A 69437-nucleotide genomic window follows, 5' to 3' on the forward strand; every position below is an offset into this window, starting at 1 on the left:
CACACAGGACACAGACACAGAGAGACACACGCTGTACACACACAGGACAGACACAAAGAAACACACGCTGTACACGCACAGGACAGACACAGAGAGACACACGCTGTACACACACAGGACACAGACACAGAGAGACACGTGCTGTACACACACAGGACACAGACAGAGAGACACGCTGTACACACACAGGACACAGACACAGAGAGACACACGCTGTACACACACAGGACACAGACACAGAGAGACACACGTTGTACACACACAGGACACAGACACAGAGAGACACACGTTGTACACACACAGGACACACAGAGAGACACACGCTGTACACACACAGGACACACAGAGAGACACGCTCTACACACACAGGACACACAGAGAGACACGCTGTACACACATAGGACACAGACACAGAGAGACACACGATGTACACGCACAGGACAGACACAGAGAGACACACGCTGTACACACACAGGACACAGACACAGAGAGACACGTGCTGTACACACACAGGACACAGACACAGAGAGACACACGCTGTACACACACAGGACACAGACAGAGACACACGCTGTACACACACAACACACAGACACAGAGAGACACACGCTGTACACACACAGGACACAGACACAGAGACACACGCTGTACACACACAGGACACAGAGAGACACACGCTGTACACGCACAGGACACAGAGAGACACACGCTGTACACGCACAGGACACAGAGAGACACACGCTGTACACGCACAGGACACAGACACAGAGAGACACACGCTGTACACACACAAGACACAGACACAGAGAGACACACGCTGTACACACACAGACACAGAGAGACACACGCTGTACACACACAGGACACAGACACAGAGAGACACACGCTGTACACACACAGGACACAGACACATAGAGACACACGCTGTACACACACAGGACACAGAGACAGAGAGACACACGCTGTACACACACAGGACACAGACACAGAGAGACACACGCTGTACACAGGACAGACACAGAGAGACACACGCTGTACACGCACAGGACAGACACAGAGAGACACACGCTGTACACACACAGGACACAGACACATAGAGACACACGCTGTACACACACAGGACACAGACAGAGAGACACACGCTGTACACAGGACAGACACAGAGAGACACACGCTGTACACGCACAGGACAGACACAGAGAGACACACGCTGTACACGCACAGGACACAGACACAGAGAGACACACGCTGTACACACACAGGACACAGACACAGAGAGACACGTTCTGTACACACACAGGACACAGACAGAGAGACACGCTGTACACACACAGGACACAGACACAGAGAGACACACGCTGTACACACACAGGACACAGACACAGAGAGACACACGCTGTACACACACAGGACACACAGAGAGACACACGCTGTACACACACAGGACACACAGAGAGACACGCTCTACACACACAGGACACACAGAGAGACACACGCTGTACACACATAGGACACAGACACAGAGAGACACACGATGTACACGCACAGGACAGACACAGAGAGACACGTGCTGTACACACACAGGACACAGAGAGACACACGCTGTACACACACAGGACACAGACACAGAGACACACGCTGTACACACACAGGACACAGACACAGAGACACACGCTGTACACACACCGGACACAGACACAGAGACACACGCTGTACACACACCGGACACAGAGAGACACACGCGGTACACGCACAGGACACAGACACACGCTGTACACACAGAGGACACAGAAACAGAGAGACACACGCTGTACACACACAGGACACAGAGAGACACACGCTGTACACCCACAGGACACAGACACAGAAAGACACGCTGTACACCCACAGGACACAGACACAGAGAGACACACGCTGTACACACACAGGACACAGACACAGAGAGACACGTGCTGTACACACAGGACACAGACAGAGAGACATGCTGTACACACACAGGACACAGACACAGAGAGACACACGCTGTACACACACAGGACACAGACATAGAGAGACACACGCTGTACACACACAGGACACACAGAGAGACACACGCTGTACACACACAGGACACAGACACAGAGAGACACGTGCTGTACACACACAGGACACAGACACAGAGACACGCTGTACACACACAGGACACAGACACAGAGAGACACACGCTGTACACACACATGACACAGAGAGACACACGCTGTACACACACAAGACACAGACACAGAGAGACACACGCTGTACACACACAGGACACAGACACAGAGACACACGCTGTACACACACAGGACACAGAGAGACACACGCTGTACACGCACAGGACACAGAGAGACACACGCTGTACACGCACAGGACACAGACACAGAGAGACACACGCTGTACACACACAAGACACAGACACAGAGAGACACACGCTGTACACACACAGGACACAGACACAGAGAGACACACGCTGTACACACACAGGACACAGACACAGAGACACACGCTGTACACGCACAGGACACAGACACAGAGAGACACACGCTGTACACACACAGGACACAGACACATAGAGACACACGCTGTACACGCACAGGACACAGACACAGAGAGACACACGCTGTACACACACAGGACACAGACACATAGAGACACACGCTGTACACACACAGGACACAGACACAGAGAGACACGCTGTACACACACAGGACACAGACACAGAGAGACACACGCTGTACACGCACAGGACACAGACAGAGAGACACGCTGTACACGCACAGGACACAAGACACAGAGAGACACACGCTGTACACACACAGCACACAGAGAGACACACGCTGTAAACACACAGGACACAGACACAGAGACACACGCTGTACACACACAGGACACAGACACAGAGAGACACACGCTGTACACACACAGGACACAGACACATAGAGACACACGCTGTACACACACAGGACACAGACAGAGAGACACGCTGTACACACACAGGACACAGACACAGAGAGACACACGCTGTACACACACAGGACACAGACACAGAGAGACACATGCTGTACACACACAGGACACACAGAGAGACACACGCTGTTCACACACAGGACACACAGAGACACGCTCTACACACACAGGACACACAGAGAGACACACGCTGTACACACATAGGACACAGACACAGAGAGACACACGCTGTACACGCACAGGACAGACACAGAGAGACACACGCTGTACACACACAGGACACAGACACAGAGAGACACGCTGTACACACACAGGACACAGACACACGCTGTACACACACAGGACACAGAAACAGAGAGACACACGCTGTACACACACAGGACACAGAGAGACACACGCTGTACACACACAGGACAGACACAGAGGGACACACGCTGTACACGCACAGGACAGACACAGAGAGACACACGCTGTACACACACAGGACACAGACACAGAGAGACACGTGCTGTACACCCACAGGACACAGACAGAGAGACACGCTGTACACACACAGGACACAGACACAGAGAGACACACGCTGTACACACACAGGACACAGACACAGAGAGACACACGCTGTACACACACAGGACACACAGAGAGGCACACGCTGTACACACACAGGACACACAGAGAGGCACACGCTGTACACACACAGGACACACAGAGAGACACGCTCTACACACACAGGACACACAGAGAGACACACGCTGTACACACATAGGACACAGACACAGAGAGACACACGCTGTACACGCACAGGACAGACACAGAGAGACACACGCTGTACACACACATGACACAGAGAGACACACGCTGTACACACACAGGACACAGACACAGAGACACACGCTGTACACACACCGGACACAGAGAGACACACGCGGTACACGCACAGGACACAGACACAGAGAGACACACGCTGTACACACACATACACACACAGAGAGACACACGCTGTACACACACAAGACACAGACACAGAGAGACACACGCTGTACACACACAGGACACAGACACAGAGAGACACGCTGTACACACACAGGACACAGACACAGAGACACACGCTGTACATGCACAGGACACAGACACAGAGAGACACACGCTGTACACACACAGGACACAGACAGACACACGCTGTACACACACAGGACACGGACACAGAGAGACACACGCTGTACACACACAGGACACAGACACAGAGAGACACACGCTGTACACACACAGGACACAGAGAGACACACGCTGTACACACGCAGGACACAGACACACGCTGTACACACGCAGGACACAGACACACGCTGTACACACAGAGGACACAGAAACAGAGAGACACACGCTGTACACACACAGGACACAGAGAGACACACGCTGTACACACACAGGACAGACACAGAAAGACACACGCTGTACACCCACAGGACACAGACACAGAAAGACACACGCTGTACACCCACAGGACACAGACACAGAGAGACACACGCTGTACACACACAGGACACAGACACAGAGAGACACGTGCTGTACACACAGGACACAGACAGAGAGACATGCTGTACACACACAGGACACAGACACAGAGAGACACACGCTGTACACACACAGGACACAGACATAGAGAGACACACGCTGTACACATACAGGACACACAGAGAGACACACGCTGTACACACACAGGACACAGACACAGAGAGACAGGTGCTGTACACACACAGGACACAGACACAGAGACACGCTGTACACACACAGGACACAGACACAGAGAGACACACGCTGTACACACACAAGACACAGACACAGAGAGACACACGCTGTACACACACAGACACAGAGAGACACACGCTGTACACACACAGGACACAGACACAGAGAGACACACGCTGTACACACACAGGACACAGACACATAGAGACACACGCTGTACACACACAGGACACAGAGACAGAGAGACACACGCTGTACACACACAGGACACAGACACAGAGAGACACACGCTGTACACAGGACAGACACAGAGAGACACACGCTGTACACGCACAGGACAGACACAGAGAGACACACGCTGTACACACACATGACACAGAGAGACACACGCTGTACACACACAAGACACAGACACAGAGAGACACACGCTGTACACACACAGGACACAGACACAGAGACACACGCTGTACACACACAGGACACAGAGAGACACACGCTGTACACGCACAGGACACAGAGAGACACACGCTGTACACGCACAGGACACAGAGAGACACACGCTGTACACGCACAGGACACAGACACAGAGAGACACACGCTGTACACACACAAGACACAGACACAGAGAGACACACGCTGTACACACACAGGACACAGACACAGAGAGACACACGCTGTACACACACAGGACACAGACACAGAGACACACGCTGTACACGCACAGGACACAGACACAGAGAGACACACGCTGTACACGCACAGGACACAGAGAGACACACGCTGTACACGCACAGGACACAGACACAGAGAGACACACGCTGTACACACACAAGACACAGACACAGAGAGACACACGCTGTACACACACAGACACAGACACAGAGAGACACACGCTGTACACACACAGGACACAGACACATAGAGACACACGCTGTACACACACAGGACACAGAGACAGAGAGACACACGCTGTACACACACAGGACACAGACACAGAGAGACACACGCTGTACACAGGACAGACACAGAGAGACACACGCTGTACACGCACAGGACAGACACAGAGAGACACACGCTGTACACACACAGGACACAGACACATAGAGACACACGCTGTACACACACAGGACACAGACAGAGAGACACACGCTGTACACAGGACAGACACAGAGAGACACACGCTGTACACGCACAGGACAGACACAGAGAGACACACGCTGTACACGCACAGGACACAGACACAGAGAGACACATGCTGTACACACACAGGACACAGACACAGAGAGACACGTTCTGTACACACACAGGACACAGACAGAGAGACACGCTGTACACACACAGGACACAGACACAGAGAGACACACGCTGTACACACACAGGACACAGACACAGAGAGACACACGCTGTACACACACAGGACACACAGAGAGACACACGCTGTACACACACAGGACACACAGAGAGACACACGCTGTACACGCACAGGACAGACACAGAGAGACACACGCTGTACACACACAGGACACACAGAGAGACACACGCTGTACACACATAGGACACAGACACAGAGAGACACACGATGTACACGCACAGGACAGACACAGAGAGACACGTGCTGTACACACACAGGACACAGACACAGAGAGACACACGCTGTACACACACATGACACAGAGAGACACACGCTGTACACACACAGGACACAGACACAGAGACACACGCTGTACACACACAGGACACAGACACAGAGACACACGCTGTACACACACCGGACACAGACACAGAGACACACGCTGTACACACACCGGACACAGAGAGACACACGCGGTACACGCACAGGACACAGACACAGAGAGACACGCTGGACACACACAGGACACAGACAGAGAGACACATACTGTACACACACAGGACACAGAGAGACACACGCTGTACACACACAGGACACAGACACAGAGAGACACACGCTGTTCACACACATGACACAGAGAGACACACGCTGTACACACACAGGACACAGACACAGAGAGACACGCTGTACACACACACACAGAGAGACACACGCTGTACCCACACAAGTCACAGACACAGAGAGACGCACGCTGTACACACACAGGACACAGACACAGACACAGACAGACACACACTGTACACACACAGGACACAGACACATAGACACACGCTGTACACGCACAGGACACAGACACAGAGAGACACACGCTGTACACACACAGGACACAGACAGAGAGACACGCTGTACACGCACAGGACACAGACAGAGAGACACATGCTGTACACACACAGGACACAGAGAGACACGTGCTGTACACACACAGGACACAGACACAGAGAGACACACGCTGTACACACACATGACACAGAGAGACACACGCTGTACACACACAGGACACAGACACAGAGAGACACACGCTGTACACACACAGGACACAGACACACACGCTGTACATGCACAGGACACAGACACAGAGAGACACACGCTGTACACACACAGGACACAGACAGACACACGCTGTACACACACAGGACACGGACACAGAGAGACACACGCTGTACACACACAGGACACAGAGAGACACACGCTGTACACACACAGGACACAGACACACGCTGTACACACAGAGGACACAGAAACAGAGAGACACACGCTGTACACACACAGGACACAGAGAGACACACGCTGTACACACACAGGACAGACACAGAAAGACACACGCTGTACACCCACAGGACACAGACACAGAAAGACACGCTGTACACCCACAGGACACAGACACAGAGAGACACACGCTGTACACACACAGGACACAGACACAGAGAGACACGTGCTGTACACACAGGACACAGACAGAGAGACATGCTGTACACACACAGGACACAGACACAGAGAGACACACGCTGTACACACACAGGACACAGACATAGAGAGACACACGCTGTACACACACAGGACACACAGAGAGACACACGCTGTACACACACAGGACACAGACACAGAGAGACACGTGCTGTACACACACAGGACACAGACACAGACACACGCTGTACACACACAGGACACAGACACAGAGAGACACACGCTGTACACACACATGACACAGAGAGACACACGCTGTACACACACAAGACACAGACACAGAGAGACACACGCTGTACACACACAGGACACAGACACAGAGACACACGCTGTACACACACAGGACACAGAGAGACACACGCTGTACACGCACAGGACACAGAGACACACGCTGTACACGCACAGGACACAGACACAGAGAGACACACGCTGTACACACACAAGACACAGACACAGAGAGACACACGCTGTACACACACAGGACACAGACACAGAGAGACACACGCTGTACACACACAGGACACAGACACAGAGAGACACACGCTGTACACACACAGGACACAGACACAGAGACACACGCTGTACACGCACAGGACACAGACACAGAGAGACACACGCTGTACACACACAGGACACAGACACATAGAGACACACGCTGTACACACACAGGACACAGACACAGAGAGACACGCTGTACACACACAGGACACAGACACAGAGAGACACACGCTGTACACGCACAGGACACAGACAGAGACACACGCTGTACACGCACAGGACACAGACACAGAGAGACACACGCTGTACACACACAGCACACAGAGAGACACACGCTGTAAACACACAGGACACAGACACAGAGACACACGCTGTACACACACAGGACACAGACACAGAGAGACACACGCTGTACACACACAGGACACAGACACATAGAGACACACGCTGTACACACACAGGACACAGACACAGAGAGACACGCTGTACACACACAGGACACAGACACAGAGAGACACACGCTGTACACACACAGGACAGACACAAAGAAACACACGCTGTACACGCACAGGACAGACACAGAGAGACACACGCTGTACACACACAGGACACAGACACAGAGAGACACGTGCTGTACACACACAGGACACAGACAGAGAGACACGCTGTACACACACAGGACACAGACACAGAGAGACACACGCTGTACACACACAGGACACAGACACAGAGAGACACACGTTGTACACACACAGGACACAGACACAGAGAGACACACGTTGTACACACACAGGACACACAGAGAGACACACGCTGTACACACACAGGACACACAGAGAGACACGCTCTACACACACAGGACACACAGAGAGACACGCTGTACACACATAGGACACAGACACAGAGAGACACACGATGTACACGCACAGGACAGACACAGAGAGACACACGCTGTACACACACAGGACACAGACACAGAGAGACACGTGCTGTACACACACAGGACACAGACACAGAGAGACACACGCTGTACACACACAGGACACAGACAGAGACACACGCTGTACACACACCGGACACAGAGAGACACACGCGGTACACGCACAGGACACAGACACAGAGAGACACGATGGACACACACAGGACACAGACAGAGAGACACATGCTGTACACACACAGGACACAGAGAGACACACGCTGTACACACACAGGACACAGACACAGAGAGACACACGCTGTACACACACATGACACAGAGAGACACACGCTGTACACACACAGGACACAGACACAGAGAGACACGCTGTACACACACACACACACAGAGACACACGCTGTACCCACACAAGACACAGACACAGAGACACACGCTGTACACACACAGGACACAGAGAGACACACACTGTACACACACAGGACACAGACACAGAGAGACACACGCTGTACACACACAGGACACAGACAGAGAGACACGCTGTACACGCACAGGACACAGACAGAGAGACACGCTGTACACGCACAGGACACAGACAGAGAGACACGCTGTACACGCACAGGACACAGACACAGAGAGACATGCTGTACACACACAGGACACAGAGAGACACACGCTGCACACACACAGGACACAGACACAGAGACACACGCTGTACACGCACAGGACACAGACACAGAGAGACACACGCTGTACACACACAGGACACAGACAGAGAGACACGCTGTACACGCACAGGACACAGACACAGAGAGACATGCTGTACACACACAGGACACAGAGAGACACACGCTGCACACACACAGGACACAGACACTGAGAGACACACGCTGTACACACACAGCACACAGAGAGACACACGCTGTAAACACACAGGACACAGACACAGAGACACACGCTGTACACACACAGGACACAGACACAGAGAGACACACGCTGTACACACACAGACACAGAGAGACACACGCTGTACACACACAGGACACAGACACAGAGAGACACATGCTGTACATACACAGGACACAGACACATAGAGACACACGCTGTACACACACAGGACACAGAGACAGAGAGACACACGCTGTACACACACAGGACACAGACACAGAGAGACACACGCTGTACACAGGACAGACACAGAGAGACACACGCTGTACACGCACAGGACAGACACAGAGAGACACACGCTGTACACACACAGGACACAGACACAGAGAGACACGTTCTGTACACACACAGGACACAGACAGAGAGACACGCTGTACACACACAGGACACAGACAGACACACGCTGTACACACACAGGACACAGACACAGAGAGACACACGCTGTACACACACAGGACACACAGAGAGACACACGCTGTACACACACAGGACACACAGAGAGACACGCTCTACACACACAGGACACACAGAGAGACACACGCTGTACACACATAGGACACAGACACAGAGAGACACACGATGTACACGCACAGGACAGACACAGAGAGACACACGCTGTACACACACAGGACACAGACACAGAGAGACACGTGCTGTACACACACAGGACACAGACACAGAGAGACACACGCTGTACACACACCGGACACAGAGAGACACACGCGGTACACGCACAGGACACAGACACAGAGAGACACGCTGGACACACACAGGACACAGACAGAGAGACACATACTGTACACACACAGGACACAGAGAGACACACGCTGTACACACACAGGACACAGACACAGAGAGACACACGCTGTTCACACACATGACACAGAGAGACACACGCTGTACACACACAGGACACAGACACAGAGAGACACGCTGTACACACACAGAGAGACACACGCTGTACCCACACAAGACACAGACACAGAGAGACGCACGCTGTACACACACAGGACACAGACACAGAGAGACACACACTGTACACACACAGGACACAGACACATAGACACACGCTGTACACGCACAGGACACAGACACAGAGAGACACACGCTGTACACACACAGGACACAGACAGAGAGACACGCTGTACACGCACAGGACACAGACAGAGAGACACATGCTGTACACACACAGGACACAGAGAGACACACGCTGTACACACACAGGACACAGACACAGAGAGACACACGCTGTACACACACAGGACACAGACACAGAGAGACACACGCTGTACACACACGTACACAGAGAGACACATGCTGTACACACACAGGACACAGACACAGAGAGACACACGCTGTACACACACAGGACACAGACACAGAGAGACACACGCTATACACACAGGACACAGAGACACACGCTGTACACGCACAGGACACAGACACAGAGAGACACACGCTGTACACACACAGGACACAGACAGAGAGACACGCTGTACACGCACAGGACACAGAGACATGCTGTACACACACGTACACAGAGAGACACATGCTGTACACACACAGGACACAGACACAGAGAGACACACGCTGTACACACACAGGACACAGACACAGAGAGACACACGCTATACACACAGGACACAGAGACACACGCTGTACACGCACAGGACACAGACACAGAGAGACACACGCTGTACACACACAGGACACAGACAGAGAGACACGCTGTACACGCACAGGACACAGACACAGAGACATGCTGTACACACACAGGACACAGAGAGACACACGCTGTAAACACACAGGACACAGACACAGAGAGACCCACGCTGTACACGCACAGGACACAGACACAGAGAGACAAACGCTGTACACGCACAGGACACAGACACAGAGAGACACACGCTGTACACACACAGGGCACAGAGAGACACACGCTGCACACACACAGGACACAGACACACGCTGTACACACACAGGACACAGAAACAGAGAGACACATGCTGTACACACACAGGACACAGAGAGACACACGCTGGACACCCACAGGACACAGACACAGAGAGACACACGCTGTACACGCACAGGACAGACACAGAGAGACACACGCTGTACACACACAGGACACAGACACAGAGAGACACACGCTGTACACACACAGGACACAGACACAGAGAGACACACGCTGTACACACACAGGACACAGACATAGAGAGACACACACAGGACACACAGAGAGACACGCTGTACACACACAGGATACAGACACAGAGAGACACACGCTGTACACGCACAGGACACAGACACAGAGAGACACACGCTGTACACACACAGGACACAGACAGAGAGACACGCTGTACACGCACAGCACACAGACACAGAGAGACACGCTGTACACACACAGGACACAGACACAGAGAGACACACGCTGTACACGCACAGGACACAGACACAGAGAGACAAAAGGCGATCTGGGCCTTGTTTAAGTAACGAATGATATTAAAATATAGTCATCGTGTTTTCTGGTCGGATTCATCGAAGAGTTGCGAGGAAGTTGTAAAAGTCGATGTCGATTTTTTTTTGTTCCCCCAGCGAACGCGCGGCCGCCTCAAGATGGTGGCGGGCGGTGACGGGCGGGTTAATGGCGAGTCGATCACGTGACCCTCGCCGATCACGTGACACCCGCGCGGGGGAGGGCGGGAAATAGGCGCTCCTCGGCACGTAAATATTCGCGTTGTTTTACATTAAGCCCCAGGTTCGTTGTGGTGTTGTTAACGTTGTCGGCGCATGTGTGGCTTAATAAATTAACTTTTACGTTGAAAAAAGAAAAAGAGAGTGAGAGAACAGGCTAGCAGTGGAGAGGCTAGGAGAGTGAGAGAGAACAGGCTAGCAGTGGAGAGGCTAGGAGGGTGAGAGAACAGGCTAGCAGTGGAGAGGCTAGGAGAGTGAGAGAGAACAGGCTAGCAGTGGAGAGGCTAGGAGAGAGAGAGAACAGGCTAGCAGTAGAGAGGCTAGGAGCGTGAGAGAACAGGCTAGCAGTGGAGAGGCTAGGAGCGTGAGAGAACAGGCTAGCAGTAGAGAGGCTAGGAGCGTGAGAGAGAACAGGCTAGCCGTGGAGAGGCTGAGAGTGAGAGAACAGGCTAGCAGTAGAGAGGCTAGGAGCGTGAGAGAGAACAGGCTAGCAGTGGAGAGGCTAGGAGAGAGAGAGAACAGGCTAGCAGTAGAGAGGCTAGGAGCGTGAGAGAACAGGCTAGCAGTGGAGAGGCTAGGAGCGTGAGAGAACAGGCTAGCAGTAGAGAGGCTAGGAGCGTGAGAGAGAACAGGCTAGCCGTGGAGAGGCTGAGAGTGAGAGAACAGGCTAGCAGTAGAGAGGCTAGGAGCGTGAGAGAGAACAGGCTAGCAGTGGAGAGGCTAGGAGAGTGAGAGAGAACAGGCTAGCAGTGGAGAGGCTAGGAGAGTGAGAGAGAACAGGCTAGCAGTGGAGAGGCTAGGAGAGAGAGAACAGGCTAGCAGTGGAGAGGCTAGGAGAGTGAGAGAACAGGCTAGCAGTGGAGAGGCTAGGAGAGTGAGAGAACAGGCTAGCAGTGGAGAGGCTAGGAGCGTGAGAGAACAGGCTAGCAGTAGAGAGGCTAGGAGCGTGAGAGAGAACAGGCTAGCAGTGGAGAGGCTAGGAGAGTGAGAGAGAACAGGCTAGCAGTGGAGAGGCTAGGAGAGAGAGAACAGGCTAGCAGTGGAGAGGCTAGGAGAGTGAGAGAACAGGCTAGCAGTGGAGAGGCTAGGAGAGTGAGAGAACAGGCTAGCAGTGGAGAGGCTAGGAGCATGAGAGAACAGGCTAGCAGTAGAGAGGCTAGGAGCGTGAGAGAGAACAGGCTAGCAGTGGAGAGGCTAGGAGGGTGAGAGAACAGGCTAGCAGTGGAGAGGCTAGGAGGGTGAGAGAACAGGCTAGCAGTGGAGAGGCTAGGAGCGTGAGAGAACAGGCTAGCAGTAGAGAGGCTAGGAGGGTGAGAGAGAACAGGCTAGCCATGGAGAGGCTATGAGAGTGAGAGAACAGGCTAGCAGTAGAGAGGCTAGGAGCGTGAGAGAGAACAGGCTAGCAGTGGAGAGGCTAGGAGAGTGAGAGATAACAGGCTAGCAGTGGAGAGGCTAGGAGAGTGAGAGAGAACAGGCTAGCAGTGGAGAGGCTAGGAGAGTGAGAGAGAACAGGCTAGCAGTGGAGAGGCTAGGAGAGAGAGAACAGGCTAGCAGTGGAGAGGCTAGGAGAGTGAGAGAACAGGCTAGCAGTAGAGAGGCTAGGAGCGTGAGAGAGAACAGGCTAGCAGTGGAGAGGCTAGGAGGGTGAGAGAACAGGCTAGCAGTGGAGAGGCTTGGAGCGTGAGAGAGAACAGGCTAGCAGTGGAGAGGCTAGGAGAGTGAGAGAGAACAGGCAGGCAGTGGAGAGGCTAGGAGAGAGAGAGAACAGGCTAGCAGTGGAGAGGCTAGGAGGGTGAGAGAACAGGCTAGCAGTGGAGAGGCTAGGAGAGTGAGAGAGAACAGGCTAGCAGTGGAGAGGCTAGGAGGGTGAGAGAACAGGCTAGCAGTGGAGAGGCTAGGAGCGTGAGAGAACAGGCTAGCAGTGGAGAGGCTAGGAGCGTGAGAGAACAGGCTAGCAGTGGAGAGGCCAGGAGCGTGAGAGAACAGGCTAGCAGTGGAGAGGCCAGGAGGGTGAGAGAACAGGCTAGCAGTGGAGAGGCTAGGAGAGGGAGAGAGAACACGCGAGCAGTGGAGAGGCTTGCAGAGTGAGAGAGAACAGGCTAGCAGTGGAGAGGCTAGGAGAGGGTGAGAGAACAGGCTAGCAGTGGAGAGGCTAGGAGAGTGAGAGAACAGGCTAGCAGCGGAGAGGCTTGGAGAGAGAGAACAGGGCAGCAGTGGAGAGGCTAGGAGCGTGAGAGAGAACAGGCTAGCAGTGGAGAGGCTAGGAGCATGAGAGCACAGGCTAGCAGTGGAGAGGCTAAGGAGAGTGAGAGAACAGGCTAGCAGTAGAGAGGCTAGGAGCGTGAGAGAGAACAGGCTAGCAGTGGAGAGGCTAGGAGAGTGAGAGAGAGAACAGGCTAGCAGTGGAGAGGCTAAGGAACGTGAGAGAACAGGCTAGCAGTGGAGAGGCTAGGAGCGTGAGAGAACAGGCTAGCAGTAGAGAGGCTAGGAGGGTGAGAGAACAGGCTAGCCGTGGAGAGGCTATGAGAGTGAGAGAACAGGCTAGCAGTAGAGAGGCTAGGAGCGTGAGAGAGAACAGGCTAGCAGTGGAGAGGCTAGGAGAGTGAGAGAGAACAGGCTAGCAGTGGAGAGGCTAGGAGAGAGAGAGAACAGGCTACCAGTGGAGGCTAGGAGAGTGAGAGAACAGGCTAGCAGTGGAGAGGCTAGGAGCGTGAGAGAACAGGCTAGCAGTAGAGAGGCTAGGAGCGTGAGAGAGAACAGGCTAGCAGTGGAGAAGCTAGGAGGGTGAGAGAACAGGCTAGCAGTGGAGAGGCTAGGAGCGTGAGAGAGAACAGGCTAGCAGTGGAGAGGCTAGGAGAGTGAGAGAGAACAGGCTAGCAGTGGAGAGGCTAGGAGAGTGAGAGAGAACAGGCTAGCAGTGGAGAGGCTAGGAGAGTGAGAGAGAACAGGCTAGCAGTGGAGAGGCTAGGAGAGAGAGAACAGGCTAGCAGTGGAGAGGCTAGGAGAGTGAGAGCACAGGCTAGCAGTGGAGAGGCTAGGAGAGTGAGAGAACAGGCTAGCAGTGGAGAGGCTAGGAGCGTGAGAGAATAGGCTAGCAGTAGAGAGGCTAGGAGCGTGAGAGAGAACAGGCTAGCAGTGGAGAGGCTAGGAGGGTGAGAGAACAGGCTAGCAGTGGAGAGGCTAGGAGCGTGAGAGAACAGGCTAGCAGTGGAGAGGCTAGGAGAGTGAGAGAGAACAGGCAGGCAGTGGAGAGGCTAGGAAAGTGAGAGAGAACAGGCTAGCAGTGGAGAGGCTAGGAGGGTGAGAGAACAGGCTAGCAGTGGAGAGGCTAGGAGAGTGAGAGAGAACAGGCTAGCAGTGGAGAGGCTAGGAGCGTGAGGGAACAGGCTAGCAGTAGAGAGGCTAGGAGCGTGAGAGAGAACAGGCTAGCAGTGGAGAGGCTAGGAGGGTGAGAGAACAGGCTAGCAGTGGAGAGGCTAGGAGCGTGAGAGAGAACAGGCTAGCAGTGGAGAGGCTAGGAGAGTGAGAGAGAACAGGCAGGCAGTGGAGAGGCTAGGAGAGTGAGAGAGAACAGGCTAGCAGTGGAGAGGCTAGGAGGGTGAGAGAACAGGCTAGCAGTGGAGAGGCTAGGAGCATGAGAGAACAGGCTAGCAGTGGAGAGGCTAGGAGAGAGAGAACAGGCTAGCAGTGGAGAGGCTAGGAGCGTGAGAGAACAGGCTAGCAGTGGAGAGGCTAGGAGTGTGAGAGAACAGGCTAGCAGTAGAGAGGCTAGGAGGGTGAGAGAGAACAGGCTAGCCGTGGAGAGGCTATGAGAGTGAGAGAACAGGCTAGCAGTAGAGAGGCTAGGAGCGTGAGAGAACAGGCTAGCAGTGGAGAGGCTAGGAAGGTGAGAGAACAGGCTAGCAGTGGAGAGGCTAGGAGGGTGAGAGAACAGGCTAGCAGTGGAGAGGCTAGGAGAGTGAGAGAACAGGCTAGCAGTGGAGAGGCTAGGAGCGTGAGAGAACAGGCTAGCAGTGGAGAGGCTAGGAGAGAGAGAACAGGCTAGCAGTGGAGAGGCTAGGAGCGTGAGAGAACAGGCTAGCAGTGGAGAGGCTTGGAGAGAGAGAACAGGGCAGCAGTGGAGAGGCTAGGAGCGTGAGAGAGAACAGGCTAGCAGTGGAGAGGCTAGGAGCGTGAGAGAACAGGCTAGCAGTGGAGAGACTAAGGAGAGTGAGAGAACAGGCTAGCAGTAGAGAGGCTAGGAGCGTGAGAGAGAACAGGCTAGCAGTGGAGAGGCTAGGAGAGTGAGAGAGAGAACAGGCTAGCAGTGGAGAGGCTAAGGAGCGTGAGAGAACAGGCTAGCAGTGGAGAGGCTAGGAGGGTGAGAGAGAACAGGCGAGCCGTGGAGAGGCTATGAGAGTGAGAGAACAGGCTAGCAGTAGAGAGGCTAGGAGCGTGAGAGAGAACAGGCTAGCAGTGGAGAGGCTAGGAGAGAGAGAACAGGCTAGCAGTGGAGAGGCTAGGAGAGTGAGAGCACAGGCTAGCAGTGGAGAGGCTATGAGAGTGAGAGAACAGGCTAGCAGTGGAGAGGCTAGGAGAGTGAGAGAGAACAGGCTAGCAGTGGAGAGGCTAGGAGAGAGAGAACAGGCTAGCAGTGGAGAGGCTAGGAGAGTGAGAGCACAGGCTAGCAGTGGAGAGGCTAGGAGAGTGAGAGAACAGGCTAGCAGTGGAGAGGCTAGGAGCGTGAGAGAATAGGCTAGCAGTAGAGAGGCTAGGAGCGTGAGAGAGAACAGGCTAGCAGTGGAGAGGCTAGGAGGGTGAGAGAACAGGCTAGCAGTGGAGAGGCTAGGAGTGTGAGAGAACAGGCTAGCAGTGGAGAGGCTAGGAGAGTGAGAGAGAACAGGCAGGCAGTGGAGAGGCTAGGAAAGTGAGAGAGAACAGGCTAGCAGTGGAGAGGCTAGGAGGGTGAGAGAACAGGCTAGCAGTGGAGAGGCTAGGAGAGTGAGAGAGAACAGGCTAGCAGTGGAGAGGCTAGGAGCGTGAGGGAACAGGCTAGCAGTAGAGAGGCTAGGAGCGTGAGAGAGAACAGGCTAGCAGTGGAGAGGCTAGGAGGGTGAGAGAACAGGCTAGCAGTGGAGAGGCTAGGAGCGTGAGAGAGAACAGGCTAGCAGTGGAGAGGCTAGGAGAGTGAGAGAGAACAGGCAGGCAGTGGAGAGGCTAGGAGAGTGAGAGAGAACAGGCTAGCAGTGGAGAGGCTAGGAGGGTGAGAGAACAGGCTAGCAGTGGAGAGGCTAGGAGCGTGAGAGAACAGGCTAGCAGTGGAGAGGCTAGGAGAGAGAGAACAGGCTAGCAGTGGAGAGGCTAGGAGCGTGAGAGAACAGGCTAGCAGTGGAGAGGCTAGGAGTGTGAGAGAACAGGCTAGCAGTAGAGAGGCTAGGAGGGTGAGAGAGAACAGGCTAGCCGTGGAGAGGCTATGAGAGTGAGAGAACAGGCTAGCAGTAGAGAGGCTAGGAGCGTGAGAGAACAGGCTAGCAGTGGAGAGGCTAGGAGAGTGAGAGAACAGGCTAGCAGTGGAGAGGCTAGGAGAGTGAGAGAACAGGCTAGCAGTGGAGAGGCTAGGAGAGTGAGAGAGAACAGGCTAGCAGTGGAGAGGCTAGGAGAGAGAGAACAGGCTAGCAGTGGAGAGGCTAGGAGAGTGAGAGAACAGGCTAGCAGTGGAGAGGCTAGGAGAGTGAGAGAACAGGCTAGCAGTGGAGAGGCTAGGAGAGTGAGAGAACAGGCTAGCAGTGGAGAGGCTAGGAGAGTGAGAGAACAGGCTAGCAGTGGAGAGGCTAGGAGAGTGAGAGAACAGGCTAGCAGTGAAGAGGCTAGGAGCGTGAGAGAACAGGCTAGCAGTAGAGAGGCTAGGAGCGTGAGAGAGAACAGGCTAGCAGTGGAGAGGCTAGGAAGGTGAGAGAACAGGCTAGCAGTGGAGAGGCTAGGAGGGTGAGAGAACAGGCTAGCAGTGGAGAGGCTAGGAGAGTGAGAGAACAGGCTAGCAGTGGAGAGGCTAGGAGGGTGAGAGAACAGGCTAGCAGTGGAGAGGCTAGGAGGGTGAGAGAACAGGCTAGCAGTGGAGAGGCTAGGAGCGTGAGAGAACAGGCTAGCAGTGGAGAGGCCAGGAGGGTGAGAGAACAGGCTAGCAGTGGAGAGGCTAGGAGAGTGAGAGATAACAGGCTAGCAGTGGAGAGGCTAGGAGAGAGAGAGAGCAGGCGAGCAGTGGAGAGGCTAGGAGAGGGAGAGAGAACAGGCTAGCAGTGGAGAGGCTAGGAGAGGGTGAGAGAACAGGCTAGCAGTGGAGAGGCTAGGAGAGGGTGAGAGAACAGGCTAGCAGTGGAGAGGCTAGGAGAGTGAGAGAACAAGCTACCAGTGGAGAGGCTTGGAGAGAGAGAACAGGGCAGCAGTGGAGAGGCTAGGAGCGTGAGAGAACAGGCTAGCAGTAGAGAGGCTAGGAGCGTGAGAGAGAACAGGCTAGCAGTGGAGAGGCTAGGAAGGTGAGAGAACAGGCTAGCAGTGGAGAGGCTAGGAGGGTGAGAGAACAGGCTAGCAGTGGAGAGGCTAGGCGCGTGAGAGAACAGGCTAGCAGTGGAGAGGCTAGGAGGGTGAGAGAACAGGCTAGCAGTGGAGAGGCTAGGAGCGTGAGAGAACAGGCTAGCAGTGGAGAGGCCAGGAGGGTGAGAGAACAGGCTAGCAGTGGTGAGGCTAGGAGCGTGAGAGAGAACAGGCTAGCAGTGGAGAGGCTAGGAGAGTGAGAGAGAACAGGCTAGCAGTGGAGAGGCTAGGAGCGTGAGAGAACAGGCTAGCAGTGGAGAGGCTAGGAGAGTGAGAGATAACAGGCTAGCAGTGGAGAGGCTAGGAGAGTGAGAGAGAACAGGCTAGCAGTGGAGAGGCTAGGAGAGTGAGAGAACAGGCTAGCAGTGGAGAGGCTAGGAGAGTGAGAGAACAGGCTAGCAGTGGAGAGGCTAGGAGAGTGAGAGAACAGGCTAGCAGTGGAGAGGCTAGGAGAGTGAGAGAACAGGCTAGCAGTGGAGAGGCTAGGAGAGTGAGAGAGAACAGGCTAGCAGTGGAGAGGCTAGGAGAGAGAGAACAGGCTAGCAGTGGAGAGGCTAGGAGAGTGAGAGAACAGGCTAGCAGTGGAGAGGCTAGGAGAGTGAGAGAACAGGCTAGCAGTGGAGAGGCTAGGAGAGTGAGAGAACAGGCTAGCAGTGGAGAGGCTAGGAGAGTGAGAGAACAGGCTAGCAGTGGAGAGGCTAGGAGAGTGAGAGAACAGGCTAGCAGTGAAGAGGCTAGGAGCGTGAGAGAACAGGCTAGCAGTAGAGAGGCTAGGAGCGTGAGAGAGAACAGGCTAGCAGTGGAGAGGCTAGGAAGGTGAGAGAACAGGCTAGCAGTGGAGAGGCTAGGAGGGTGAGAGAACAGGCTAGCAGTGGAGAGGCTAGGAGAGTGAGAGAACAGGCTAGCAGTGGAGAGGCTAGGAGGGTGAGAGAACAGGCTAGCAGTGGAGAGGCTAGGAGGGTGAGAGAACAGGCTAGCAGTGGAGAGGCTAGGAGCGTGAGAGAACAGGCTAGCAGTGGAGAGGCCAGGAGGGTGAGAGAACAGGCTAGCAGTGGAGAGGCTAGGAGAGTGAGAGATAACAGGCTAGCAGTGGAGAGGCTAGGAGAGAGAGAGAGCAGGCGAGCAGTGGAGAGGCTAGGAGAGGGAGAGAGAACAGGCTAGCAGTGGAGAGGCTAGGAGAGGGTGAGAGAACAGGCTAGCAGTGGAGAGGCTAGGAGAGGGTGAGAGAACAGGCTAGCAGTGGAGAGGCTAGGAGAGTGAGAGAACAAGCTACCAGTGGAGAGGCTTGGAGAGAGAGAACAGGGCAGCAGTGGAGAGGCTAGGAGCGTGAGAGAACAGGCTAGCAGTAGAGAGGCTAGGAGCGTGAGAGAGAACAGGCTAGCAGTGGAGAGGCTAGGAAGGTGAGAGAACAGGCTAGCAGTGGAGAGGCTAGGAGGGTGAGAGAACAGGCTAGCAGTGGAGAGGCTAGGCGCGTGAGAGAACAGGCTAGCAGTGGAGAGGCTAGGAGGGTGAGAGAACAGGCTAGCAGTGGAGAGGCTAGGAGCGTGAGAGAACAGGCTAGCAGTGGAGAGGCCAGGAGGGTGAGAGAACAGGCTAGCAGTGGTGAGGCTAGGAGCGTGAGAGAGAACAGGCTAGCAGTGGAGAGGCTAGGAGAGAGAGAGAGCAGGCGAGCAGTGGAGAGGCTAGGAGAGGGAGAGAGAACAGGCTAGCAGTGGAGAGGCTAGGAGAGGGTGAGAGAACAGGCTAGCAGTGGAGAGGCTAGGAGAGGGTGAGAGAACAGGCTAGCAGTGGAGAGGCTAGGAGAGTGAGAGAACAGGCTAGCAGTGGAGAGGCTTGGAGAGAGAGAACAGGGCAGCAGTGGAGAGGCTAGGAGCGTGAGAGAACAGGCTAGCAGTGGAGAGGCTAAGGAGAGTGAGAGAACAGGCTAGCAGTAGAGAGGCTAGGAGCGTGAGAGAGAACAGGCTAGCAGTGGAGAGGCTAGGAGAGTGAGAGAGAGAACAGGCTAGCAGTGGAGAGGCTAAGGAGTGTGAGAGAGAGAACAGGCTAGCAGTGGAGGCTAAGGAGTGTGAGAGAACAGGCTAGCAGTGGAGAGGCTAGGAGCGTGAGAGAACAGGCTAGCAGTGGAGAGGCTAAGGAGAGTGAGAGAACAGGCTAGCAGTAGAGAGGCTAGGAGCGTGAGAGAGAACAGGCTAGCAGTGGAGAGGCTAGGAGAGGGAGAGAGAGAACAGGCTAGCAGTGGAGAGGCTAAGGAGTGTGAGAGAGAGAACAGGCTAGCAGTGGAGGCTAAGGAGTGTGAGAGAACAGGCTAGCAGTGGAGAGGCTAGGAGAGTGAGAGAGAACAGGCTAGCAGTGGAGAGGCTAAGGAGGGTGAGAGAATAGGCTAGCAGTGGAGTGGCTAGGAGCGTGAGAGAACAGGCTAGCAGTAGAGAGGCTAGGAGAGAGAGAATAGGCTAGCAGTGGAGAGGCTAGGAGCGTGAGAGAACAGGCTAGCAGTGGAGAGGCCAGGAGGGTGAGAGCACAGGCTAGCAGTGGAGAGGCTAGGAGCGTGAGAGAGAACAGGCTAGCAGTGGAGAGGCTAGGAGAGAGAGAGAGAACAGGCTAGCAGTGGAGAGGCTAGGAGAGGGTGAGAGAACAGGCTAGCAGTGGAGAGGCTAGGAGAGGGTGAGAGAACAGGCTAGCAGTGGAGAGGCTAGGAGAGTGAGAGAACAGGCTAGCAGTGGAGAGGCTTGGAGAGAGAGAACAGGGCAGCAGTGGAGAGGCTAGGACCGTGAGAGAGAACAGGCTAGCAGTGGAGAGGCTAGGAGAGTGAGAGAGAGAACAGGCTAGCAGTGGAGAGGCTAAGGAGCGTGAGAGAACAGGCTAGCAGTGGAGAGGCTAGGAGAGTGAGAGAGAACAGGCTAGCAGTGGAGAGGCTAGGAGAGAGAGAACAGACTAGCAGTGGAGGCTAGGAGAGTGAGAGAACAGGCTAGCAGTGGAGAGGCTAGGAGAGTGAGAGAACAGGCTAGCAGTGGAGAGGCTAGGAGCGTGAGAGAACAGGCTAGCAGTGGAGAGGCTAGGAGCGTGAGAGAACAGGCTAGCAGTAGAGAGGCTAGGAGGGTGAGAGAACAGGCTAGCAGTGGAGAGGCTAGGAGCGTGAGAGAGAACAGGCTAGCAGTGGAGAGGCTAGGAGAGTGAGAGAGAACAGGCTAGCAGTGGAGAGGCTAGGAGAGTGAGAGAGAACAGGCTAGCAGTGGAGAGGCTAGGAGGGGGAGAGAACAGGCTAGCAGTGGAGAGGCTAGGAGGGTGAGAGAACAGGCTAGCAGTGGAGAGGCTAGGAGCATGAGAGAGAACAGGCTAGCAGTGGAGAGGCTAGGAGAGTGAGAGAACAGGCAGGCAGTGGAGAGGCTAGGAGAGTGAGAGAGAACAGGCTAGCAGTGGAGAGGCTAGGAGGGTGAGAGAACAGGCTAGCAGTGGAGAGGCTAGGAGAGTGAGAGAACAGGCTAGCAGTGGAGAGGCTAGGAGGGTGAGAGAACAGGCTAGCAGTGGAGAGGCGAGGAGCGTGAGAGAACAGGCTAGCAGTGGAGAGGCTAGGAGAGAGAGAACAGGCTAGCAGTGGAGAGGCTAGGAGCGTGAGAGAACAGGCTAGTAGTGGAGAGGCCAGGAGGGTGAGAGAACAGGCTAGCAGTGGAGAGGCTTGGAGATAGAGAACAGGGCAGCAGTGGAGAGGCTAGGAGCGTGAGAGAACAGGCTAGCAGTGGAGAGGCTAAGGAGAGAGAGAGAACAGGCTAGCAGTAGAGAGGCTAGGAGCGTGAGAGAGAACAGGCTAGCAGTGGAGAGGCTAGGAGAGAGAGAACAGACTAGCAGTGGAGGCTAGGAGAGTGAGAGAACAGGCTAGCAGTGGAGAGGCTAGGAGAGTGAGAGAACAGGCTAGCAGTGGAGAGGCTAGGAGCGTGAGAGAACAGGCTAGCAGTAGAGAGGCTAGGAGCGTGAGAGAGAACAGGCTAGCAGTGGAGAGGCTAGGAGGGTGAGAGAACAGGCTAGCAGTGGAGAGGCTAGGAGCGTGAGAGAGAACAGGCTAGCAGTGGAGAGGCTAGGAGAGTGAGAGAGAACAGGCAGGCAGTGGAGAGGCTAGGAGAGTGAGAGAGAACAGGCTAGCAGTGGAGAGGCTAGGAGGGGGAGAGAACAGGCTAGCAGTGGAGAGGCTAGGAGGGTGAGAGAACAGGCTAGCAGTGGAGAGGCTAGGAGCGTGAGAGAGAACAGGCTAGCAGTGGAGAGGCTAGGAGAGTGAGAGAGAACAGGCAGGCAGTGGAGAGGCTAGGAGAGTGAGAGAGAACAGGCTAGCAGTGGAGAGGCTAGGAGGGGCAGAGAACAGGCTAGCAGTGGAGAGGCTAGGAGGGTGAGAGAACAGGCTAGCAGTGGAGAGGCTAGGAGCATGAGAGAGAACAGGCTAGCAGTGGAGAGGCTAGGAGAGTGAGAGAACAGGCTAGCAGTGGAGAGGCTAGGAGCGTGAGAGAACAGGCTAGCAGTGGAGAGGCTAGGAGTGTGAGAGAACAGGCTAGCAGTAGAGAGGCTAGGAGGGTGAGAGAGAACAGGCTAGCCGTGGAGAGGCTATGAGAGTGAGAGAACAGGCTAGCAGTAGAGAGGCTAGGAGCGTGAGAGAACAGGCTAGCAGTGGAGAGGCTAGGAGAGTGAGAGATAACAGGCTAGCAGTGGAGAGGCTAGGAGAGTGAGAGAGAACAGGCTATCAGTGGAGAGGCTAGGAGAGAGAGAACAGGCTAGCAGTGGAGAGGCTAGGAGAGTGAGAGAACAGGCTAGCAGTGGAGAGGCTAGGAGAGTGAGAGAACAGGCTAGCAGTGGAGAGGCTAGGAGAGTGAGAGAACAGGCTAGCAGTGGAGAGGCTAGGAGAGTGAGAGAGAACAGGCTAGCAGTGGAGAGGCTAGGAGAGTGAGAGAGAACAGGCTAGCAGTGGAGAGGCTAGGAGAGAGAGAACAGGCTAGCAGTGGAGAGGCTAGGAGAGTGAGAGAACAGGCTAGCAGTGGAGAGGCTAGGAGAGTGAGAGAACAGGCTAGCAGTGGAGAGGCTAGGAGAGTGAGAGAACAGGCTAGCAGTGGAGAGGCTAGGAGAGTGAGAGAACAGGCTAGCAGTGAAGAGGCTAGGAGCGTGAGAGAACAGGCTAGCAGTAGAGAGGCTAGGAGCGTGAGAGAGAACAGGCTAGCAGTGGAGAGGCTAGGAAGGTGAGAGAACAGGCTAGCAGTGGAGAGGCTAGGAGGGTGAGAGAACAGGCTAGCAGTGGAGAGGCTAGGAGAGTGAGAGAACAGGCTAGCAGTGGAGAGGCTAGGAGGGTGAGAGAACAGGCTAGCAGTGGAGAGGCTAGGAGGGTGAGAGAACAGGCTAGCAGTGGAGAGGCTAGGAGCGTGAGAGAACAGGCTAGCAGTGGAGAGGCCAGGAGGGTGAGAGAACAGGCTAGCAGTGGAGAGGCTAGGAGAGTGAGAGATAACAGGCTAGCAGTGGAGAGGCTAGGAGAGAGAGAGAGCAGGCGAGCAGTGGAGAGGCTAGGAGAGGGAGAGAGAACAGGCTAGCAGTGGAGAGGCTAGGAGAGGGTGAGAGAACAGGCTAGCAGTGGAGAGGCTAGGAGAGGGTGAGAGAACAGGCTAGCAGTGGAGAGGCTAGGAGAGTGAGAGAACAAGCTACCAGTGGAGAGGATTGGAGAGAGAGAACAGGGCAGCAGTGGAGAGGCTAGGAGCGTGAGAGAACAGGCTAGCAGTAGAGAGGCTAGGAGCGTGAGAGAGAACAGGCTAGCAGTGGAGAGGCTAGGAAGGTGAGAGAACAGGCTAGCAGTGGAGAGGCTAGGAGGGTGAGAGAACAGGCTAGCAGTGGAGAGGCTAGGCGCGTGAGAGAACAGGCTAGCAGTGGAGAGGCTAGGAGGGTGAGAGAACAGGCTAGCAGTGGAGAGGCTAGGAGCGTGAGAGAACAGGCTAGCAGTGGAGAGGCCAGGAGGGTGAGAGAACAGGCTAGCAGTGGTGAGGCTAGGAGCGTGAGAGAGAACAGGCTAGCAGTGGAGAGGCTAGGAGAGAGAGAGAGCAGGCGAGCAGTGGAGAGGCTAGGAGAGGGAGAGAGAACAGGCTAGCAGTGGAGAGGCTAGGAGAGGGTGAGAGAACAGGCTAGCAGTGGAGAGGCTAGGAGAGGGTGAGAGAACAGGCTAGCAGTGGAGAGGCTAGGAGAGTGAGAGAACAGGCTAGCAGTGGAGAGGCTTGGAGAGAGAGAACAGGGCAGCAGTGGAGAGGCTAGGAGCGTGAGAGAACAGGCTAGCAGTGGAGAGGCTAAGGAGAGTGAGAGAACAGGCTAGCAGTAGAGAGGCTAGGAGCGTGAGAGAGAACAGGCTAGCAGTGGAGAGGCTAGGAGAGTGAGAGAGAGAACAGGCTAGCAGTGGAGAGGCTAAGGAGTGTGAGAGAGAGAACAGGCTAGCAGTGGAGGCTAAGGAGTGTGAGAGAACAGGCTAGCAGTGGAGAGGCTAGGAGCGTGAGAGAACAGGCTAGCAGTGGAGAGGCTAAGGAGAGTGAGAGAACAGGCTAGCAGTAGAGAGGCTAGGAGCGTGAGAGAGAACAGGCTAGCAGTGGAGAGGCTAGGAGAGTGAGAGAGAGAACAGGTTAGCAGTGGAGAGGCTAAGGAGTGTGAGAGAGAGAACAGGCTAGCAGTGGAGGCTAAGGAGTGTGAGAGAACAGGCTAGCAGTGGAGAGGCTAGGAGAGTGAGAGAGAACAGGCTAGCAGTGGAGAGGCTAAGGAGGGTGAGAGAATAGGCTAGCAGTGGAGTGGCTAGGAGCGTGAGAGAACAGGCTAGCAGTAGAGAGGCTAGGAGAGAGAGAATAGGCTAGCAGTGGAGAGGCTAGGAGCGTGAGAGAACAGGCTAGCAGTGGAGAGGCCAGGAGGGTGAGAGCACAGGCTAGCAGTGGAGAGGCTAGGAGCGTGAGAGAGAACAGGCTAGCAGTGGAGAGGCTAGGAGAGAGAGAGAGAACAGGCTAGCAGTGGAGAGGCTAGGAGAGGGTGAGAGAACAGGCTAGCAGTGGAGAGGCTAGGAGAGGGTGAGAGAACAGGCTAGCAGTGGAGAGGCTAGGAGAGTGAGAGAACAGGCTAGCAGTGGAGAGGCTTGGAGAGAGAGAACAGGGCAGCAGTGGAGAGGCTAGGACCGTGAGAGAGAACAGGCTAGCAGTGGAGAGGCTAGGAGAGTGAGAGAGAGAACAGGCTAGCAGTGGAGAGGCTAAGGAGCGTGAGAGAACAGGCTAGCAGTGGAGAGGCTAGGAGAATGAGAGAGAACAGGCTAGCAGTGGAGAGGCTAGGAGAGTGAGAGAGAACAGGCTAGCAGTGGAGAGGCTAGGAGAGAGAGAACAGACTAGCAGTGGAGGCTAGGAGAGTGAGAGAACAGGCTAGCAGTGGAGAGGCTAGGAGAGTGAGAGAACAGGCTAGCAGTGGAGAGGCTAGGAGCGTGAGAGAACAGGCTAGCAGTAGAGAGGCTAGGAGCGTGAGAGAGAACAGGCTAGCAGGGGAGAGGCTAGGAGGGTGAGAGAACAGGCTAGCAGTGGAGAGGATAGGAGCGTGAGAGAGAACAGGCTAGCAGTGGAGAGGCTAGGAGAGTGAGAGAGAACAGGCAGGCAGTGGAGAGGCTAGGAGAGTGAGAGAGAACAGGCTAGCAGTGGAGAGGCTAGGAGGGGGAGAGAACAGGCTAGCAGTGGAGAGGCTAGGAGGGTGAGAGAACAGGCTAGCAGTGGAGAGGCTAGGAGCATGAGAGAGAACAGGCTAGCAGTGGAGAGGCTAGGAGAGTGAGAGAACAGGCAGGCAGTGGAGAGGCTAGGAGAGTGAGAGAACAGGCTAGCAGTGGAGAGGCTAGGAGAGTGAGAGAACAGGCTAGCAGTGGAGAGGCTAGGAGGGTGAGAGAACAGGCTAGCAGTGGAGAGGCGAGGAGCGTGAGAGAACAGGCTAGCAGTGGAGAGGCTAGGAGAGAGAGAACAGGCTAGCAGTGGAGAGGCTAGGAGCGTGAGAGAACAGGCTAGTAGTGGAGAGGCCAGGAGGGTGAGAGAACAGGCTAGCAGTGGAGAGGCTTGGAGATAGAGAACAGGGCAGCAGTGGAGAGGCTAGGAGCGTGAGAGAACAGGCTAGCAGTGGAGAGGCTAAGGAGAGTGAGAGAACAGGCTAGCAGTAGAGAGGCTAGGAGCGTGAGAGAGAACAGGCTAGCAGTGGAGAGGCTAGGAGAGAGAGAACAGACTAGCAGTGGAGGCTAGGAGAGTGAGAGAACAGGCTAGCAGTGGAGAGGCTAGGAGAGTGAGAGAACAGGCTAGCAGTGGAGAGGCTAGGAGCGTGAGAGAACAGGCTAGCAGTAGAGAGGCTAGGAGCGTGAGAGAGAACAGGCTAGCAGTGGAGAGGCTAGGAGGGTGAGAGAACAGGCTTGCAGTGGAGAGGCTAGGAGCGTGAGAGAGAACAGGCTAGCAGTGGAGAGGCTAGGAGAGTGAGAGAGAACAGGCAGGCAGTGGAGAGGCTAGGAGAGTGAGAGAGAACAGGCTAGCAGTGGAGAGGCTAGGAGGGGGAGAGAACAGGCTAGCAGTGGAGAGGCTAGGAGGGTGAGAGAACAGGCTAGCAGTGGAGAGGCTAGGAGCGTGAGAGAGAACAGGCTAGCAGTGGAGAGGCTAGGAGAGTGAGAGAGAACAGGCAGGCAGTGGAGAGGCTAGGAGAGTGAGAGAGAACAGGCTAGCAGTGGAGAGGCTAGGAGGGGGAGAGAACAGGCTAGCAGTGGAGAGGCTAGGAGGGTGAGAGAACAGGCTAGCAGTGGAGAGGCTAGGAGCATGAGAGAGAACAGGCTAGCAGTGGAGAGGCTAGGAGAGTGAGAGAACAGGCAGGCAGTGGAGAGGCTAGGAGAGTGAGAGAGAACAGGCTAGCAGTGGAGAGGCTAGGAGGGTGAGAGAACAGGCTAGCAGTGGAGAGGCTAGGAGAGTGAGAGAACAGGCTAGCAGTGGAGAGGCTAGGAGGGTGAGAGAACAGGCTAGCAGTGGAGAGGCGAGGAGCGTGAGAGAACAGGCTAGCAGTGGAGAGGCTAGGAGAGAGAGAACAGGCTAGCAGTGGAGAGGCTAGGAGCGTGAGAGAACAGGCTAGTAGTGGAGAGGCCAGGAGGGTGAGAGAACAGGCTAGCAGTGGAGAGGCTTGGAGATAGAGAACAGGGCAGCAGTGGAGAGGCTAGGAGCGTGAGAGAACAGGCTAGCAGTGGAGAGGCTAAGGAGAGTGAGAGAACAGGCTAGCAGTAGAGAGGCTAGGAGCGTGAGAGAGAACAGGCTAGCAGTGGAGAGGCTAGGAGAGTGAGAGAGAGAACAGGCTAGCAGTGGAGAGGCTAAGGAGCGTGAGAGAACAGGCTAGCAGTGGAGAGGCTAGGAGCGTGAGAGAACAGGATAGCAGTAGAGAGGCTAGGAGGGTGAGAGAGAACAGGCTAGCCGTGGAGAGGCTATGAGAGTGAGAGAACAGGCTAGCAGTAGAGAGGCTAGGAGCGTGAGAGAGAACAGGCTAGCAGTGGAGAGGCTAGGAGAGTGAGAGAGAACAGGCTAGCAGTGGAGAGGCTAGGAGAGTGAGAGAGAACAGGCTAGCAGTGGAGAGGCTAGGAGAGTGAGAGAACAGGCTAGCAGTGGAGAGGCTAGGAGAGTGAGAGAACAGGCTAGCAGTGGAGAGGCTAGGAGAGTGAGAGAACAGGCTAGCAGTGGAGAGGCTAGGAGAGTGAGAGAACAGGCTAGCAGTGAAGAGGCTAGGAGCGTGAGAGAACAGGCTAGCAGTAGAGAGGCTAGGAGCGTGAGAGAGAACAGGCTAGCAGTGGAGAGGCTAGGAAGGTGAGAGAACAGGCTAGCAGTGGAGAGGCTAGGAGGGTGAGAGAACAGGCTAGCAGTGGAGAGGCTAGGAGAGTGAGAGAACAGGCTAGCAGTGGAGAGGCTAGGAGGGTGAGAGAACAGGCTAGCAGTGGAGAGGCTAGGAGGGTGAGAGAACAGGCTAGCAGTGGAGAGGCTAGGAGCGTGAGAGAACAGGCTAGCAGTGGAGAGGCCAGGAGGGTGAGAGAACAGGCTAGCAGTGGAGAGGCTAGGAGAGTGAGAGATAACAGGCTAGCAGTGGAGAGGCTAGGAGAGAGAGAGGGCAGGCGAGCAGTGGAGAGGCTAGGAGAGGGAGAGAGAACAGGCTAGCAGTGGAGAGGCTAGGAGAGGGTGAGAGAACAGGCTAGCAGTGGAGAGGCTAGGAGAGGGTGAGAGAACAGGCTAGCAGTGGAGAGGCTAGGAGAGTGAGAGAACAAGCTAGCAGTGGAGAGGCTTGGAGAGAGAGAACAGGGCAGCAGTGGAGAGGCTAGGAGCGTGAGAGAACAGGCTAGCAGTAGAGAGGCTAGGAGCGTGAGAGAGAACAGGCTAGCAGTGGAGAGGCTAGGAAGGTGAGAGAACAGGCTAGCAGTGGAGAGGCTAGGAGGGTGAGAGAACAGGCTAGCAGTGGAGAGGCTAGGAGAGTGAGAGAACAGGCTAGCAGTGGAGAGGCTAGGAGGGTGAGAGAACAGGCTAGCAGTGGAGAGGCTAGGAGCGTGAGAGAACAGGCTAGCAGTGGAGAGGCCAGGAGGGTGAGAGAACAGGCTAGCAGTGGAGAGGCTAGGAGCGTGAGAGAGAACAGGCTAGCAGTGGAGAGGCTAGGAGAGAGAGAGAGCAGGCGAGCAGTGGAGAGTCTAGGAGAGGGAGAGAGAACAGGCTAGCAGTGGAGAGGCTAGGAGAGGGTGAGAGAACAGGCTAGCAGTGGAGAGGCTAGGAGAGGGTGAGAGAACAGGCTAGCAGTGGAGAGGCTAGGAGAGTGAGAGAACAGGCTAGCAGTGGAGAGGCTTGGAGAGAGAGAACAGGGCAGCAGTGGAGAGGCTAGGAGCGTGAGAGAGAACAGGCTAGCAGTGGAGAGGCTAGGAGCGTGAGAGAACAGGCTAGCAGTGGAGAGGCTAAGGAGAGTGAGAGAACAGGCTAGCAGTAGAGAGGCTAGGAGCGTGAGAGAGAACAGGCTAGCAGTGGAGAGGCTAGGAGAGTGAGAGAGAGAACAGGCTAGCAGTGGAGAGGCTAAGGAGTGTGAGAGAGAGAACAGGCTAGCAGTGGAGAGGCTAAGGAGTGTGAGAGAACAGGCTAGCAGTAGAGAGGCTAGGAGCGTGAGAGAGAACAGGCTAGCAGTGGAGAGGCTAGGAGAGTGAGAGAGAGAACAGGCTAGCAGTGGAGAGGCTAAGGAGTGTGAGAGAGAGAACAGGCTAGCAGTGGAGAGGCTAAGGAGTGTGAGAGAACAGGCTAGCAGTGGAGAGGCTAGGAGGGTGAGAGAACAGGCTAGCAGTGGAGAGGCTAGGAGCGTGAGAGAGAACAGGCTAGCAGTGGAGAGGCTAGGAGAGTGAGAGAGAACAGGCAGGCAGTGGAGAGGCTAGGAGAGTGAGAGAGAACAGGCTAGCAGTGGAGAGGCTAGGAGGGGGAGAGAACAGGCTAGCAGTGGAGAGGCTAGGAGGGTGAGAGAACAGGCTAGCAGTGGAGAGGCTAGGAGCATGAGAGAGAACAGGCTAGCAGTGGAGAGGCTAGGAGAGTGAGAGAACAGGCAGGCAGTGGAGAGGCTAGGAGAGTGAGAGAGAACAGGCTAGCAGTGGAGAGGCTAGGAGGGTGAGAGAACAGGCTAGCAGTGGAGAGGCTAGGAGAGTGAGAGAACAGGCTAGCAGTGGAGAGGCTAGGAGGGTGAGAGAACAGGCTAGCAGTGGAGAGGCGAGGAGCGTGAGAGAACAGGCTAGCAGTGGAGAGGCTAGGAGAGAGAGAACAGGCTAGCAGTGGAGAGGCTAGGAGCGTGAGAGAACAGGCTAGTAGTGGAGAGGCCAGGAGGGTGAGAGAACAGGCTAGCAGTGGAGAGGCTTGGAGATAGAGAACAGGGCAGCAGTGGAGAGGCTAGGAGCGTGAGAGAACAGGCTAGCAGTGGAGAGGCTAAGGAGAGTGAGAGAACAGGCTAGCAGTAGAGAGGCTAGGAGCGTGAGAGAGAACAGGCTAGCAGTGGAGAGGCTAGGAGAGTGAGAGAGAGAACAGGCTAGCAGTGGAGAGGCTAAGGAGCGTGAGAGAACAGGCTAGCAGTGGAGAGGCTAGGAGCGTGAGAGAACAGGATAGCAGTAGAGAGGCTAGGAGGGTGAGAGAGAACAGGCTAGCCGTGGAGAGGCTATGAGAGTGAGAGAACAGGCTAGCAGTAGAGAGGCTAGGAGCGTGAGAGAGAACAGGCTAGCAGTGGAGAGGCTAGGAGAGTGAGAGAGAACAGGCTAGCAGTGGAGAGGCTAGGAGAGTGAGAGAGAACAGGCTAGCAGTGGAGAGGCTAGGAGAGTGAGAGAACAGGCTAGCAGTGGAGAGGCTAGGAGAGTGAGAGAACAGGCTAGCAGTGGAGAGGCTAGGAGAGTGAGAGAACAGGCTAGCAGTGGAGAGGCTAGGAGAGTGAGAGAACAGGCTAGCAGTGAAGAGGCTAGGAGCGTGAGAGAACAGGCTAGCAGTAGAGAGGCTAGGAGCGTGAGAGAGAACAGGCTAGCAGTGGAGAGGCTAGGAAGGTGAGAGAACAGGCTAGCAGTGGAGAGGCTAGGAGGGTGAGAGAACAGGCTAGCAGTGGAGAGGCTAGGAGAGTGAGAGAACAGGCTAGCAGTGGAGAGGCTAGGAGGGTGAGAGAACAGGCTAGCAGTGGAGAGGCTAGGAGGGTGAGAGAACAGGCTAGCAGTGGAGAGGCTAGGAGCGTGAGAGAACAGGCTAGCAGTGGAGAGGCCAGGAGGGTGAGAGAACAGGCTAGCAGTGGAGAGGCTAGGAGAGTGAGAGATAACAGGCTAGCAGTGGAGAGGCTAGGAGAGAGAGAGGGCAGGCGAGCAGTGGAGAGGCTAGGAGAGGGAGAGAGAACAGGCTAGCAGTGGAGAGGCTAGGAGAGGGTGAGAGAACAGGCTAGCAGTGGAGAGGCTAGGAGAGGGTGAGAGAACAGGCTAGCAGTGGAGAGGCTAGGAGAGTGAGAGAACAAGCTAGCAGTGGAGAGGCTTGGAGAGAGAGAACAGGGCAGTAGTGGAGAGGCTAGGAGCGTGAGAGAACAGGCTAGCAGTAGAGAGGCTAGGAGCGTGAGAGAGAACAGGCTAGCAGTGGAGAGGCTAGGAGCGTGAGAGAACAGGCTAGCAGTGGAGAGGCTAAGGAGAGTGAGAGAACAGGCTAGCAGTAGAGAGGCTAGGAGCGTGAGAGAGAACAGGCTAGCAGTGGAGAGGCTAGGAGAGTGAGAGAGAGAACAGGCTAGCAGTGGAGAGGCTAAGGAGTGTGAGAGAGAGAACAGGCTAGCAGTGGAGAGGCTAAGGAGTGTGAGAGAACAGGCTAGCAGTAGAGAGGCTAGGAGCGTGAGAGAGAACAGGCTAGCAGTGGAGAGGCTAGGAGAGTGAGAGAGAGAACAGGCTAGCAGTGGAGAGGCTAAGGAGTGTGAGAGAGAGAACAGGCTAGCAGTGGAGAGGCTAAGGAGTGTGAGAGAACAGGCTAGCAGTGGAGAGGCTAGGAGGGTGAGAGAACAGGCTAGCAGTGGAGAGGCTAGGAGCGTGAGAGAGAACAGGCTAGCAGTGGAGAGGCTAGGAGAGTGAGAGAGAACAGGCAGGCAGTGGAGAGGCTAGGAGAGTGAGAGAGAACAGGCTAGCAGTGGAGAGGCTAGGAGGGGGAGAGAACAGGCTAGCAGTGGAGAGGCTAGGAGGGTGAGAGAACAGGCTAGCAGTGGAGAGGCTAGGAGCATGAGAGAGAACAGGCTAGCAGTGGAGAGGCTAGGAGAGTGAGAGAACAGGCAGGCAGTGGAGAGGCTAGGAGAGTGAGAGAGAACAGGCTAGCAGTGGAGAGGCTAGGAGGGTGAGAGAACAGGCTAGCAGTGGAGAGGCTAGGAGAGTGAGAGAACAGGCTAGCAGTGGAGAGGCTAGGAGGGTGAGAGAACAGGCTAGCAGTGGAGAGGCGAGGAGCGTGAGAGAACAGGCTAGCAGTGGAGAGGCTAGGAGAGAGAGAACAGGCTAGCAGTGGAGAGGCTAGGAGCGTGAGAGAACAGGCTAGTAGTGGAGAGGCCAGGAGGGTGAGAGAACAGGCTAGCAGTGGAGAGGCTTGGAGATAGAGAACAGGGCAGCAGTGGAGAGGCTAGGAGCGTGAGAGAACAGGCTAGCAGTGGAGAGGCTAAGGAGAGTGAGAGAACAGGCTAGCAGTAGAGAGGCTAGGAGCGTGAGAGAGAACAGGCTAGCAGTGGAGAGGCTAGGAGAGTGAGAGAGAGAACAGGCTAGCAGTGGAGAGGCTAAGGAGCGTGAGAGAACAGGCTAGCAGTGGAGAGGCTAGGAGCGTGAGAGAACAGGATAGCAGTAGAGAGGCTAGGAGGGTGAGAGAGAACAGGCTAGCCGTGGAGAGGCTATGAGAGTGAGAGAACAGGCTAGCAGTAGAGAGGCTAGGAGCGTGAGAGAGAACAGGCTAGCAGTGGAGAGGCTAGGAGAGTGAGAGAGAACAGGCTAGCAGTGGAGAGGCTAGGAGAGTGAGAGAGAACAGGCTAGCAGTGGAGAGGCTAGGAGAGTGAGAGAACAGGCTAGCAGTGGAGAGGCTAGGAGAGTGAGAGAACAGGCTAGCAGTGGAGAGGCTAGGAGAGTGAGAGAACAGGCTAGCAGTGGAGAGGCTAGGAGAGTGAGAGAACAGGCTAGCAGTGAAGAGGCTAGGAGCGTGAGAGAACAGGCTAGCAGTAGAGAGGCTAGGAGCGTGAGAGAGAACAGGCTAGCAGTGGAGAGGCTAGGAAGGTGAGAGAACAGGCTAGCAGTGGAGAGGCTAGGAGGGTGAGAGAACAGGCTAGCAGTGGAGAGGCTAGGAGAGTGAGAGAACAGGCTAGCAGTGGAGAGGCTAGGAGGGTGAGAGAACAGGCTAGCAGTGGAGAGGCTAGGAGGGTGAGAGAACAGGCTAGCAGTGGAGAGGCTAGGAGCGTGAGAGAACAGGCTAGCAGTGGAGAGGCCAGGAGGGTGAGAGAACAGGCTAGCAGTGGAGAGGCTAGGAGAGTGAGAGATAACAGGCTAGCAGTGGAGAGGCTAGGAGAGAGAGAGGGCAGGCGAGCAGTGGAGAGGCTAGGAGAGGGAGAGAGAACAGGCTAGCAGTGGAGAGGCTAGGAGAGGGTGAGAGAACAGGCTAGCAGTGGAGAGGCTAGGAGAGGGTGAGAGAACAGGCTAGCAGTGGAGAGGCTAGGAGAGTGAGAGAACAAGCTAGCAGTGGAGAGGCTTGGAGAGAGAGAACAGGGCAGTAGTGGAGAGGCTAGGAGCGTGAGAGAACAGGCTAGCAGTAGAGAGGCTAGGAGCGTGAGAGAGAACAGGCTAGCAGTGGAGAGGCTAGGAAGGTGAGAGAACAGGCTAGCAGTGGAGAGGCTAGGAGGGTGAGAGAACAGGCTAGCAGTGGAGAGGCTAGGAGAGTGAGAGAACAGGCTAGCAGTGGAGAGGCTAGGAGGGTGAGAGAACAGGCTAGCAGTGGAGAGGCTAGGAGCGTGAGAGAACAGGCTAGCAGTGGAGAGGCCAGGAGGGTGAGAGAACAGGCTAGCAGTGGAGAGGCTAGGAGCGTGAGAGAGAACAGGCTAGCAGTGGAGAGGCTAGGAGAGAGAGAGAGCAGGCGAGCAGTGGAGAGTCTAGGAGAGGGAGAGAGAACAGGCTAGCAGTGGAGAGGCTAGGAGAGGGTGAGAGAACAGGCTAGCAGTGGAGAGGCTAGGAGAGGGTGAGAGAACAGGCTAGCAGTGGAGAGGCTAGGAGAGTGAGAGAACAGGCTAGCAGTGGAGAGGCTTGGAGAGAGAGAACAGGGCAGCAGTGGAGAGGCTAGGAGCGTGAGAGAGAACAGGCTAGCAGTGGAGAGGCTAGGAGCGTGAGAGAACAGGCTAGCAGTGGAGAGGCTAAGGAGAGTGAGAGAACAGGCTAGCAGTAGAGAGGCTAGGAGCGTGAGAGAGAACAGGCTAGCAGTGGAGAGGCTAGGAGAGTGAGAGAGAGAACAGGCTAGCAGTGGAGAGGCTAAGGAGTGTGAGAGAGAGAACAGGCTAGCAGTGGAGAGGCTAAGGAGTGTGAGAGAACAGGCTAGCAGTGGAGTGGCTAGGAGCGTGAGAGAACAGGCTAGCAGTAGAGAGGCTAGGAGAGAGAGAATAGGCTAGCATTGGAGAGGCTAGGAGCGTGAGAGAACAGGCTAGCAGTGGAGAGGCCAGGAGGGTGAGAGCACAGGCTAGCAGTGGAGAGGCCAGGAGGGTGAGAGCACAGGCTAGCAGTGGAGAGGCTAGGAGCGTGAGAGAGAACAGGCTAGCAGTGGAGAGGCTAGGAGAGAGAGAGAGAACAGGCGAGCAGTGGAGAGGCTAGGAGAGTGAGAGAGAACAGGCTAGCAGTGGAGAGGCTAGGAGAGGGTGAGAGAACAGGCTAGCAGTGGAGAGGCTAGGAGAGGGTGAGAGAACAGGCTAGCAGTGGAGAGGCTAGGAGAGTGAGAGAACAGGCTAGCAGTGGAGGCTTGGAGAAAGAGAACAGGGCAGCAGTGGAGAGGCTAGGACCGTGAGAGAGAACAGGCTAGCAGTGGAGAGGCTAGGAGAGTGAGAGAGAGAACAGGCTAGCAGTGGAGAGGCTAAGGAACGTGAGAGAACAGGCTAGCAGTGGAGGCTTGGAGAAAGAGAACAGGGCAGCAGTGGAGAGGCTAGGACCGTGAGAGAGAACAGGCTAGCAGTGGAGAGGCTAGGAGAGTGAGAGAGAGAACAGGCTAGCAGTGGAGAGGCTAAGGACCGTGAGAGAACAGGCTAGCAGTGGAGAGGCTAGGAGAATGAGAGAGAACAGGCTAGCAGTGGAGAGGCTAGGAGAGTGAGAGAGAACAGGCTAGCAGTAGAGAGGCTAGGAGCGTGAGAGAGAACAGGCTAGCAGTGGAGAGGCTAGGAGGGTGAGAGAACAGGCTAGCAGTGGAGAGGCTAGGAGCGTGAGAGAGAACAGGCTAGCAGTGGAGAGGCTAGGAGAGTGAGAGAGAACAGGCAGGCAGTGGAGAGGCTAGGAGAGTGAGAGAGAACAGGCTAGCAGTGGAGAGGCTAGGAGGGTGAGAGAACAGGCTAGCAGTGGAGAGGCTAGGAGGGTGAGAGAACAGGCTAGCAGTGGAGAGGCTAGGAGCATGAGAGAGAACAGGCTAGCAGTGGAGAGGCTAGGAGAGTGAGAGAACAGGCAGGCAGTGGAGAGGCTAGGAGAGTGAGAGAGAACAGGCTAGCAGTGGAGAGGCTAGGAGGGTGAGAGAACAGGCTAGCAGTGGAGAGGCTAGGAGAGTGAGAGAACAGGCTAGCAGTGGAGAGGCTAGGAGGGTGAGAGAACAGGCTAGCAGTGGAGAGGCGAGGAGCGTGAGAGAACAGGCTAGCAGTGGAGAGGCTAGGAGAGAGAGAACAGGCTAGCAGTGGAGAGGCTAGGAGCATGAGAGAACAGGCTAGTAGTGGAGAGGCCAGGAGGGTGAGAGAACAGGCTAGCAGTGGAGAGGCTTGGAGAGAGAGAACAGGGCAGCAGTGGAGAGGCTAGGAGCGTGAGAGAACAGGCTAGCAGTGGAGAGGCTAAGGAGAGTGAGAGAACAGGCTAGCAGTAGAGAGGCTAGGAGCGTGAGAGAGAACAGGCTAGCAGTGGAGAGGCTAGGAGAGTGAGAGAGAGAACAGGCTAGCAGTGGAGAGGCTAGGAGGGTGAGAGAACTGGCTAGCAGTGGAGAGGCTAGGAGAGTGAGAGAGAACAGGCAGGCAGTGGAGAGGCTAGGAGAGTGAGAGAGAACAGGCTAGCAGTGGAGAGGCTAGGAGGGTGAGAGAACAGGCTAGCAGTGGAGAGGCTAGGAGAGTGAGAGAGAACAGGCTAGCAGTGGAGAGGCTAGGAGGGTGAGAGAACAGGCTAGCAGTGGAGAGGCTAGGAGCGTGAGAGAACAGGCTAGCAGTGGAGAGGCTAGGAGAGTGAGAGAACAGGCTAGCAGTGGAGAGGCTAGGAGGGTGAGAGAACAGGCTAGCAGTGGAGAGGCTAGGAGCGTGAGAGAACAGGCTAGCAGTGGAGAGGCTAGGAGAGAGAGAACAAGCTAGCAGTGGAGAGGCTAGGAGCGTGAGAGAACAGGCTAGCAGTGGAGAGGCCAGGAGGGTGAGAGAACAGGCTAGCAGTGGAGAGGCTAGGAGCGTGAGAGAGAACAGGCTAGCAGTGGAGAGGCTAGGAGAGAGAGAGAGAACAGGCGAGCAGTGGAGAGGCTAGGAGAGTGAGAGAGAACAGGCTAGCAGTGGAGAGGCTAGGAGAGGGTGAGAAAACAGGCTAGCAGTGGAGGCTAGGAGAGGGTGAGAGAACAGGCTAGCAGTGGAGAGGCTAGGAGAGTGAGAGAACAGGCTAGCAGTGGAGAGGCTTGGAGAGAGAGAACAGGGCAGCAGTGGAGAGGCTAGGAGCGTGAGAGAGAACAGGCTAGCAGTGGAGAGGCTAGGAGCGTGAGAGAACAGGCTAGCAGTGGAGAGGCTAAGGAGATTGAGAGAACAGGCTAGCAGTAGAGCGGCTAGGAGTGTGAGAGAGAACAGGCTAGCAGTGGAGAGGCTAGGAGAGTGAGAGAGAGAACAGGCTAGCAGTGGAGAGGCTAAGGAGTGTGAAAGAACAGGCTAGCAGTGGAGAGGCTAGGAGAGCGAGACAACAGGCAAGCAGTGGAGAGGCTAGGAGGGTGAGAGAACAGGCTAGCAGTGGAGTGGCTAGGAGCGTGAGAGAACAGGCTAGCAGTAGAGAGGCTAGGAGAGAGAGAATAGGCTAGCAGTGGAGAGGCTAGTAGCGTGAGAACAGGCTAGCAGTGGAGAGGCCAGGAGGGTGAGAGAACAGGCTAGCAGTGGAGAGGCTAGGAGCGTGAGAGAGAACAGGCTAGCAGTAGAGAGGCTAGGAGAGAGAGAGAGAACAGGCGAGCAGTGGAGAGGCTAGGAGAGTGAGAGAGAACAGGCTAGCAGTGGAGAGGCTAGGAGAGGGTGAGAGAACAGGCTAGCAGTGGAGAGGCTAGGAGAGGGTGAGAGAACAGGCTAGCAGTAGAGAGGCTAGGAGAGTGAGAGAACAGGCTAGCAGTGGAGAGGCTTGGAGAGAGAGAACAGGGCAGCAGTGGAGAGGCTAGGAGCGTGAGAGAGAACAGGCAAGCAGTGGAGAGGCTAGGAGCGTGAGAGAACAGGCTAGCAGTGGAGAGGCTAAGGAGAGTGAGAGAACAGGCTATCAGTAGAGAGGCTAGGAGCGTGAGAGAGAACAGGCTAGCAGTGGAGAGGCTAGGAGAGAGAGAGAACAGGCTAGCAGTGGAGAGGCTAAGGAGCGTGAGAGAACAGGCTAGCAGTGGAGAGGCTAGAAGAGTGAGAAAGAACAGGCTAGCAGTGGAGAGGCTAGGAGAGTGAGAGAGAACAAGCTAGCAGTGGAGAGGCTAGGAGAGGGTGAGAGAACAGGCTAGCAGTGGAGAGGCTAGGAGAGGGTGAGAGAACAGGCTAGCAGTGGAGAGGCTAGGAGAGTGAGAGAACAGGCTAGCAGTGGAGCGGCTTGGAGAGAGAGAACAGGGCAGCAGTGGAGAGGCTAGGAGCGTGAGAGAGAACAGGCTAGCAGTGGAGAGGCTAGGAGCGTGAGAGAACAGGCTAGCAGTGGAGAGGCTAGGAGCGTGAGAGAGAACTGGCTAGCAGTGGAGAGGCTAGGAGAGTGAGAGAGAACAGGCAGGCAGTGGAGAGGCTAGGAGAGTGAGAGAGAACAGGCTAGCAGTGGAGAGGCTAGGAGGGTGAGAGAACAGGCTAGCAGTGGAGAGGCTAGGAGAGTGAGAGAGAACAGGCTAGCAGTGGAGAGGCTAGGAGGGTGAGAGAACAGGCTAGCAGTGGAGAGGCTAGGAGCGTGAGAGAACAGGCTAGCAGTGGAGAGGCTAGGAGAGTGAGAGAGAACAGGCAGGCAGTGGAGAGGCTAGGAGAGTGAGAGAGAACAGGCTAGCAGTGGAGAGGCTAGGAGGGTGAGAGAACAGGCTAGCAGTGGAGAGGCTAGGAGGGTGAGAGAACAGGCTAGCAGTGGAGAGGCTAGGAGCATGAGAGAGAACAGGCTAGCAGTGGAGAGGCTAGGAGAGTGAGAGAACAGGCAGGCAGTGGAGAGGCTAGGAGAGTGAGAGAGAACAGGCTAGCAGTGGAGAGGCTAGGAGGGTGAGAGAACAGGCTAGCAGTGGAGAGGCTAGGAGAGTGAGAGAACAGGCTAGCAGTGGAGAGGCTAGGAGGGTGAGAGAACAGGCTAGCAGTGGAGAGGCGAGGAGCGTGAGAGAACAGGCTAGCAGTGGAGAGGCTAGGAGAGTGAGAGAGAACAGGCAGGCAGTGGAGAGGCTAGGAGAGTGAGAGAGAACAGGCTAGCAGTGGAGAGGCTAGGAGAGTGAGAGAACAGGCTAGCAGTGGAGAGGCTAGGAGGGTGAGAGAACAGGCTAGCAGTGGAGAGGCTAGGAGCGTGAGAGAACAGGCTAGCAGTGGAGAGGCTAGGAGAGAGAGAACAAGCTAGCAGTGGAGAGGCTAGGAGCGTGAGAGAACAGGCTAGCAGTGGAGAGGCCAGGAGGGTGAGAGAACAGGCTAGCAGTGGAGAGGCTAGGAGCGTGAGAGAGAACAGGCTAGCAGTGGAGAGGCTAGGAGAGAGAGAGAGAACAGGCGAGCAGTGGAGAGGCTAGGAGAGTGAGAGAGAACAGGCTAGCAGTGGAGAGGCTAGGAGAGGGTGAGAAAACAGGCTAGCAGTGGAGAGGCTAGGAGAGGGTGAGAGAACAGGCTAGCAGTGGAGAGGCTAGGAGATTGAGAGAACAGGCTAGCAGTGGAGAGGCTTGGAGAGAGAGAACAGGGCAGCAGTGGAGAGGCTAGGAGCGTGAGAGAGAACAGGCTAGCAGTGGAGAGGCTAGGAGCGTGAGAGAACAGGCTAGCAGTGGAGAGGCTAAGGAGAGTGAGAGAACAGGCTAGCAGTGGAGAGGCTAGGAGAGAGAGAGAGAACAGGCGAGCAGTGGAGAGGCTAGGAGAGTGAGAGAGAACAGGCTAGCAGTGGAGAGGCTAGGAGAGGGTGAGAAAACAGGCTAGCAGTGGAGAGGCTAGGAGAGGGTGAGAGAACAGGCTAGCAGTGGAGAGGCTAGGAGATTGAGAGAACAGGCTAGCAGTGGAGAGGCTTGGAGAGAGAGAACAGGGCAGCAGTGGAGAGGCTAGGAGCGTGAGAGAGAACAGGCTAGCAGTGGAGAGGCTAGGAGCGTGAGAGAACAGGCTAGCAGTGGAGAGGCTAAGGAGAGTGAGAGAACAGGCTAGCAGTAGAGAGGCTAGGAGTGTGAGAGAGAACAGGCTAGCAGTGGAGAGGCTAGGAGAGTGAGAGAGAGAACAGGCTAGCAGTGGAGAGGCTAAGGAGTGTGAAAGAACAGGCTAGCAGTGGAGAGGCTAGGAGAGCGAGACAACAGGCAAGCAGTGGAGAGGCTAGGAGGGTGAGAGAACAGGCTAGCAGTGGAGTGGCTAGGAGCGTGAGAGAACAGGCTAGCAGTAGAGGCTAGGAGAGAGAGAATAGGCTAGCAGTGGAGAGGCTAGGAGCGTGAGAACAGGCTAGCAGTGGAGAGGCCAGGAGGGTGAGAGAACAGGCTAGCAGTGGAGAGGCTAGGAGCGTGAGAGAGAACAGGCTAGCAGTAGAGAGGCTAGGAGAGAGAGAGAGAACAGGCGAGCAGTGGAGAGGCTAGGAGAGTGAGAGAGAACAGGCTAGCAGTGGAGAGGCTAGGAGAGGGTGAGAGAACAGGCTAGCAGTGGAGAGGCTAGGAGAGGGTGAGAGAACAGGCTAGCAGTAGAGAGGCTAGGAGAGTGAGAGAACAGGCTAGCAGTGGAGAGGCTTGGAGAGAGAGAACAGGGCAGCAGTGGAGAGGCTAGGAGCGTGAGAGAGAACAGGCAAGCAGTGGAGAGGCTAGGAGCGTGAGAGAACAGGCTAGCAGTGGAGAGGCTAAGGAGAGTGAGAGAACAGGCTATCAGTAGAGAGGCTAGGAGCGTGAGAGAGAACAGGCTAGCAGTGGAGAGGCTAGGAGAGAGAGAGAACAGGCTAGCAGTGGAGAGGCTAAGGAGCGTGAGAGAACAGGCTAGCAGTGGAGAGGCTAGAAGAGTGAGAAAGAACAGGCTAGCAGTGGAGAGGCTAGGAGAGTGAGAGAGAACAAGCTAGCAGTGGAGAGGCTAGGAGAGGGTGAGAGAACAGGCTAGCAGTGGAGAGGCTAGGAGAGGGTGAGAGAACAGGCTAGCAGTGGAGAGGCTAGGAGAGTGAGAGAACAGGCTAGCAGTGGAGCGGCTTGGAGAGAGAGAACAGGGCAGCAGTGGAGAGGCTAGGAGCGTGAGAGAGAACAGGCTAGCAGTGGAGAGGCTAGGAGCGTGAGAGAACAGGCTAGCAGTGGAGAGGCTAGGAGCGTGAGAGACAACTGGCTAGCAGTGGAGAGGCTAGGAGAGTGAGAGAGAACAGGCAGGCAGTGGAGAGGCTAGGAGAGTGAGAGAGAACAGGCTAGCAGTGGAGAGGCTAGGAGGGTGAGAGAACAGGCTAGCAGTGGAGAGGCTAGGAGAGTGAGAGAGAACAGGCTAGCAGTGGAGAGGCTAGGAGGGTGAGAGAACAGGCTAGCAGTGGAGAGGCTAGGAGCGTGAGAGAACAGGCTAGCAGTGGAGAGGCTAGGAGAGCGAGAGAGAACAGGCAGGCAGTGGAGAGGCTAGGAGAGTGAGAGAGAACAGGCTAGCAGTGGAGAGGCTAGGAGGGTGAGAGAACAGGCTAGCAGTGGAGAGGCTAGGAGGGTGAGAGAACAGGCTAGCAGTGGAGAGGCTAGGAGCATGAGAGAGAACAGGCTAGCAGTGGAGAGGCTAGGAGAGTGAGAGAACAGGCAGGCAGTGGAGAGGCTAGGAGAGTGAGAGAGAACAGGCTAGCAGTGGAGAGGCTAGGAGGGTGAGAGAACAGGCTAGCAGTGGAGAGGCTAGGAGAGTGAGAGAACAGGCTAGCAGTGGAGAGGCTAGGAGGGTGAGAGAACAGGCTAGCAGTGGAGAGGCGAGGAGCGTGAGAGAACAGGCTAGCAGTGGAGAGGCTAGGAGAGAGAGAACAGGCTAGCAGTGGAGAGGCTAGGAGCGTGAGAGAACAGGCTAGTAGTGGAGAGGCCAGGAGGGTGAGAGAACAGGCTAGCAGTGGAGAGGCTTGGAGAGAGAGAACAGGGCAGCAGTGGAGAGGCTAGGAGCGTGAGAGAACAGGCTAGCAGTGGAGAGGCTAAGGAGAGTGAGAGAACAGGCTAGCAGTAGAGAGGCTAGGAGCGTGAGAGAGAACAGGCTAGCAGTGGAGAGGCTAGGAGAGTGAGAGAGAGAACAGGCTAGCAGTGGAGAGGCTAGGAGGGTGAGAGAACTGGCTAGCAGTGGAGAGGCTAGGAGAGTGAGAGAGAACAGGCAGGCAGTGGAGAGGCTAGGAGAGTGAGAGAGAACAGGCTAGCAGTGGAGAGGCTAGGAGGGTGAGAGAACAGGCTAGCAGTGGAGAGGCTAGGAGAGTGAGAGAGAACAGGCTAGCAGTGGAGAGGCTAGGAGGGTGAGAGAACAGGCTAGCAGTGGAGAGGCTAGGAGCGTGAGAGAACAGGCTAGCAGTGGAGAGGCTAGGAGAGTGAGAGAACAGGCTAGCAGTGGAGAGGCTAGGAGGGTGAGAGAACAGGCTAGCAGTGGAGAGGCTAGGAGAGAGAGAACAAGCTAGCAGTGAAGAGGCTAGGAGCGTGAGAGAACAGGCTAGCAGTGGAGAGGCTAGGAGAGAGAGAGAGAACAGGCGAGCAGTGGAGAGGCTAGGAGAGTGAGAGAGAACAGGCTAGCAGTGGAGAGGCTAGGAGAGGGTGAGAAAACAGGCTAGCAGTGGAGAGGCTAGGAGAGGGTGAGAGAACAGGCTAGCAGTGGAGAGGCTAGGAGAGTGAGAGAGAACAGGCTAGCAGTGGAGAGGCTAGGAGAGGGTGAGAGAACAGGCTAGCAGTGGAGAGGCTAGGAGAGTGAGAGAGAACAGGCTAGCAGTGGAGAGGCTAGGAGAGTGAGAGAGAACAGGCTAGCAGTGGAGAGGCTAGGAGAGTGAGAGAGAACAGGCTAGCAGTGGAGAGGCTAGGAGAGTGAGAGAGAACAGGCTAGCAGTGGAGAGGCTAGGAGAGAGAGAACAGGCTAGCAGTGGAGAGGCTAGGAGAGTGAGAGCACAGGCTAGCAGTGGAGAGGCTAGGAGAGTGAGAGAACAGGCTAGCAGTGGAGAGGCTAGGAGCGTGAGAGAATAGGCTAGCAGTAGAGAGGCTAGGAGCGTGAGAGAGAACAGGCTAGCAGTGGAGAGGCTAGGAGGGTGAGAGAACAGGCTAGCAGTGGAGAGGCTAGGAGTGTGAGAGAACAGGCTAGCAGTGGAGAGGCTAGGAGAGTGAGAGAGAACAGGCAGGCAGTGGAGAGGCTAGGAAAGTGAGAGAGAACAGGCTAGCAGTGGAGAGGCTAGGAGGGTGAGAGAACAGGCTAGCAGTGGAGAGGCTAGGAGAGTGAGAGAGAACAGGCTAGCAGTGGAGAGGCTAGGAGCGTGAGGGAACAGGCTAGCAGTAGAGAGGCTAGGAGCGTGAGAGAGAACAGGCTAGCAGTGGAGAGGCTAGGAGGGTGAGAGAACAGGCTAGCAGTGGAGAGGCTAGGAGCGTGAGAGAGAACAGGCTAGCAGTGGAGAGGCTAGGAGAGTGAGAGAGAACAGGCTAGCAGTGGAGAGGCTAGGAGCGTGAGAGAGAACAGGCTAGCAGTGGAGAGGCTAGGAGAGAGAGAACAGGCTAGCAGTGGAGAGGCTAGGAGCGTGAGAGAACAGGCTAGCAGTGGAGAGGCTAGGAGTGTGAGAGAACAGGCTAGCAGTAGAGAGGCTAGGAGGGTGAGAGAGAACAGGCTAGCCGTGGAGAGGCTATGAGAGTGAGAGAACAGGCTAGCAGTAGAGAGGCTAGGAGCGTGAGAGAACAGGCTAGCAGTGGAGAGGCTAGGAGAGTGAGAGATAACAGGCAGGCAGTGGAGAGGCTAGGAGAGTGAGAGAGAACAGGCTAGCAGTGGAGAGGCTAGGAGGGTGAGAGAACAGGCTAGCAGTGGAGAGGCTAGGAGAGTGAGAGAACAGGCTAGCAGTGGAGAGGCTAGGAGAGTGAGAGAACAGGCTAGCAGTGGAGAGGCTAGGAGCGTGAGAGAACAGGCTAGCAGTAGAGAGGCTAGGAGCGTGAGAGAGAACAGGCTAGCAGTGGAGAGGCTAGGAGGGTGAGAGAACAGGCTAGCAGTGGAGAGGCTAGGAGGGTGAGAGAACAGGCTAGCAGTGGAGAGGCTAGGAGCGCGAGAGAACAGGCTAGCAGTGGAGAGGCTAGGAGCGTGAGAGAACAGGCTAGCAGTAGAGAGGCTAGGAGGGTGAGAGAGAACAGGCTAGCCATGGAGAGGCTATGAGAGTGAGAGAACAGGCTAGCAGTAGAGAGGCTAGGAGTGTGAGAGAGAACAGGCTAGCAGTGGAGAGGCTAGGAGAGTGAGAGATAACAGGCTAGCAGTGGAGAGGCTAGGAGAGTGAGAGAGAACAGGCTAGCAGTGGAGAGGCTAGGAGAGTGAGAGAGAACAGGCTAGCAGTGGAGAGGCTAGGAGAGAGAGAACAGGCTAGCAGTGGAGAGGCTAGGAGAGTGAGAGAACAGGCTAGCAGTAGAGAGGCTAGGAGCGTGAGAGAGAACAGGCTAGCAGTGGAGAGGCTAGGAGGGTGAGAGAACAGGCTAGCAGTGGAGAGGCTTGGAGCGTGAGAGAGAACAGGCTAGCAGTGGAGAGGCTAGGAGAGTGAGAGAGAACAGGCAGGCAGTGGAGAGGCTAGGAGAGAGAGAGAACAGGCTAGCAGTGGAGAGGCTAGGAGGGTGAGAGAACAGGCTAGCAGTGGAGAGGCTAGGAGAGTGAGAGAGAACAGGCTAGCAGTGGAGAGGCTAGGAGGGTGAGAGAACAGGCTAGCAGTGGAGAGGCTAGGAGCGTGAGAGAACAGGCTAGCAGTGGAGAGGCTAGGAGCGTGAGAGAACAGGCTAGCAGTGGAGAGGCCAGGAGCGTGAGAGAACAGGCTAGCAGTGGAGAGGCCAGGAGGGTGAGAGAACAGGCTAGCAGTGGAGAGGCTAGGAGAGGGAGAGAGAACACGCGAGCAGTGGAGAGGCTTGCAGAGTGAGAGAGAACAGGCTAGCAGTGGAGAGGCTAGGAGAGGGTGAGAGAACAGGCTAGCAGTGGAGAGGCTAGGAGAGTGAGAGAACAGGCTAGCAGCGGAGAGGCTTGGAGAGAGAGAACAGGGCAGCAGTGGAGAGGCTAGGAGCGTGAGAGAGAACAGGCTAGCAGTGGAGAGGCTAGGAGCATGAGAGCACAGGCTAGCAGTGGAGAGGCTAAGGAGAGTGAGAGAACAGGCTAGCAGTAGAGAGGCTAGGAGCGTGAGAGAGAACAGGCTAGCAGTGGAGAGGCTAGGAGAGTGAGAGAGAGAACAGGCTAGCAGTGGAGAGGCTAAGGAACGTGAGAGAACAGGCTAGCAGTGGAGAGGCTAGGAGCGTGAGAGAACAGGCTAGCAGTAGAGAGGCTAGGAGGGTGAGAGAACAGGCTAGCCGTGGAGAGGCTATGAGAGTGAGAGAACAGGCTAGCAGTAGAGGCTAGGAGCGTGAGAGAGAACAGGCTAGCAGTGGAGAGGCTAGGAGAGTGAGAGAGAACAGGCTAGCAGTGGAGAGGCTAGGAGAGTGAGAGAGAACAGGCTAGCAGTGGAGAGGCTAGGAGAGAGAGAGAACAGGCTACCAGTGGAGGCTAGGAGAGTGAGAGAACAGGCTAGCAGTGAAGAGGCTAGGAGCGTGAGAGAACAGGCTAGCAGTAGAGAGGCTAGGAGCGTGAGAGAGAACAGGCTAGCAGTGGAGAGGCTAGGAAGGTGAGAGAACAGGCTAGCAGTGGAGAGGCTAGGAGGGTGAGAGAACAGGCTAGCAGTGGAGAGGCTAGGAGAGTGAGAGAACAGGCTAGCAGTGGAGAGGCTAGGAGCGTGAGAGAACAGGCTAGCAGTGGAGAGGCTAGGAGAGAGAGAACAGGCTAGCAGTGGAGAGGCTAGGAGCGTGAGAGAACAGGCTAGCAGTGGAGAGGCCAGGAGGGTGAGAGAACAGGCTAGCAGTGGAGAGGCTTGGAGAGAGAGAACAGGGCAGCAGTGGAGAGGCTAGGAGCGTGAGAGAGAACAGGCTAGCAGTGGAGAGGCTAGGAGCGTGAGAGAACAGGCTAGCAGTGGAGAGACTAAGGAGAGTGAGAGAACAGGCTAGCAGTAGAGAGGCTAGGAGCGTGAGAGAGAACAGGCTAGCAGTGGAGAGGCTTGGAGAGTGAGAGAGAGAACAGGCTAGCAGTGGAGAGGCTAAGGAGCGTGAGAGAACAGGCTAGCAGTGGAGAGGCTAGGAGCGTGAGAGAACAGGCTAGCAGTAGAGAGGCTAGGAGGGTGAGAGAGAACAGGCGAGCCGTGGAGAGGCTATGAGAGTGAGAGAACAGGCTAGCAGTAGAGAGGCTAGGAGCGTGAGAGAGAACAGGCTAGCAGTGGAGAGGCTAGGAGAGTGAGAGAGAACAGGCTAGCAGTGGAGAGGCTAGGAGAGTGAGAGAGAACAGGCTAGCAGTGGAGAGGCTAGGAGAGTGAGAGAGAACAGGCTAGCAGTGGAGAGGCTAGGAGAGAGAGAACAGGCTAGCAGTGGAGAGGCTAGGAGCGTGAGAGAACAGGCTAGCAGTGGAGAGACTAAGGAGAGTGAGAGAACAGGCTAGCAGTAGAGAGGCTAGGAGCGTGAGAGAGAACAGGCTAGCAGTGGAGAGGCTAGGAGAGTGAGAGAGAGAACAGGCTAGCAGTGGAGAGGCTAAGGAGCGTGAGAGAACAGGCTAGCAGTGGAGAGGCTAGGAGCGTGAGAGAACAGGCTAGCAGTAGAGAGGCTAGGAGGGTGAGAGAGAACAGGCGAGCCGTGGAGAGGCTATGAGAGTGAGAGAACAGGCTAGCAGTAGAGAGGCTAGGAGCGTGAGAGAGAACAGGCTAGCAGTGGAGAGGCTAGGAGAGTGAGAGAGAACAGGCTAGCAGTGGAGAGGCTAGGAGAGTGAGAGAGAACAGGCTAGCAGTGGAGAGGCTAGGAGAGAGAGAACAGGCTAGCAGTGGAGAGGCTAGGAGAGTGAGAGCACAGGCTAGCAGTGGAGAGGCTAGGAGAGTGAGAGAACAGGCTAGCAGTGGAGAGGCTAGGAGCGTGAGAGAACAGGCTAGCAGTGGAGAGGCTAGGAGCGTGAGAGAGAACAGGCTAGCAGTGGAGAGGCTAGGAGGGTGAGAGAACAGGCTAGCAGTGGAGAGGCTAGGAGTGTGAGAGAATAGGCTAGCAGTGGAGAGGCTAGGAGAGTGAGAGAGAACAGGCAGGCAGTGGAGAGGCTAGGAAAGTGAGAGAGAACAGGCTAGCAGTGGAGAGGCTAGGAGGGTGAGAGAACAGGCTAGCAGTGGAGAGGCTAGGAGAGTGAGAGAGAACAGGCTAGCAGTGGAGAGGCTAGGAGCGTGAGGGAACAGGCTAGCAGTAGAGAGGCTAGGAGCGTGAGAGAGAACAGGCTAGCAGTGGAGAGGCTAGGAGGGTGAGAGAACAGGCTAGCAGTGGAGAGGCTAGGAGCGTGAGAGAGAACAGGCTAGCAGTGGAGAGGCTAGGAGAGTGAGAGAGAACAGGCAAGCAGTGGAGAGGCTAGGAGAGTGAGAGAGAACAGGCTAGCAGTGGAGAGGCTAGGAGGGTGAGAGAACAGGCTAGCAGTGGAGAGGCTAGGAGCGTGAGAGAACAGGCTAGCAGTGGAGAGGCTAGGAGAGAGAGAACAGGCTAGCAGTGGAGAGGCTAGGAGCGTGAGAGAACAGGCTAGCAGTGGAGAGGCTAGGAGTGTGAGAGAACAGGCTAGCAGTAGAGAGGCTAGGAGGGTGAGAGAGAACAGGCTAGCCGTGGAGAGGCTATGAGAGTGAGAGAACAGGCTAGCAGTAGAGAGGCTAGGAGCGTGAGAGAACAGGCTAGCAGTGGAGAGGCTAGGAGAGTGAGAGATAACAGGCTAGCAGTGGAGAGGCTAGGAGAGTGAGAGAGAACAGCTAGCAGTGGAGAGGCTAGGAGAGAGAGAACAGGCTAGCAGTGGAGAGGCTAGGAGAGTGAGAGAACAGGCTAGCAGTGGAGAGGCTAGGAGAGTGAGAGAACAGGCTAGCAGTGGAGAGGCTAGGAGAGTGAGAGAACAGGCTAGCAGTGGAGAGGCTAGGAGAGTGAGAGAACAGGCTAGCAGTGAAGAGGCTAGGAGCGTGAGAGAACAGGCTAGCAGTAGAGAGGCTAGGAGCGTGAGAGAGAACAGGCTAGCAGTGGAGAGGCTAGGAAGGTGAGAGAACAGGCTAGCAGTGGAGAGGCTAGGAGGGTGAGAGAACAGGCTAGCAGTGGAGAGGCTAGGAGAGTGAGAGAACAGGCTAGCAGTGGAGAGGCTAGGAGGGTGAGAGAACAGGCTAGCAGTGGAGAGGCTAGGAGCGTGAGAGAACAGGCTAGCAGTGGAGAGGCCAGGAGGGTGAGAGAACAGGCTAGCAGTGGAGAGGCTAGGAGAGTGAGAGATAACAGGCTAGCAGTGGAGAGGCTAGGAGAGGGTGAGAGAACAGGCTAGCAGTGGAGAGGCTAGGAGAGGGTGAGAGAACAGGCTAGCAGTGGAGAGGCTAGGAGAGTGAGAGAACAAGCTACCAGTGGAGAGGCTTGGAGAGAGAGAACAGGGCAGCAGTGGAGAGGCTAGGAGCGTGAGAGAACAGGCTAGCAGTAGAGAGGCTAGGAGCGTGAGAGAGAACAGGCTAGCAGTGGAGAGGCTAGGAAGGTGAGAGAACAGGCTAGCAGTGGAGAGGCTAGGAGGGTGAGAGAACAGGCTAGCAGTGGAGAGGCTAGGCGCGTGAGAGAACAGGCTAGCAGTGGAGAGGCTAGGAGGGTGAGAGAACAGGCTAGCAGTGGAGAGGCTAGGAGCGTGAGAGAACAGGCTAGCAGTGGAGAGGCCAGGAGGGTGAGAGAACAGGCTAGCAGTGGTGAGGCTAGGAGCGTGAGAGAGAACAGGCTAGCAGTGGAGAGGCTAGGAGAGAGAGAGAGCAGGCGAGCAGTGGAGAGGCTAGGAGAGGGAGAGAGAACAGGCTAGCAGTGGAGAGGCTAGGAGAGGGTGAGAGAACAGGCTAGCAGTGGAGAGGCTAGGAGAGGGTGAGAGAACAGGCTAGCAGTGGAGAGGCTAGGAGAGTGAGAGAACAGGCTAGCAGTGGAGAGGCTTGGAGAGAGAGAACAGGGCAGCAGTGGAGAGGCTAGGAGCGTGAGAGAACAGGCTAGCAGTGGAGAGGCTAAGGAGAGTGAGAGAACAGGCTAGCAGTAGAGAGGCTAGGAGCGTGAGAGAGAACAGGCTAGCAGTGGAGAGGCTAGGAGAGTGAGAGAGAGAACAGGCTAGCAGTGGAGAGGCTAAGGAGTGTGAGAGAGAGAACAGGCTAGCAGTGGAGGCTAAGGAGTGTGAGAGAACAGGCTAGCAGTGGAGAGGCTAGGAGCGTGAGAGAACAGGCTAGCAGTGGAGAGGCTAAGGAGAGTGAGAGAACAGGCTAGCAGTAGAGAGGCTAGGAGCGTGAGAGAGAACAGGCTAGCAGTGGAGAGGCTAGGAGAGTGAGAGAGAGAACAGGCTAGCAGTGGAGAGGCTAAGGAGTGTGAGAGAGAGAGAACAGGCTAGCAGTGGAGGCTAAGGAGTGTGAGAGAACAGGCTAGCAGTGGAGAGGCTAGGAGAGTGAGAGAGAACAGGCTAGCAGTGGAGAGGCTAAGGAGGGTGAGAGAATAGGCTAGCAGTGGAGTGGCTAGGAGCGTGAGAGAACAGGCTAGCAGTAGAGAGGCTAGGAGAGAGAGAATAGGCTAGCAGTGGAGAGGCTAGGAGCGTGAGAGAACAGGCTAGCAGTGGAGAGGCCAGGAGGGTGAGAGCACAGGCTAGCAGTGGAGAGGCTAGGAGCGTGAGAGAGAACAGGCTAGCAGTGGAGAGGCTAGGAGAGAGAGAGAGAACAGGCTAGCAGTGGAGAGGCTAGGAGAGGGTGAGAGAACAGGCTAGCAGTGGAGAGGCTAGGAGAGGGTGAGAGAACAGGCTAGCAGTGGAGAGGCTAGGAGAGTGAGAGAACAGGCTAGCAGTGGAGAGGCTTGGAGAGAGAGAACAGGGCAGCAGTGGAGAGGCTAGGACCGTGAGAGAGAACAGGCTAGCAGTGGAGAGGCTAGGAGAGTGAGAGAGAGAACAGGCTAGCAGTGGAGAGGCTAAGGAGCGTGAGAGAACAGGCTAGCAGTGGAGAGGCTAGGAGAATGAGAGAGAACAGGCTAGCAGTGGAGAGGCTAGGAGAGTGAGAGAGAACAGGCTAGCAGTGGAGAGGCTAGGAGAGAGAGAACAGACTAGCAGTGGAGGCTAGGAGAGTGAGAGAACAGGCTAGCAGTGGAGAGGCTAGGAGCGTGAGAGAGAACAGGCTAGCAGTGGAGAGGCTAGGAGAATGAGAGAGAACAGGCTAGCAGTGGAGAGGCTAGGAGCGTGAGAGAACAGGCTAGCAGTAGAGAGGCTAGGAGCGTGAGAGAGAACAGGCTAGCAGTGGAGAGGCTAGGAGGGTGAGAGAACAGGCTAGCAGTGGAGAGGCTAGGAGCGTGAGAGAGAACAGGCTAGCAGTGGAGAGGCTAGGAGAGTGAGAGAGAACAGGCTAGCAGTGGAGAGGCTAGGAGGGGGAGAGAACAGGCTAGCAGTGGAGAGGCTAGGAGGGTGAGAGAACAGGCTAGCAGTGGAGAGGCTAGGAGCATGAGAGAGAACAGGCTAGCAGTGGAGAGGCTAGGAGAGTGAGAGAACAGGCAGGCAGTGGAGAGGCTAGGAGAGTGAGAGAACAGGCTAGCAGTGGAGAGGCTAGGAGGGTGAGAGAACAGGCTAGCAGTGGAGAGGCAAGGAGCGTGAGAGAACAGGCTAGCAGTGGAGAGGCTAGGAGAGAGAGAACAGGCTAGCAGTGGAGAGGCTAGGAGGGTGAGAGAACAGGCTAGCAGTGGAGAGGCTAGGAGAGTGAGAGAACAGGCTAGCAGTGGAGAGGCTAGGAGGGTGAGAGAACAGGCTAGCAGTGGAGAGGCTAGGAGAGTGAGAGAACAGGCTAGCAGTGGAGAGGCTAGGAGGGTGAGAGAACAGGCTAGCAGTGGAGAGGCCAGGAGCGTGAGAGAACAGGCTAGCAGTGGAGAGGCTAGGAGAGAGAGAACAGGCTAGCAGTGGAGAGGCTAGGAGCGTGAGAGAACAGGCTAGTAGTGGAGAGGCCAGGAGGGTGAGAGAACAGGCTAGCAGTGGAGAGGCTTGGAGATAGAGAACAGGGCAGCAGTGGAGAGGCTAGGAGCGTGAGAGAACAGGCTAGCAGTGGAGAGGCTAAGGAGAGTGAGAGAACAGGCTAGCAGTAGAGAGGCTAGGAGCGTGAGAGAGAACAGGCTAGCAGTGGAGAGGCTAGGAGAGTGAGAGAGAGAACAGGCTAGCAGTGGAGAGGCTAAGGAGCGTGAGAGAACAGGCTAGCAGTGGAGAGGCTAGGAGCGTGAGAGAACAGGATAGCAGTAGAGAGGCTAGGAGGGTGAGAGAGAACAGGCTAGCCGTGGAGAGGCTATGAGAGTGAGAGAACAGGCTAGCAGTAGAGAGGCTAGGAGCGTGAGAGAGAACAGGCTAGCAGTGGAGAGGCTAGGAGAGTGAGAGAGAACAGGCTAGCAGTGGAGAGGCTAGGAGAGTGAGAGAGAACAGGCTAGCAGTGGAGAGGCTAGGAGAGTGAGAGAGAACAGGCTAGCAGTGGAGAGGCTAGGAGAGAGAGAACAGGCTAGCAGTGGAGAGGCTAGGAGAGTGAGAGAACAGGCTAGCAGTGGAGAGGCTAGGAGAGTGAGAGAACAGGCTAGCAGTGGAGAGGCTAGGAGAGTGAGAGAACAGGCTAGCAGTGGAGAGGCTAGGAGAGTGAGAGAGAACAGGCTAGCAGTGGAGAGGCTAGGAGAGAGAGAACAGGCTAGCAGTGGAGAGGCTAGGAGAGTGAGAGAACAGGCTAGCAGTGGAGAGGCTAGGAGAGTGAGAGAACAGGCTAGCAGTGGAGAGGCTAGGAGAGTGAGAGAACAGGCTAGCAGTGGAGAGGCTAGGAGAGTGAGAGAACAGGCTAGCAGTGAAGAGGCTAGGAGCGTGAGAGAACAGGCTAGCAGTAGAGAGGCTAGGAGCGTGAGAGAGAACAGGCTAGCAGTGGAGAGGCTAGGAAGGTGAGAGAACAGGCTAGCAGTGGAGAGGCTAGGAGAGGGTGAGAGAACAGGCTAGCAGTGGAGAGGCTAGGAGAGTGAGAGAACAGGCTAGCAGTGGAGAGGCTTGGAGAGAGAGAACAGGGCAGCAGTGGAGAGGCTAGGACCGTGAGAGAGAACAGGCTAGCAGTGGAGAGGCTAGGAGAGTGAGAGAGAGAACAGGCTAGCAGTGGAGAGGCTAAGGAGCGTGAGAGAACAGGCTAGCAGTGGAGAGGCTAGGAGAATGAGAGAGAACAGGCTAGCAGTGGAGAGGCTAGGAGAGTGAGAGAGAACAGGCTAGCAGTGGAGAGGCTAGGAGAGAGAGAACAGACTAGCAGTGGAGGCTAGGAGAGTGAGAGAACAGGCTAGCAGTGGAGAGGCTAGGAGCGTGAGAGAGAACAGGCTAGCAGTGGAGAGGCTAGGAGAATGAGAGAGAACAGGCTAGCAGTGGAGAGGCTAGGAGCGTGAGAGAACAGGCTAGCAGTAGAGAGGCTAGGAGCGTGAGAGAGAACAGGCTAGCAGTGGAGAGGCTAGGAGGGTGAGAGAACAGGCTAGCAGTGGAGAGGCTAGGAGCGTGAGAGAGAACAGGCTAGCAGTGGAGAGGCTAGGAGAGTGAGAGAGAACAGGCTAGCAGTGGAGAGGCTAGGAGGGGGAGAGAACAGGCTAGCAGTGGAGAGGCTAGGAGGGTGAGAGAACAGGCTAGCAGTGGAGAGGCTAGGAGCATGAGAGAGAACAGGCTAGCAGTGGAGAGGCTAGGAGAGTGAGAGAACAGGCAGGCAGTGGAGAGGCTAGGAGAGTGAGAGAACAGGCTAGCAGTGGAGAGGCTAGGAGGGTGAGAGAACAGGCTAGCAGTGGAGAGGCAAGGAGCGTGAGAGAACAGGCTAGCAGTGGAGAGGCTAGGAGAGAGAGAACAGGCTAGCAGTGGAGAGGCTAGGAGGGTGAGAGAACAGGCTAGCAGTGGAGAGGCTAGGAGAGTGAGAGAACAGGCTAGCAGTGGAGAGGCTAGGAGGGTGAGAGAACAGGCTAGCAGTGGAGAGGCTAGGAGAGTGAGAGAACAGGCTAGCAGTGGAGAGGCTAGGAGGGTGAGAGAACAGGCTAGCAGTGGAGAGGCCAGGAGCGTGAGAGAACAGGCTAGCAGTGGAGAGGCTAGGAGAGAGAGAACAGGCTAGCAGTGGAGAGGCTAGGAGCGTGAGAGAACAGGCTAGTAGTGGAGAGGCCAGGAGGGTGAGAGAACAGGCTAGCAGTGGAGAGGCTTGGAGATAGAGAACAGGGCAGCAGTGGAGAGGCTAGGAGCGTGAGAGAACAGGCTAGCAGTGGAGAGGCTAAGGAGAGTGAGAGAACAGGCTAGCAGTAGAGAGGCTAGGAGCGTGAGAGAGAACAGGCTAGCAGTGGAGAGGCTAGGAGAGTGAGAGAGAGAACAGGCTAGCAGTGGAGAGGCTAAGGAGCGTGAGAGAACAGGCTAGCAGTGGAGAGGCTAGGAGCGTGAGAGAACAGGATAGCAGTAGAGAGGCTAGGAGGGTGAGAGAGAACAGGCTAGCCGTGGAGAGGCTATGAGAGTGAGAGAACAGGCTAGCAGTAGAGAGGCTAGGAGCGTGAGAGAGAACAGGCTAGCAGTGGAGAGGCTAGGAGAGTGAGAGAGAACAGGCTAGCAGTGGAGAGGCTAGGAGAGTGAGAGAGAACAGGCTAGCAGTGGAGAGGCTAGGAGAGTGAGAGAGAACAGGCTAGCAGTGGAGAGGCTAGGAGAGAGAGAACAGGCTAGCAGTGGAGAGGCTAGGAGAGTGAGAGAACAGGCTAGCAGTGGAGAGGCTAGGAGAGTGAGAGAACAGGCTAGCAGTGGAGAGGCTAGGAGAGTGAGAGAACAGGCTAGCAGTGGAGAGGCTAGGAGAGTGAGAGAGAACAGGCTAGCAGTGGAGAGGCTAGGAGAGAGAGAACAGGCTAGCAGTGGAGAGGCTAGGAGAGTGAGAGAACAGGCTAGCAGTGGAGAGGCTAGGAGAGTGAGAGAACAGGCTAGCAGTGGAGAGGCTAGGAGAGTGAGAGAACAGGCTAGCAGTGGAGAGGCTAGGAGAGTGAGAGAACAGGCTAGCAGTGAAGAGGCTAGGAGCGTGAGAGAACAGGCTAGCAGTAGAGAGGCTAGGAGCGTGAGAGAGAACAGGCTAGCAGTGGAGAGGCTAGGAAGGTGAGAGAACAGGCTAGCAGTGGAGAGGCTAGGAGGGTGAGAGAACAGGCTAGCAGTGGAGAGGCTAGGAGAGTGAGAGAACAGGCTAGCAGTGGAGAGGCTAGGAGGGTGAGAGAACAGGCTAGCAGTGGAGAGGCTAGGAGGGTGAGAGAACAGGCTAGCAGTGGAGAGGCTAGGAGCGTGAGAGAACAGGCTAGCAGTGGAGAGGCCAGGAGGGTGAGAGAACAGGCTAGCAGTGGAGAGGCTAGGAGAGTGAGAGATAACAGGCTAGGAGTGGAGAGGCTAGGAGAGAGAGAGAGAGCAGGCGAGCAGTGGAGAGGCTAGGAGAGGGAGAGAGAACAGGCTAGCAGTGGAGAGGCTAGGAGAGGGTGAGAGAACAGGCTAGCAGTGGAGAGGCTAGGAGAGGGTGAGAGAACAGGCTAGCAGTGGAGAGGCTAGGAGAGTGAGAGAACAAGCTAGCAGTGGAGAGGCTTGGAGAGAGAGAACAGGGCAGCAGTGGAGAGGCTAGGAGCGTGAGAGAACAGGCTAGCAGTAGAGAGGCTAGGAGCGTGAGAGAGAACAGGCTAGCAGTGGAGAGGCTAGGAAGGTGAGAGAACAGGCTAGCAGTGGAGAGGCTAGGAGGGTGAGAGAACAGGCTAGCAGTGGAGAGGCTAGGCGCGTGAGAGAACAGGCTAGCAGTGGAGAGGCTAGGAGGGTGAGAGAACAGGCTAGCAGTGGAGAGGCTAGGAGCGTGAGAGAACAGGCTAGCAGTGGAGAGGCCAGGAGGGTGAGAGAACAGGCTAGCAGTGGTGAGGCTAGGAGCGTGAGAGAGAACAGGCTAGCAGTGGAGAGGCTAGGAGAGAGAGAGAGCAGGCGAGCAGTGGAGAGGCTAGGAGAGGGAGAGAGAACAGGCTAGCAGTGGAGAGGCTAGGAGAGGGTGAGAGAACAGGCTAGCAGTGGAGAGGCTAGGAGAGGGTGAGAGAACAGGCTAGCAGTGGAGAGGCTAGGAGAGTGAGAGAACAGGCTAGCAGTGGAGAGGCTTGGAGAGAGAGAACAGGGCAGCAGTGGAGAGGCTAGGAGCGTGAGAGAACAGGCTAGCAGTGGAGAGGCTAAGGAGAGTGAGAGAACAGGCTAGCAGTAGAGAGGCTAGGAGCGTGAGAGAGAACAGGCTAGCAGTGGAGAGGCTAGGAGAGAGAGAATAGGCTAGCAGTGGAGAGGCCAGGAGGGTGAGAGCACAGGCTAGCAGTGGAGAGGCTAGGAGCGTGAGAGAGAACAGGCTAGCAGTGGAGAGGCTAGGAGAGAGAGAGAGAACAGGCTAGCAGTGGAGAGGCTAGGAGAGGGTGAGAGAACAGGCTAGCAGTGGAGAGGCTAGGAGAGGGTGAGAGAACAGGCTAGCAGTGGAGAGGCTAGGAGAGTGAGAGAACAGGCTAGCAGTGGAGAGGCTTGGAGAGAGAGAACAGGGCAGCAGTGGAGAGGCTAGGACCGTGAGAGAGAACAGGCTAGCAGTGGAGAGGCTAGGAGAGTGAGAGAGAGAACAGGCTAGCAGTGGAGAGGCTAAGGAGCGTGAGAGAACAGGCTAGCAGTGGAGAGGCTAGGAGAATGAGAGAGAACAGGCTAGCAGTGGAGAGGCTAGGAGAGTGAGAGAGAACAGGCTAGCAGTGGAGAGGCTAGGAGAGAGAGAACAGACTAGCAGTGGAGGCTAGGAGAGTGAGAGAACAGGCTAGCAGTGGAGAGGCTAGGAGAGTGAGAGAACAGGCTAGCAGTGGAGAGGCTAGGAGCGTGAGAGAACAGGCTAGCAGTAGAGAGGCTAGGAGCGTGAGAGAGAACAGGCTAGCAGTGGAGAGGCTAGGAGGGTGAGAGAACAGGCTAGCAGTGGAGAGGCTAGGAGCGTGAGAGAGAACAGGCTAGCAGTGGAGAGGCTAGGAGAGTGAGAGAGAACAGGCTAGCAGTGGAGAGGCTAGGAGGGGGAGAGAACAGGCTAGCAGTGGAGAGGCTAGGAGGGTGAGAGAACAGGCTAGCAGTGGAGAGGCTAGGAGCATGAGAGAGAACAGGCTAGCAGTGGAGAGGCTAGGAGAGTGAGAGAACAGGCAGGCAGTGGAGAGGCTAGGAGAGTGAGAGAACAGGCTAGCAGTGGAGAGGCTAGGAGGGTGAGAGAACAGGCTAGCAGTGGAGAGGCGAGGAGCGTGAGAGAACAGGCTAGCAGTGGAGAGGCTAGGAGAGAGAGAACAGGCTAGCAGTGGAGAGGCTAGGAGGGTGAGAGAACAGGCTAGCAGTGGAGAGGCTAGGAGAGTGAGAGAACAGGCTAGCAGTGGAGAGGCTAGGAGGGTGAGAGAACAGGCTAGCAGTGGAGAGGCTAGGAGAGTGAGAGAACAGGCTAGCAGTGGAGAGGCTAGGAGGGTGAGAGAACAGGCTAGCAGTGGAGAGGCGAGGAGCGTGAGAGAACAGGCTAGCAGTGGAGAGGCTAGGAGAGAGAGAACAGGCTAGCAGTGGAGAGGCTAGGAGCGTGAGAGAACAGGCTAGTAGTGGAGAGGCCAGGAGGGTGAGAGAACAGGCTAGCAGTGGAGAGGCTTGGAGATAGAGAACAGGGCAGCAGTGGAGAGGCTAGGAGCGTGAGAGAACAGGCTAGCAGTGGAGAGGCTAAGGAGAGTGAGAGAACAGGCTAGCAGTAGAGAGGCTAGGAGCGTGAGAGAGAACAGGCTAGCAGTGGAGAGGCTAGGAGAGTGAGAGAGAGAACAGGCTAGCAGTGGAGAGGCTAAGGAGTGTGAGAGAACAGGCTAGCAGTGGAGAGGCTAGGAGAGTGAGAGAGAACAGGCTAGCAGTGGAGAGGCTAAGGAGGGTGAGAGAATAGGCTAGCAGTGGAGTGGCTAGGAGCGTGAGAGAACAGGCTAGCAGTAGAGAGGCGAGGAGAGAGAGAATAGGCTAGCAGTGGAGAGGCTAGGAGCGTGAGAGAACAGGCTAGCAGTGGAGAGGCCAGGAGGGTGAGAGCACAGGCTAGCAGTGGAGAGGCTAGGAGCGTGAGAGAGAACAGGCTAGCAGTGGAGAGGCTAGGAGAGAGAGAGAGAACAGGCTAGCAGTGGAGAGGCTAGGAGAGGGTGAGAGAACAGGCTAGCAGTGGAGAGGCTAGGAGAGGGTGAGAGAACAGGCTAGCAGTGGAGAGGCTAGGAGAGTGAGAGAACAGGCTAGCAGTGGAGAGGCTTGGAGAGAGAGAACAGGGCAGCAGTGGAGAGGCTAGGACCGTGAGAGAGAACAGGCTAGCAGTGGAGAGGCTAGGAGAGTGAGAGAGAGAACAGGCTAGCAGTGGAGAGGCTAAGGAGCGTGAGAGAACAGGCTAGCAGTGGAGAGGCTAGGAGAATGAGAGAGAACAGGCTAGCAGTGGAGAGGCTAGGAGAGTGAGAGAGAACAGGCTAGCAGTGGAGAGGCTAGGAGAGAGAGAACAGACTAGCAGTGGAGGCTAGGAGAGTGAGAGAACAGGCTAGCAGTGGAGAGGCTAGGAGAGTGAGAGAACAGGCTAGCAGTGGAGAGGCTAGGAGCGTGAGAGAACAGGCTAGCAGTAGAGAGGCTAGGAGCGTGAGAGAGAACAGGCTAGCAGTGGAGAGGCTAGGAGGGTGAGAGAACAGGCTAGCAGTGGAGAGGCTAGGAGCGTGAGAGAGAACAGGCTAGCAGTGGAGAGGCTAGGAGAGTGAGAGAGAACAGGCTAGCAGTGGAGAGGCTAGGAGGGGGAGAGAACAGGCTAGCAGTGGAGAGGCTAGGAGGGTGAGAGAACAGGCTAGCAGTGGAGAGGCTAGGAGCATGAGAGAGAACAGGCTAGCAGTGGAGAGGCTAGGAGAGTGAGAGAACAGGCAGGCAGTGGAGAGGCTAGGAGAGTGAGAGAACAGGCTAGCAGTGGAGAGGCTAGGAGGGTGAGAGAACAGGCTAGCAGTGGAGAGGCGAGGAGCGTGAGAGAACAGGCTAGCAGTGGAGAGGCTAGGAGAGAGAGAACAGGCTAGCAGTGGAGAGGCTAGGAGGGTGAGAGAACAGGCTAGCAGTGGAGAGGCTAGGAGAGTGAGAGAACAGGCTAGCAGTGGAGAGGCTAGGAGGGTGAGAGAACAGGCTAGCAGTGGAGAGGCTAGGAGAGTGAGAGAACAGGCTAGCAGTGGAGAGGCTAGGAGGGTGAGAGAACAGGCTAGCAGTGGAGAGGCGTGGAGCGTGAGAGAACAGGCTAGCAGTGGAGAGGCTAGGAGAGAGAGAACAGGCTAGCAGTGGAGAGGCTAGGAGCGTGAGAGAACAGGCTAGTAGTGGAGAGGCCAGGAGGGTGAGAGAACAGGGCAGCAGTGGAGAGGCTAGGAGCGTGAGAGAACAGGCTAGCAGTGGAGAGGCTAAGGAGAGTGAGAGAACAGGCTAGCAGTAGAGAGGCTAGGAGCGTGAGAGAGAACAGGCTAGCAGTGGAGAGGCTAGGAGAGTGAGAGAGAGAACAGGCTAGCAGTGGAGAGGCTAAGGAGCGTGAGAGAACAGGCTAGCAGTGGAGAGGCTAGGAGCGTGAGAGAACAGGATAGCAGTAGAGAGGCTAGGAGGGTGAGAGAGAACAGGCTAGCCGTGGAGAGGCTATGAGAGTGAGAGAACAGGCTAGCAGTAGAGAGGCTAGGAGCGTGAGAGAGAACAGGCTAGCAGTGGAGAGGCTAGGAGAGTGAGAGAGAACAGGCTAGCAGTGGAGAGGCTAGGAGAGTGAGAGAGAACAGGCTAGCAGTGGAGAGGCTAGGAGAGTGAGAGAGAACAGGCTAGCAGTGGAGAGGCTAGGAGAGAGAGAACAGGCTAGCAGTGGAGAGGCTAGGAGAGTGAGAGAACAGGCTAGCAGTGGAGAGGCTAGGAGAGTGAGAGAACAGGCTAGCAGTGGAGAGGCTAGGAGAGTGAGAGAACAGGCTAGCAGTGGAGAGGCTAGGAGAGTGAGAGAGAACAGGCTAGCAGTGGAGAGGCTAGGAGAGAGAGAACAGGCTAGCAGTGGAGAGGCTAGGAGAGTGAGAGAACAGGCTAGCAGTGGAGAGGCTAGGAGAGTGAGAGAACAGGCTAGCAGTGGAGAGGCTAGGAGAGTGAGAGAACAGGCTAGCAGTGGAGAGGCTAGGAGAGTGAGAGAACAGGCTAGCAGTGAAGAGGCTAGGAGCGTGAGAGAACAGGCTAGCAGTAGAGAGGCTAGGAGCGTGAGAGAGAACAGGCTAGCAGTGGAGAGGCTAGGAAGGTGAGAGAACAGGCTAGCAGTGGAGAGGCTAGGAGGGTGAGAGAACAGGCTAGCAGTGGAGAGGCTAGGAGAGTGAGAGAACAGGCTAGCAGTGGAGAGGCTAGGAGGGTGAGAGAACAGGCTAGCAGTGGAGAGGCTAGGAGGGTGAGAGAACAGGCTAGCAGTGGAGAGGCTAGGAGCGTGAGAGAACAGGCTAGCAGTGGAGAGGCCAGGAGGGTGAGAGAACAGGCTAGCAGTGGAGAGGCTAGGAGAGTGAGAGATAACAGGCTAGCAGTGGAGAGGCTAGGAGAGAGAGAGAGCAGGCGAGCAGTGGAGAGGCTAGGAGAGGGAGAGAGAACAGGCTAGCAGTGGAGAGGCTAGGAGAGGGTGAGAGAACAGGCTAGCAGTGGAGAGGCTAGGAGAGGGTGAGAGAACAGGCTAGCAGTGGAGAGGCTAGGAGAGTGAGAGAACAAGCTAGCAGTGGAGAGGCTTGGAGAGAGAGAACAGGGCAGCAGTGGAGAGGCTAGGAGCGTGAGAGAACAGGCTAGCAGTAGAGAGGCTAGGAGCGTGAGAGAGAACAGGCTAGCAGTGGAGAGGCTAGGAAGGTGAGAGAACAGGCTAGCAGTGGAGAGGCTAGGAGGGTGAGAGAACAGGCTAGCAGTGGAGAGGCTAGGCGCGTGAGAGAACAGGCTAGCAGTGGAGAGGCTAGGAGGGTGAGAGAACAGGCTAGCAGTGGAGAGGCTAGGAGCGTGAGAGAACAGGCTAGCAGTGGAGAGGCCAGGAGGGTGAGAGAACAGGCTAGCAGTGGTGAGGCTAGGAGCGTGAGAGAGAACAGGCTAGCAGTGGAGAGGCTAGGAGAGAGAGAGCGCAGGCGAGCAGTGGAGAGGCTAGGAGAGGGAGAGAGAACAGGCTAGCAGTGGAGAGGCTAGGAGAGGGTGAGAGAACAGGCTAGCAGTGGAGAGGCTAGGAGAGGGTGAGAGAACAGGCTAGCAGTGGAGAGGCTAGGAGAGTGAGAGAACAGGCTAGCAGTGGAGAGGCTTGGAGAGAGAGAACAGGGCAGCAGTGGAGAGGCTAGGAGCGTGAGAGAACAGGCTAGCAGTGGAGAGGCTAAGGAGAGTGAGAGAACAGGCTAGCAGTAGAGAGGCTAGGAGCGTGAGAGAGAACAGGCTAGCAGTGGAGAGGCTAGGAGAGTGAGAGAGAGAACAGGCTAGCAGTGGAGAGGCTAAGGAGTGTGAGAGAGAGAACAGGCTAGCAGTGGAGGCTAAGGAGTGTGAGAGAACAGGCTAGCAGTGGAGAGGCTAGGAGCGTGAGAGAACAGGCTAGCAGTGGAGAGGCTAAGGAGAGTGAGAGAACAGGCTAGCAGTAGAGAGGCTAGGAGCGTGAGAGAGAACAGGCTAGCAGTGGAGAGGCTAGGAGAGTGAGAGAGAGAACAGGCTAGCAGTGGAGAGGCTAAGGAGTGTGAGAGAGAGAACAGGCTAGCAGTGGAGGCTAAGGAGTGTGAGAGACCAGGCTAGCAGTGGAGAGGCTAGGAGAGTGAGAGAGAACAGGCTAGCAGTGGAGAGGCTAAGGAGGGTGAGAGAATAGGCTAGCAGTGGAGTGGCTAGGAGCGTGAGAGAACAGGCTAGCAGTAGAGAGGCTAGGAGAGAGAGAATAGGCTAGCAGTGGAGAGGCTAGGAGCGTGAGAGAACAGGCTAGCAGTGGAGAGGCCAGGAGGGTGAGAGCACAGGCTAGCAGTGGAGAGGCTAGGAGCGTGAGAGAGAACAGGCTAGCAGTGGAGAGGCTAGGAGAGAGAGAGAGAACAGGCTAGCAGTGGAGAGGCTAGGAGAGGGTGAGAGAACAGGCTAGCAGTGGAGAGGCTAGGAGAGGGTGAGAGAACAGGCTAGCAGTGGAGAGGCTAGGAGAGTGAGAGAACAGGCTAGCAGTGGAGAGGCTTGGAGAGAGAGAACAGGGCAGCAGTGGAGAGGCTAGGACCGTGAGAGAGAACAGGCTAGCAGTGGAGAGGCTAGGAGAGTGAGAGAGAACAGGCTAGCAGTGGAGAGGCTAAGGAGCGTGAGAGAACAGGCTAGCAGTGGAGAGGCTAGGAGAATGAGAGAGAACAGGCTAGCAGTGGAGAGGCTAGGAGAGTGAGAGAACAGGCTAGCAGTGGAGAGGCTAGGAGAGTGAGAGAACAGGCTAGCAGTGAAGAGGCTAGGAGCGTGAGAGAACAGGCTAGCAGTAGAGAGGCTAGGAGCGTGAGAGAGAACAGGCTAGCAGTGGAGAGGCTAGGAAGGTGAGAGAACAGGCTAGCAGTGGAGAGGCTAGGAGGGTGAGAGAACAGGCTAGCAGTGGAGAGGCTAGGAGAGTGAGAGAACAGGCTAGCAGTGGAGAGGCTAGGAGGGTGAGAGAACAGGCTAGCAGTGGAGAGGCTAGGAGGGTGAGAGAACAGGCTAGCAGTGGAGAGGCTAGGAGCGTGAGAGAACAGGCTAGCAGTGGAGAGGCCAGGAGGGTGAGAGAACAGGCTAGCAGTGGAGAGGCTAGGAGAGTGAGAGATAACAGGCTAGCAGTGGAGAGGCTAGGAGAGAGAGAGAGCAGGCGAGCAGTGGAGAGGCTAGGAGAGGGAGAGAGAACAGGCTAGCAGTGGAGAGGCTAGGAGAGGGTGAGAGAACAGGCTAGCAGTGGAGAGGCTAGGAGAGGGTGAGAGAACAGGCTAGCAGTGGAGAGGCTAGGAGAGTGAGAGAACAAGATAGCAGTGGAGAGGCTTGGAGAGAGAGAACAGGGCAGCAGTGGAGAGGCTAGGAGCGTGAGAGAACAGGCTAGCAGTAGAGAGGCTAGGAGCGTGAGAGAGAACAGGCTAGCAGTGGAGAGGCTAGGAAGGTGAGAGAACAGGCTAGCAGTGGAGAGGCTAGGAGGGTGAGAGAACAGGCTAGCAGTGGAGAGGCTAGGCGCGTGAGAGAACAGGCTAGCAGTGGAGAGGCTAGGAGGGTGAGAGAACAGGCTAGCAGTGGAGAGGCTAGGAGCGTGAGAGAACAGGCTAGCAGTGGAGAGGCCAGGAGGGTGAGAGAACAGGCTAGCAGTGGTGAGGCTAGGAGCGTGAGAGAGAACAGGCTAGCAGTGGAGAGGCTAGGAGAGAGAGAGAGCAGGCGAGCAGTGGAGAGGCTAGGAGAGGGAGAGAGAACAGGCTAGCAGTGGAGAGGCTAGGAGAGGGTGAGAGAACAGGCTAGCAGTGGAGAGGCTAGGAGAGGGTGAGAGAACAGGCTAGCAGTGGAGAGGCTAGGAGAGTGAGAGAACAGGCTAGCAGTGGAGAGGCTTGGAGAGAGAGAACAGGGCAGCAGTGGAGAGGCTAGGAGCGTGAGAGAACAGGCTAGCAGTGGAGAGGCTAAGGAGAGTGAGAGAACAGGCTAGCAGTAGAGAGGCTAGGAGCGTGAGAGAGAACAGGCTAGCAGTGGAGAGGCTAGGAGAGTGAGAGAGAGAACAGGCTAGCAGTGGAGAGGCTAAGGAGTGTGAGAGAGAGAACAGGCTAGCAGTGGAGGCTAAGGAGTGTGAGAGAACAGGCTAGCAGTGGAGAGGCTAGGAGCGTGAGAGAACAGGCTAGCAGTGGAGAGGCTAAGGAGAGTGAGAGAACAGGCTAGCAGTAGAGAGGCTAGGAGCGTGAGAGAGAACAGGCTAGCAGTGGAGAGGCTAGGAGAGTGAGAGAGAGAACAGGCTAGCAGTGGAGAGGCTAAGGAGTGTGAGAGAGAGAACAGGCTAGCAGTGGAGGCTAAGGAGTGTGAGAGACCAGGCTAGCAGTGGAGAGGCTAGGAGAGTGAGAGAGAACAGGCTAGCAGTGGAGAGGCTAAGGAGGGTGAGAGAATAGGCTAGCAGTGGAGTGGCTAGGAGCGTGAGAGAACAGGCTAGCAGTAGAGAGGCTAGGAGAGAGAGAATAGGCTAGCAGTGGAGAGGCTAGGAGCGTGAGAGAACAGGCTAGCAGTGGAGAGGCCAGGAGGGTGAGAGCACAGGCTAGCAGTGGAGAGGCTAGGAGCGTGAGAGAGAACAGGCTAGCAGTGGAGAGGCTAGGAGAGAGAGAGAGAACAGGCTAGCAGTGGAGAGGCTAGGAGAGGGTGAGAGAACAGGCTAGCAGTGGAGAGGCTAGGAGAGGGTGAGAGAACAGGCTAGCAGTGGAGAGGCTAGGAGAGTGAGAGAACAGGCTAGCAGTGGAGAGGCTTGGAGAGAGAGAACAGGGCAGCAGTGGAGAGGCTAGGACCGTGAGAGAGAACAGGCTAGCAGTGGAGAGGCTAGGAGAGTGAGAGAGAACAGGCTAGCAGTGGAGAGGCTAAGGAGCGTGAGAGAACAGGCTAGCAGTGGAGAGGCTAGGAGAATGAGAGAGAACAGGCTAGCAGTGGAGAGGCTAGGAGAGTGAGAGAGAACAGGCTAGCAGTGGAGAGGCTAGGAGAGAGAGAACAGACTAGCAGTGGAGGCTAGGAGAGTGAGAGAACAGGCTAGCAGTGGAGAGGCTAGGAGAGTGAGAGAACAGGCTAGCAGTGGAGAGGCTAGGAGAGTGAGAGAACAGGCTAGCAGTGGAGATGCTAGGAGCGTGAGAGAACAGGCTAGCAGTAGAGAGGCTAGGAGCGTGAGAGAGAACAGGCTAGCAGTGGAGAGGCTAGGAGGGTGAGAGAACAGGCTAGCAGTGGAGAGGCTAGGAGCGTGAGAGAGAACAGGCTAGCAGTGGAGAGGCTAGGAGAGTGAGAGAGAACAGGCAGGCAGTGGAGAGGCTAGGAGAGTGAGAGAGAACAGGCTAGCAGTGGAGAGGCTAGGAGGGGGAGAGAACAGGCTAGCAGTGGAGAGGCTAGGAGGGTGAGAGAACAGGCTAGCAGTGGAGAGGCTAGGAGCATGAGAGAGAACAGGCTAGCAGTGGAGAGGCTAGGAGAGTGAGAGAACAGGCAGGCAGTGGAGAGGCTAGGAGAGTGAGAGAGAACAGGCTAGCAGTGGAGAGGCTAGGAGGGTGAGAGAACAGGCTAGCAGTGGAGAGGCTAGGAGAGTGAGAGAACAGGCTAGCAGTGGAGAGGCTAGGAGGGTGAGAGAACAGGCTAGCAGTGGAGAGGCGAGGAGCGTGAGAGAACAGGCTAGCAGTGGAGAGGCTAGGAGAGAGAGAACAGGCTAGCAGTGGAGAGGCTAGGAGCGTGAGAGAACAGGCTAGTAGTGGAGAGGCCAGGAGGGTGAGAGAACAGGCTAGCAGTGGAGAGGCTTGGAGATAGAGAACAGGGCAGCAGTGGAGAGGCTAGGAGCGTGAGAGAACAGGCTAGCAGTGGAGAGGCTAAGGAGAGTGAGAGAACAGGCTAGCAGTAGAGAGGCTAGGAGCGTGAGAGAGAACAGGCTAGCAGTGGAGAGGCTAGGAGAGTGAGAGAGAGAACAGGCTAGCAGTGGAGAGGCTAAGGAACGTGAGAGAACAGGCTAGCAGTGGAGAGGCTAGGAGCGTGAGAGAACAGGATAGCAGTAGAGAGGCTAGGAGGGTGAGAGAGAACAGGCTAGCCGTGGAGAGGCTATGAGAGTGAGAGAACAGGCTAGCAGTAGAGAGGCTAGGAGCGTGAGAGAGAACAGGCTAGCAGTGGAGAGGCTAGGAGAGTGAGAGAGAACAGGCTAGCAGTGGAGAGGCTAGGAGAGTGAGAGAGAACAGGCTAGCAGTGGAGAGGCTAGGAGAGAGAGAGAACAGGCTACCAGTGGAGGCTAGGAGAGTGAGAGAACAGGCTAGCAGTGGAGAGGCTAGGAGCGTGAGAGAACAGGCTAGCAGTACAGAGGCTAGGAGCGTGAGAGAGAACAGGCTAGCAGTGGAGAAGCTAGGAGGGTGAGAGAACAGGCTAGCAGTGGAGAGGCTAGGAGCGTGAGAGAGAACAGGCTAGCAGTGGAGAGGCTAGGAGAGTGAGAGAGAACAGGCTAGCAGTGGAGAGGCTAGGAGAGTGAGAGAGAACAGGCTAGCAGTGGAGAGGCTAGGAGAGTGAGAGAGAACAGGCTAGCAGTGGAGAGGCTAGGAGAGAGAGAACAGGCTAGCAGTGGAGAGGCTAGGAGAGTGAGAGCACAGGCTAGCAGTGGAGAGGCTAGGAGAGTGAGAGAACAGGCTAGCAGTGGAGAGGCTAGGAGCGTGAGAGAACAGGCTAGCAGTGGAGAGGCTAGGAGCGTGAGAGAGAACAGGCTAGCAGTGGAGAGGCTAGGAGGGTGAGAGAACAGGCTAGCAGTGGAGAGGCTAGGAGTGTGAGAGAACAGGCTAGCAGTGGAGAGGCTAGGAGAGTGAGAGAGAACAGGCAGGCAGTGGAGAGGCTAGGAAAGTGAGAGAGAACAGGCTAGCAGTGGAGAGGCTAGGAGGGTGAGAGAACAGGCTAGCAGTGGAGAGGCTAGGAGAGTGAGAGAGAACAGGCTAGCAGTGGAGAGGCTAGGAGCGTGAGGGAACAGGCTAGCAGTAGAGAGGCTAGGAGCGTGAGAGAGAACAGGCTAGGAGGGTGAGAGAACAGGCTAGCAGTGGAGAGGCTAGGAGCGTGAGAGAGAACAGGCTAGCAGTGGAGAGGCTAGGAGAGTGAGAGAGAACAGGCAGGCAGTGGAGAGGCTAGGAGAGTGAGAGAGAACAGGCTAGCAGTGGAGAGGCTAGGAGGGTGAGAGAACAGGCTAGCAGTGGAGAGGCTAGGAGCGTGAGAGAACAGGCTAGCAGTGGAGAGGCTAGGAGAGAGAGAACAGGCTAGCAGTGGAGAGGCTAGGAGCGTGAGAGAACAGGCTAGCAGTGGAGAGGCTAGGAGTGTGAGAGAACAGGCTAGCAGTAGAGAGGCTAGGAGGGTGAGAGAGAACAGGCTAGCCGTGGAGAGGCTATGAGAGTGAGAGAACAGGCTAGCAGTAGAGAGGCTAGGAGCGTGAGAGAACAGGCTAGCAGTGGAGAGGCTAGGAGAGTGAGAGATAACAGGCTAGCAGTGGAGAGGCTAGGAGAGTGAGAGAGAACAGGCTAGCAGTGGAGAGGCTAGGAGAGAGAGAACAGGCTAGCAGTGGAGAGGCTAGGAGAGTGAGAGAACAGGCTAGCAGTGGAGAGGCTAGGAGAGTGAGAGAACAGGCTAGCAGTGGAGAGGCTAGGAGAGTGAGAGAACAGGCTAGCAGTGGAGAGGCTAGGAGAGTGAGAGAGAACAGGCTAGCAGTGGAGAGGCTAGGAGAGAGAGAACAGGCTAGCAGTGGATAGGCTAGGAGAGTGAGAGAACAGGCTAGCAGTGGAGAGGCTAGGAGAGTGAGAGAACAGGCTAGCAGTGGAGAGGCTAGGAGAGTGAGAGAACAGGCTAGCAGTGGAGAGGCTAGGAGAGTGAGAGAACAGGCTAGCAGTGAAGAGGCTAGGAGCGTGAGAGAACAGGCTAGCAGTAGAGAGGCTAGGAGCGTGAGAGAGAACAGGCTAGCAGTGGAGAGGCTAGGAAGGTGAGAGAACAGGCTAGCAGTGGAGAGGCTAGGAGGGTGAGAGAACAGGCTAGCAGTGGAGAGGCTAGGAGAGTGAGAGAACAGGCTAGCAGTGGAGAGGCTAGGAGGGTGAGAGAACAGGCTAGCAGTGGAGAGGCTAGGAGGGTGAGAGACCAGGCTAGCAGTGGAGAGGCTAGGAGCGTGAGAGAACAGGCTAGCAGTGGAGAGGCCAGGAGGGTGAGAGAACAGGCTAGCAGTGGAGAGGCTAGGAGAGTGAGAGATAACAGGCTAGCAGTGGAGAGGCTAGGAGAGGGTGAGAGAACAGGCTAGCAGTGGAGAGGCTAGGAGAGGGTGAGAGAACAGGCTAGCAGTGGAGAGGCTAGGAGAGTGAGAGAACAAGCTACCAGTGGAGAGGCTTGGAGAGAGAGAACAGGGCAGCAGTGGAGAGGCTAGGAGCGTGAGAGAGAACAGGCTAGCAGTGGAGAGGCTAGGAAGGTGAGAGAACAGGCTAGCAGTGGAGAGGCTAGGAGGGTGAGAGAACAGGCTAGCAGTGGAGAGGCTAGGCGCGTGAGAGAACAGGCTAGCAGTGGAGAGGCTAGGAGGGTGAGAGAACAGGCTAGCAGTGGAGAGGCTAGGAGCGTGAGAGAACAGGCTAGCAGTGGAGAGGCCAGGAGGGTGAGAGAACAGGCTAGCAGTGGTGAGGCTAGGAGCGTGAGAGAGAACAGGCTAGCAGTGGAGAGGCTAGGAGAGAGAGAGAGCAGGCGAGCAGTGGAGAGGCTAGGAGAGGGAGAGAGAACAGGCTAGCAGTGGAGAGGCTAGGAGAGGGTGAGAGAACAGGCTAGCAGTGGAGAGGCTAGGAGAGGGTGAGAGAACAGGCTAGCAGTGGAGAGGCTAGGAGAGTGAGAGAACAGGCTAGCAGTGGAGAGGCTTGGAGAGAGAGAACAGGGCAGCAGTGGAGAGGCTAGGAGCGTGAGAGAACAGGCTAGCAGTGGAGAGGCTAAGGAGAGTGAGAGAACAGGCTAGCAGTAGAGAGGCTAGGAGCGTGAGAGAGAACAGGCTAGCAGTGGAGAGGCTAGGAGAGTGAGAGAGAGAACAGGCTAGCAGTGGAGAGGCTAGGAGAGTGAGAGAGAGAACAGGCTAGCAGTGGAGAGGCTAAGGAGTGTGAGAGAGAGAACAGGCTAGCAGTGGAGGCTAAGGAGTGTGAGAGAACAGGCTAGCAGTGGAGAGGCTAGGAGCGTGAGAGAACAGGCTAGCAGTGGAGAGGCTAAGGAGAGTGAGAGAACAGGCTAGCAGTAGAGAGGCTAGGAGCGTGAGAGAGAACAGGCTAGCAGTGGAGAGGCTAGGAGAGTGAGAGAGAGAACAGGCTAGCAGTGGAGAGGCTAAGGAGTGTGAGAGAGAGAACAGGCTAGCAGTGGAGGCTAAGGAGTGTGAGAGAACAGGCTAGCAGTGGAGAGGCTAGGAGAGTGAGAGAGAACAGGCTAGCAGTGGAGAGGCTAAGGAGGGTGAGAGAACAGGCTAGCAGTAGAGAGGCTAGGAGAGAGAGAATAGGCTAGCAGTGGAGAGGCTAGGAGCGTGAGAGAACAGGCTAGCAGTGGAGAGGCCAGGAGGGTGAGAGCACAGGCTAGCAGTGGAGAGGCTAGGAGCGTGAGAGAGAACAGGCTAGCAGTGGAGAGGCTAGGAGAGAGAGAGAGAACAGGCTAGCAGTGGAGAGACTAGGAGAGGGTGAGAGAACAGGCTAGCAGTGGAGAGGCTAGGAGAGGGTGAGAGAACAGGCTAGCAGTGGAGAGGCTAGGAGAGTGAGAGAACAGGCTAGCAGTGGAGAGGCTTGGAGAGAGAGAACAGGGCAGCAGTGGAGAGGCTAGGACCGTGAGAGATAACAGGCTAGCAGTGGAGAGGCTAGGAGAGTGAGAGAGAGAACAGGCTAGCAGTGGAGAGGCTAGGAGAGTGAGAGAACAGGCTAGCAGTGGAGAGGCTAGGAGGGTGAGAGAACAGGCTAGCAGTGGAGAGGCGAGGAGCGTGAGAGAACAGGCTAGCAGTGGAGAGGCTAGGAGAGAGAGAACAGGCTAGCAGTGGAGAGGCTAGGAGCGTGAGAGAACAGGCTAGTAGTGGAGAGGCCAGGAGGGTGAGAGAACAGGCTAGCAGTGGAGAGGCTTGGAGATAGAGAACAGGGCAGCAGTGGAGAGGCTAGGAGCGTGAGAGAACAGGCTAGCAGTGGAGAGGCTAAG

This window comes from Petromyzon marinus, unplaced genomic scaffold, assembly GCF_048934315.1.
Source record: "Petromyzon marinus isolate PM22_M1 ecotype Great Lakes invasive population unplaced genomic scaffold, UKy_Petmar_22M1.pri1.0 PM_G_Scaffold_39, whole genome shotgun sequence".
In the NCBI taxonomy this organism is placed as follows: Eukaryota; Metazoa; Chordata; class Hyperoartia; order Petromyzontiformes; family Petromyzontidae; genus Petromyzon; species Petromyzon marinus.